The 72,089-nt window shown below is 34.2% G+C and overlaps 2 protein-coding genes and 1 long non-coding RNA gene across 4 annotated transcripts; all 3 read left to right on the forward strand.

Moving 5' to 3' along the window:
* Nucleotides 1-1,856: 1,856 nt before the first annotated feature.
* Nucleotides 1,857-3,353, forward strand: LOC129226251 (zinc finger protein 271-like). The gene has a single exon (XM_054860852.1). The coding sequence runs from the start codon at nt 1,857-1,859 to the stop codon at nt 3,351-3,353; it is 1,497 nt and encodes a 498-aa protein (XP_054716827.1).
* Nucleotides 3,354-21,416: 18,063 nt separating this feature from the next.
* LOC129226252 (zinc finger protein 239-like) lies at nt 21,417-30,448 on the forward strand. The gene is made up of 5 exons (XM_054860853.1): nt 21,417-21,502; nt 28,510-28,567; nt 28,961-29,483; nt 29,568-29,855; nt 30,228-30,448. The coding sequence occupies exons 1-5, from the start codon at nt 21,417-21,419 to the stop codon at nt 30,446-30,448; spliced, it is 1,176 nt and encodes a 391-aa protein (XP_054716828.1).
* Nucleotides 30,449-32,817: 2,369 nt separating this feature from the next.
* On the forward strand, nt 32,818-56,281 carry LOC129226138 (uncharacterized). Of its 2 annotated transcripts, none has more exons than XR_008580775.1 (4): nt 32,818-32,892; nt 38,085-38,183; nt 49,178-49,279; nt 55,796-56,281. It is a non-coding gene; the product is annotated as an uncharacterized LOC129226138 (long non-coding RNA). The 2 variants fall into 2 exon arrangements; XR_008580774.1 differs by having other exon boundaries at nt 38,088-38,183.
* The last annotated feature ends 15,808 nt before the right edge of the window (nt 56,282-72,089 follow it).

The following is a 72,089-nucleotide window of genomic DNA, read 5'->3' on the forward strand; positions in this document are numbered from 1 at the left end:
TTCTGATTGAAAACAAAACTTATTGGTTTAGTAAACCATGTTTCTCTTCCTCATACTATAATAATTTTTACCTGCATTATACTGTCGTAGGAAGCTGAAGCGCAGTATCTGTAGAAAGAGGTTTTTGAGAAGTTTAAAGAAACATGTTTTGGATTCCATATTATACTTGCTCGCAACTTAAGTTGACTATGACGTCACGACGAGCGGAAGAAAAAACGAGTTAACAGATAAAACCTCACACTTACTAGCGAATAAGAGGACAGCGCCACCTGTCTATGAGCTGCTATTGGCTGGTGCAATTGATTCAAGTGGATAAAATGCTCCGCACTACTTCGCTGGTAAAATTGAAAATATTCAACAGTTGACTGATATTATGACTAAAAAATGTTACGTATGCGCCGGTTTAACTAACTGGTCTGATTTCTAAAGCAAAGAGTAATTTCACCCGAATATTGGACAAGGCTCTAGGAACTATTTCCTTCGCTTGGCCGTAGCTCATTTCTCCATTGTCAAGTAAGCTTGCAGTTGAGTATAATAATAGAGAAATGTTGGAATTCTATGTTTTTTGGTGCTTTACTTTTAGCGGAAACCAAATCAATACACTTATACAAGAATCTTAAGTACAATAAATGACAAAACTGCCAAAAAAAAAGAAGAAAAAGAAAGATTTGCAGTTACTGTGCTTTACCTTCCTACAGCTGTATATGATGTCTTTATTCATTTCACAAACATTGTGATCTTAATGAAGTGTTATTTCTTTTCTTCCCAGAAGGTTTCTGTCGATTTTGATTGGAATTCTTAAAGCAAATTCATGATGTCAGTGTGAACCTTTTTTGCTGTATGGACTGAAATGTCAAGTATAGTTTCATTTTAAAACATATGAAAATTTCTTAGTTTTCTGGTGAAATTTCTTTCAAATGGTGCTCAAAATATAATTTATCAGAAGCTCTGCACTTGCTGCAAGCTTGGATGTTACCAAGAAATATGAATAGTATTTTGGGATATAGGAAGGGAAATAAATTTCTCTGACCCTGCAAGAAAAAGCATCACTGGTAAAGAAAACCAACTGAACTACTTTCATCTTTGATTCTGGTAAAACACTTACTTGTAAAGAAACTTCTCGGGAAGAAATAGTAGAGAGAAAGAGAGAGTTCAATTCAAGAAACCACAACCATTTTTACTGGTGGAGGTGTTGGAAGTGTGTCCGTAAATATTGTAGCAAGGATTTTACTATTCCTTCATCTTCAAAATCACATTCAAATACTCATCTATGATAAAGGAGAAGACTCGGAGTAGTCGAATTCATATCTGAGTATTGTGACACATATTTCGCCAAAATGGGAAGCTTGAGTCGACGGGCAAGGACACAGGCAAGAGAAAAAAAATTCACTTGCGAACTGTGCTCCAAACGTTTCTCTATTTATCCAAACCTGCTTGTGCATTTGAGAACTCATACCAAAGAAAAGCCCTACGGTTGTGATTTTTGTGCTAAAGCATTCTCGACTATGAATAGTCTAAAACTTCATAGTCGACTTCATACCGGCGAGAAGCCGTATGCTTGTGATTACTGTCCTAGGTTGTTTACTCAGCGTGGTTCCTTCTTTAAACACTTAAAGACGCATACGAATGAAGCAAAAGACAAGCCTTATTCCTGTCAGTATTGTAGTAAAACTTTTACCCAGTTAAGAAATCAGAAACTGCATTTAAAAACTCACACCAAGGAAGACCTCCACCACTGTGAGCATTGCGATAGACCGTTTATTTCCGCCGATGGACTGAAGCGCCATTTGATTGTCCACACGGGAATGGGGAAACAATATCCGTGCAGCTACTGTGGGAAGAAGTTCCTCCGCGCTATGGAAGCGAGAATCCACGAGAAGATCCACGACGTTTCGAAGTGGATTCATGTTTGCAAATACTGCGACAAGTCGTTCTACCAGAGTCACGCTCTCAAAAGTCACTTGAGAACGCACACCAAAGAGAAGCCCTACACGTGTCAGATCTGCAACGTTCAGGTCTCCAACTTGCGATCGCACTTGCTGACGCATACGAAAGAGAAACCGCACTCTTGTGAGCACTGCGGAAGATCCTTTGCTGTAAAAGGGACCTTAATCGACCACGTAAGGACCCATACGGGGGAAAGGCCATTCGCTTGCGATGACTGTAAAAAGACATTTGCGACCAAAGGTAACCTCCGGGTGCATAAGAAGACCCATGCAGAGAAGTCATACTCGTGTGAGCATTGTAAAAAATCCTTTGCTACCAAAAGTAACCTTAGGTGTCACGTAATGTGGCACACTAAGAAATACCCTTATCATTGCGATTACTGCAACCAAGGGTATGCTAACCCATCAAGTTTAAAACTACACTTAACTATTCATACTGGAGAAAAGCCGTTTCCTTGTGAAATTTGTGGCCGTGCGTTTGCTTCGAAAAACTACTTAAAGCTGCATGAAAGTGTACATAAGGAGAAGATATTTACTTGTGAAACTTGTAAGATGGGATTCAGTCGTGTTGCTTCTCTTAAAAGTCATCTGTTACTTCATACTGGAGTCAAGCCATTCTCTTGCGACTACTGTGAAAAGAAATTCTATCGCAATGAACATTTGAAATCCCATCTGTTGGTACATACTGGGGAGAAGCGTTTTGCCTGTGAGATTTGTGGTAAAGCGTTTGGTCGCAAGTCGGAGGTAAATCTGCACCGAAAAATTCATAGCGAAGACAAACCTTATAGCTGTGAATTTTGCAAAGCATCGTTTCGTTGGTTGACAGGGTTAAAATCGCATATGAGAAAACATACTAAAGAAAAGCCCTACGTTTGTGAGCGTTGCGGAAACTCCTTTGGGCACTCTGGCGGTCTCAGGGATCATATGAAATTGCATACTAAAGAGAAGCCTTATGTGTGTGAACACTGCGAAAAAGCCTTTGCCCTGAGAGATTATCTCAAGGCACATGTTAGGAACGTGCATTCTAAGGAGAAACCTTACTCGTGTGAACATTGTGAAAAATCCTTCTCTCGACCGAGCTATCTCAAGTTGCACCTAAGGGTGCACACTAAAAAAGAAAAACTCTACACGTGTGAGTATTGCAAAAACTCCTTTGCTTACTCGAGTTATCTCAAGATGCATATGAAGTTGCATGCTGCAGAGAAGCCCTATGTGTGTGAATATTGTAAAAAGGCCTTTCCTCGAATGAGTTATCTTAAGTCGCATCTAAAAGTGCATACTAAAGAGAAACCTTATGCGTGTGACTATTGTGAAAAGTCCTTTTCTCAGTCGAATAGTCTCAAGCTGCATGCAAGAGTACATACTAAAAAGAAACCCTATCAGAAACCAAAGTCCATACTAAATTGAAGCATCTTGATGTGAAAAAGTAGATGAAAAAGGAATCTACTAGATATTCTGCTAGAACTAGTGGATGTATCTGTTTCCATTTGGAAATCAGATCTTTAAATTTCCATGAAACTGAAAAAATGCCATCAAGGCTCATGCCAAGTAGATACCATGTTAAAGTTCATGATTTTCTGTCTTTATAGAAATGATTGAGATGAAAACCAATCTTTATTTGAGTGGTACGATACAAAAGTTCGGGGACAAGTTGTATAATACCTTACTCTGAATAGTTCACATCACCGAAGCACACCCACCTTCAAAATACTTGCCTTGAACAACTATGTACTTCAACTTTTGAAAGCACTCTTGGAAGCCATTTTTCACAACCTCCTGTTAGGCCTTCTGCGATGCAGCTTTGATTTCATCTGACGAAAGAAAGCGGCATCCCTGCAAAAGATTTTTTTTTTCTGCTGGGAATAGGTAAAAGTCACATGGGGCTAAGTCTGTCTAAGTTGCCTATAGACATTTACCTATTCTCAGCAGAAAAAAAAACTTTTGCCGGGATGCTGCTTTCTTTTATCAGAGGAAGTTGAAGCTGCATCTTAGGAGGTCTTACGGAGATTGCGAAAAATGGTTTCCAGGAGTGCTTCCAAAAGTAATACTAACGTTGGCAGAAGTGAAGAATCTCTCAAGGTTGGTTTTTTGCAGGTGCTTCAGCGATGTGAACTAAGTAAGGTTTTATACAACTTGCCCCCGAACTTTTTGATCGTACTAAGTAAAAAAAAAAAAGGTTTGCTGTCTGTAGGTAGAATTAAATTAATCATTTAAAGCAAGGAGCTAATTTTTTTCTACTTTCAAAAAACGCATAAAAAGTATTTTATGCGTTTTTAAGTATTGTTTGCTTTTGCATTAAAGTATAGCCATATAATTTTCATTGTTGGATTTTTTCTAAGTATATAATAAGAGAGTTCAAATTATTTATAGTCTTGGCCATTTCTGTCAGAATTCACCTGTGAAATAGACTTGTATTAGGTTGTTTGCTTAACCAAGATTGTTTAAAAAAACTGATGAAAGTCTTTATGGTCTGAGACCCTTAAAGCTGGACGTTGTGGAAGGTCATTTAGTTATCGAGACTTTCAAGGAAACCATGAAACTCTTTGTTGGACAAGAACCTCAGATGTGAATGCTGAGGAAAGTCATTTAGTTACCGTGTTACCCCACATCAGCAGGAAGTAAGTGACCAAGAAATTCGAATTATACGGCATGCGGGATAATTCAGGGCTAATTTTGCAACAAAAGAAAAAAAAAGTAGATTGAAAAAATTTGTTTGTTTAACCGAGAGTACAAATATTTCGAGAAACGAGATTTAATTAGTATGTGGTTGTTATTAATACAAATCATTCATTATGTATTATGATGCCCATAAAATGATTGACTCAGAAGCAATCATAGCAGTTGTTATTCATTTTTTGATTTTTTTCAATAAATTGTTGAAAATTCCTTTTAGAGAGGTAAATTTATTTTCTATTCATTGCATGGCCATATTAAATTCTTCATGTAATTGAATTATTTTTATTTTAGAACGGCAAATGTTTGCTGTATTTTACATTGATTTTTCATAAACTTATTCATAATTAAATAGATTTTTCTGATCATAAGAATAAAAATTACATTGTTAATTAATATTTTAACAAAACTTAACCATTCATTAATAAAAATAAGGTAACACTAAGAGCTCACATTTTTTAAGTCAAAAATATGTTTATTATATTAAATTCTATGCATTTTTCTGACCTCTTTTTCTCCGCCATGCCTGAAAAGACCAAACAAGGATTATTAAAAACCTTGTAAAATCTGAATTTTGGGGCATGGCAGCCAATGACGGGCGGATACAGACTACAATTAAGGGGGGGGGAGGTTTGTCCTGTGCCAGCCAGACTTGCAACCTGCGGTGTGCTGCTTCACTTTTCCAACTCTACGGTTAATTGGTGTGGAGTCAGACTTCCACTGTACACACATGCCACAAGGACCTGTGTATAGGGTGGGCAGCCATACACAACACAACACATTCACACAAAGAAAGGACAAGTGAGTAAAAGTACATCCATGCCCAAGCCGGGATTTGAACCCGGAACCTCCCCATCACAGCCAGACTGCTCTGACCACTAGAAAAAGTGGCCGCCATAAGGCACCTATTGTTGGGACAAACCTAACCTGGCAGCGTTGTGAAGGCTATCAAGATCGTAATCAGAGCATTACGACGACGCCAGGTTAGGTTTGCCACAACTATAGTAGGGCCGATCAATTTCATAAGCAATGAAAACAAGTGGTATTTCAAATATTTTCTTTCAAAAAATATTAATGAATTGAAAAGACAACTGAAATTATTCACATTTCATTCATAAAGTATTTGAATGCAGTAGGAATAGTAGATATTGTTAATATTATGGGATCAAATTGCTTAGATCTAGTAATGACCCTCTCCCAAAACAGAAGTTGTATCTACTCTATTTATTCATATGTTTGAAATATATAAAATGTCACAAAAAACTCGAGTGTGTCCAAAACGTTTTACTCGGGGTCCATATAGCATAGGGAGGTGAGCCGAGCCAACCATTCAACAATATTTTAGTTCAGATGGTCTAGTTAAGGCTAACTTGAATCCCCTCCTGCCTTCGTTTTTTTTTCCAACCTAGTGTCCTAGCGACAGCACCGAAAATTTTAATGTCATCATTATTTTAGTTGGGATTTATAGTTTACAGTATGAGATAAAGAAATTTTACTTTATCTCATGCAAATTTATATCTTGATTTTTTTTTTTTTTTTTGGAATTTTATTTATTGGTTCATTAGCTACAAGATGCAGAATATTAGAATTTAACTAGAAATTAAACACTCCAAAAAATGTTATGCTTAACCCCATCCGAAAGTAAGAAAAATTGAGGGGGAATTGAGCTTAGGGGGGAGGGTACATCTGGTGGTAATTTTATATTCGTAGTCGCTAGTAACATTGCTCTTTAGCTCTGTTCTTAAATTGAATTTAGCCTAGGAGTTTTTGCTATGAGAAAATTAGAAAAATTGCAGCTTGTGCAAAAAAGATAACTTTTTCAAATGACATAAAATGTTAAGCAGTGTGTTAAATCTTTCATTCTCTCAATAAGCAATTTATATGAGATTTTAACTTAAAGATTAATTTCCAAAAAAACTAAATCGAAATTTTAAAAGAAAAAAGGTTGTGACAGGGCAAACCTTGGATGTTCGAAGCGATTTTGTACCAGATTTCAAAGTTGTAGGCAGGATTGCCAGACGTCCTGGATTTCAAGGGACAGCCCCGCATTTTGAAAAATAGTCCCGCGTTCCGGGGAACATCCATACGGGACCACTAAAAGTCCCGTATTTGGGGTAATAACAGTATTTTACAAAACGAGACATTATTTTAAGGGGGAAAAATACAAAACGTGTGAAATAAAGAGTAATAAGAAATCCATGTGGCCGCAGTGCAAAAATTGTTGTCGTTTTTGATATGGTTTATATGTTTTTGTTTTGGAGGCAGACCATGAGACTTACTCATTCAGATTTCCCCATTGGCTGATGTGGCATTAAAAAACAAGTTTTGCTCTACGATTCCTTGCATTACTATTTCAGATAAGGTAGTCATATTTAACTAGAAAATTTTTGATTGCACCATTTCCTTTATAGCAAACGCAAGTAAAAAGCTAATTAGCACCTGCTCCTAACAACGTCGATATGTATACTGAACATCGTTCTATTGCTTGCTTTATTCTCTGAAATAGAGTTCCTTCAAAATTGTGTTTACTCATAAACATACTGAGAGGAATCTCCCAAAATCTCTAAAAATATGGTTGTTTATCTCCCCTTAAAAATACACCATTACCGGTAATTGCACTCAATCTCAAGAAATCCCCCCCCCCCCTTTCACTCCTAGAAACCTGTCCCGTATTTCCATCTCTGAAATCTGGCAACCCTAATTGTAGGTGCTAGGGGGCCCCTAAAGGTGGAACAATTGCAAAATGGAATAGGCGGCAAGGTTATTTTGGCTCATTCCTTTTATGTAGAAAAACTAAAAATACACTCACAAATGCGTAAAAAATACGTTGTTTCCTGAATTTCGAGAGGAGGGGATTAAACTCCTTCCTTATAGTCCAGATTCAGCACTGTCCCCCCCCCCCCCCGTTTTGGTAAAGGGAACATGGTGGTATAAGATCCCTATTAGAGGCTCTGTGTACAAACATAGCAAGGACCGATCTAAAGGGAGAGGGCCCTCCCAAAACCTTGGGATTGTAGGAATTTTCAAGAAGAAAAAAAAAGAAAAGAATAATTTGAGAAAAAAAAAGAAATTTAACACATGAGGCAATGTGAGGCAAAAGGGATGTATAAGTCGACGTTTCAAAGTTTTGAGTAAAATGCCAATATAACCCCTCTTTCGCTTGTCTAAAATCGGGCTAAATGGCCTCTTTTTTGGGGCTTTAATTACAAGTGATTTCACATAAGAACCTCCTCCAACCTCCGGTCAATATCGTGAACATGGCTTTAAAATTGGGTTTTTGGAGGCGCCCGAATCTTCCATCCCTTTAACACGCCCAAAATAGCTAGGAATTGGGATTTTAGAGCCTCAAAGGCAAAATACAGTGTGTCAATAAATGATGGACCCAATTTTAAAAAATCATATTTTCAAAAGTTCTCGACGGAATAAAATAATTAATGCGTAACATTAAGGAGAAAAGTACCAAGTTTTTACTGTAAAAGGTGACAATTATTTCGATATGCTGGAAATTTGGTTGTTTCCGCAACTGCTTGAGGACAGTCCCGATCTTATCTTCCAACAAGATGGAGCATCTCCTCATTGGTCTTTGTTGTTTCGTAGTTACTTAAACAATGTGCTTCCACACAGATGGATAAGTCGTGCGGGTGACGGTGATTTAACGTTATTCACTTGGCCACCAAGATCTCCAGACTTAACCCCATGCGATTTCGTTCTATGGGGTTACGTGAAAGACCGTGTTTTTGTACAGCCAATGCCGAAAACGCTCCCAGAATTGAAACTCATTTCTAATCTAAAGATTTATAAATTTACTCTGTTTTTTATTTTTATATTAAAACTTTGCAAAAAAAAAAAAAAAAAAAAAACTTGAAGATGGGGTAGAGGCAGTGGTTTATCGGAAAAATCGAAGATTCAGCGCTGTTTGAGAAACATCCTAAGCAATTGTTCAAAAATTTCGTATGGTCCTTCCATCGGCCGTCACTGAACATAGCAGTACTGCTGTTATTACATTATACTTTTAAATTCCCTAATTATATCTACGAAACATCAGTTCCTTTAGAGCAAATATTTTTAAGTTGTAAATATTACTTTCAATTTTTGTAACAAGTTACAAATGTTAGCATATACTATCAAACGCGCTATATTTAAAATTTCCTTTAAACTCGTGTATTTTTACATTATTTTCATGAACGGAATAACTGTTAAATATTTAAAGTTATAAATAATGTTGCTGCATTCTTCAGGTCCTTAATTTTTTTAATAGGTCCTTTAAAAGTCCTTATTTTTGTTTATCCAAGCGAGTATACGAATTCTTGCGACAATCGACCTCACTCCTTGTGGCATGCAAGCATCTGTCAGTCTGTTGTCCACTATGGAAGTAATATCGACTAATTGCAAAATTGTTTTTTGCAGAATCCATACACTATGGGAAACAAACTGAAGCGCTTTTTGCACTTAACGCCTCAATTTTGAAAGCCTAAATCAAGTGCTGCTGTATTGTATAATTTAGTAAATACAGTGTAGAACCTCCATTGAGGGACACCTCTATTAAAGGGACATTTTTTCTGGTCCCAGTCCCTTTGAATACGGACTTTCATGTATTTACCTCTAATTAAGGAACACTCTGTTTAAGAGACAGTCACAAAGTAAAAAATAATGTATAAGCGCTTAAGAAATAGTGAATTTACTGAAATTCAAGATTCACGTTTCCTGTAAAAATTAATGGAGGTAAGTTTGACAAAAACATTCTTGAAGGAAACAAGTAATGTATAGTAAAAAAAACTTGCTGAAATTAACATGCATGATTTGCCCTCTCAACAATTTATCACATTAATTGTAATTCACATAGTATTACAATGTAAATAACATAAAGTAAAGCAAATACGTGTAATGAATTACTTCAAAATTATTTCTGTATGCTACAAAACTTTGCCATTACAAAATTTTTGATTAAATTTTAATTAATAAAATAATATAAACTTAGATAGTTGAATAATTATGATATTATACTACTAATTACACGGCATGCATCAATTCATCTGCCTCCGAGTCCCCTTAAGTGTCCTTCATTGCTTGCGTTCGACGAACCTCATCGGTCGACCGGTGAGTAACCGATTACTAACCGCAGCGTTTTTGAGAGCTACCGGTTCAAGTAACCGGTGATCAACCAAAAGCGTTCGATGAAGCCTTGGTTCTTGAACAACCGGTTAGTAACCACAGTCGTCATTGCTGTCACATGATTAAGCAACCGGGAGCTACCGGTCGTGCTCGTCGAACATAAGCATTGAAAGGTTCTACTGTACATTTTAATGATAAACGAAGAGGAGAGACTAATAGCCCAGAGCTTTGCTCATTTGATATGTAGATCCGCTGAAAGTAATATAACTTTGTTTATAGCGTTGCGTTGTTTACGTTGAAAAATTTTAAAAGAATCTTTGGTGCTTCAAAATGTGATAATTTCTGCCATTAAAGAGTTCTGAATGAAAATTTCATTTTTTCTGTTAAATGATTGGGGCTGAAAAATGTTTGTTTAAATGCTGCCGAAGAATAACATTTTTTATTGCTTAACAAAAGCCGTTTGAAGAGGATTGGTGACTGAACTTTCAAGTGACTCTAAATCCTATCAAAACAAGTAAGTTTTAATCTGAGCCGAATTTAGCGCCATGCCACCTCTAGGCAGATTTGAAATCTGCCGCCCCCTCTCTCCCCGCCTAAAATTAGAGGCAACTTACCCTGTCTTTTAATTATTAACTAAAGTCTCTTAAATTGTGTTTGCGAAATTTTAGAAGTCAAGCTTATAAAAAATTATGAGGTCTCATTGCTAGTCTATGGTAAATTGTTAAAAAATTCATAATACTATTTTAAATAATACTTAAAATGTGTATATTTATCTATTATTTAAAATAAATAAATTGTCAATTTTATTTTCTCATAGCCCTGCAGTTTTATGACATTTGTTTTCTTTCATTCTTCGAAGTCATTTCTTTTTATGATAACAGGGAGGAGTTATTGTAAAAAGGTGTGCAGAAAAACATGAATTAGACCTTTTAGACCAGTATGCAATGTTTAATTTCAGAAAAAAAGGTGCTGAAGCCAAAAGACAGCACTTTTTCTTTCAGAATAAATCAACCAATCATTGCCAGTTGTTTCGCTATTCATCACCTTTTGCCTCAAAACACATTTTGATAGACTGATGAAAAAGTAAATTACATTCTGAATAAATTCTCTCACTTCTTTGGAAATTACTAGAGTAATTTTGATCAAAACCGTGTTTGGAAATCAAAGCTTTAGTTTTGTTTTAACAACTTTAAAGTTGGATATTTGTTCATCTCTGAACTTCAATGTTTACTGCATTAACAATTTTGTCATAGCTCTCCTTTGATTTTTTTTTTTTAAAACCTGACTTCAATTTAAATTTTTTCTGACTAATCTAACTAATCTAAACTTTTTTATATTAATTTTTTAATGGAACCTTGTAAAGTTGACCAATGTGCAACACCCTTGGAGCAGGGGCGGATGCAGAAAAATCTTTTGGAGGGGGCACAGGAAATTGAACCCCCCCCCCCCCACCGCCACCTTCGATGTTTCATAACAAAGTTTTAATGACTTTATTTTTAAATGTGTGCGTTTTTTAATTTATTTAACTTTTTTTTTTTCTTAGGATTCCTTCAGGTCAATGAATCTACCTTTAAGTACGTGAATATTATGCGCAAATATACTTTGAATGTGGATGGAAAACATCTTTGTCGTTTCAAGCCATTTAAATACTAAACCCAATACAAGGTCACCGAGATGCTAGACAATGAGCGGCTTTACTTAGGAACATTGTCATAATGATTATAACATGAGGTCAAGGTTATTAAATAAACCCATACCTCACTTGATTTTTTTTTAAACTAATTTATAAAGAAAATCATAACTTCCTAACATATAAGTTTTAGTGAAGAATTCAGAAACTATTTCTGTGTGAATTTCAAATCTGTTGCTGATTTGTTCTTAAAGCCATGATACAGTTGAGATAACATATTGATACTACTTGCCATTTCCATTAAAAATAATGGTTTTTCCAAGAAACTACCATATGATTTCTTTCATTTTGCATCTTTTATAACCTGAAAAAGAAATCTAATATTTTGCAAATAGGTTCTTGGATCAAAATGACTCTTTTAGGTGGACCTACACATTAAAAAAAAAAGTTAGTTATTTATTCCTACAAAGAAAAATTAGTGAACGAATCACGACAATACAGTCCCTTAAATTCGAAACCAGCGAGTTAAATGTATTCTGCAACTCTGGGCCTCTGACTCCAGGAATACTTCTTTAGCAAACAAATATGCTTTCATCCTAAATATGCTGTGTGTGTTTTGTGTTCTTTTTATTAACTATGTAAAAAAAAGTACAAAATAAAGGTCAATTAAAAAGCATTAAATAAAATAGTGAAATAAATTCATACTTAAGGGGGGGCATGCCCTCCCCCCCAAATTCGCTACTGCCATGGGGCACGTTGGACCACATAACTCAACCAACATTTGTTATAATTTTAGTGATAAATACAGTCGGATCCGGCTACAACGCGAGTTTTTCATGAGTAATGAATTTTTTATTGTGTAATATTTTGGAAATGAGTGGTGAAGCATTAGAATGGGCTTCATTGAAACTAAATATTGGTTTCGTGAATGGAAACCAATCTGAGATTTCAGCCCTTTAGCATCATTGAAAGTAGGAGTTCACACACTGTATTAGTCAAACAACGCTTTCCTTTAGTTAGGGATGCCCATTACCCCCACAAGTTTAATAGTGCAAATCCACCCCCCCCCCCTTTCCAAAAAAAATCTCAACCCTCTTTCCTTTTTTAATTTTTTAGCTCTCCTTTTTTTTTAAATTTATTGATTATTATTATTTTATTAGAAAAGTTCTGTACTATGCCAATGACATACCTACACACGCAGACACACAAACTAAATACATAAATGAAATAAAATGTAAATAGAAAAAATAAATAATTTAAATTAAAAATACAGCAAATAAATTTACATAAATAAGTTTTAAAATTTAAAAAATCCTCCTAAAAATTTAGATGGCGCACTTTGTGCCGTAATCCCCCCCCCCTCTTTGTAGGCACCCCTGTTTATGCAAATGACTGCTTCGATTCTTAACTTTTTTTTTTCATTCTACATTGAATGTTGATGAAATAGAAAGGCTCCTAAAACGCCCTTTTTCATCTAAAGTTGGCCAAAGTAGAAAAAAAGACCGAGTTTCTGACCATTAGAGAAAAGGTCAAGATTTTTGATCTGCTTCAACAATTAAAAAGTTCTTCTAAGGTAGCACGATTATTGGATATGAGTGAATCTTCGATACGTACAATTTAAAGTCATGAAAAGGAAATCCGTAAGAGTTCAGAACTTAATACTGAATACTTTTTAATACTGAAGCTTGCAGAGTAGTGTCTGAGAAAAATAAAAACATCGTGAAAATGGAAGCTGTTCTTTCATTGTGGCTTTAAGAGGCTAGAAAGAGGGGTGTTCCCACACTGCATATACCATCATCTTCATCATTTAAAAAATTATAATTAAGTTTACGATACCTACTGTTCAGTGCTATTATAATGCAGACATGTACTTAATGTAAGTACCGTATTGTTTTAATTCATGCCTCTCATTGGTCATTGATTTTGTGCATCATAACAGTAGTTTATGCTAAACAATAATGCTTTTTCTAAAATACGATAAGAAGTCGGTTCATTATAAAAGATACTGTAATGTATAGTTAAGGAATGGTTTGAAACAATTTAAGGGATGTTAACAAATGTCTGAAATAATTGGATATGCTTATAAAAAATTTCTAAAGATACGTTATTCCACAACGCTAAATTTCAACTTGCGCGAAGGGTCTTGAACACATCCCTCGCGTAAGTCGGGATCCGACTGTACTATCAAACGTTGTAATTCCCTCATTCTCTTTTGTGTGTAGAGTAAAAATTATAAAGTTTAAGGATCAATATAACATATTAAATTGATTTTAATTGATAAATAATCTTTAATTAAAAACAGCAATAAGCATTCACCTTTAGTACGCAATTATTTTTTTTTAATTAAAAAAAGAATCAATTATTATTGTTTGCGCTCACTCATATTAGTTTTCTTCAACTCCCCATCGTTTTGTGCAATTTCATCTGTTTTCGAAATTCCAACAGAGTCGAAAGTTTTTACTCTCGTAAACTGCCCACTTTTGAACCACTTTTGTGGATCACATTATAAAAGTTTGGTTTGTTTTCTAAAAACGCTTTTTGTAAGGTTTTTTTGAAATCGCCCATTCTTGTACAGTAGATCTTCGAATTTCAGGAAATTCGGAAAATCCCGTGATGGTCTAAAATTAGACTTGAAACAAAGGAAAAATCACTAACTACAATTCAAAAGCTAAGTTAGTTTTTCAATAACAGCTACTTTTTAGCAATTCTTTGAATATAATGTCTGTGCAGACTGCAGAGTTATCCTCGACTAATTTATTACCATGCTTGAAAAATATTTAAATTTTAAGAGATGACTGAAATTAAATGCTGTTCAATCATTAAAGAAAGAAAAGAAAAGATATCGCTAGGGGGAGGTGAGGCATGTTGGTCCGATTTTTTTTTCCTTAATCATTTTTTTTATCTTACCAAAAAATTTAATGGACAGTTCGATTTTCTGCAATAAGTTTCATTTGCTACAGATTTTTTTTTGGAAATGTTGAGTTGATAAACTTTTTTTGTATTAAGTTTTTAATGGAACCTCGTAAAGTGAATCAACGTGCCTCATGGGTGGGGCACGTTGGACTGCGTAACTCAACCAACATTTTTGTAATTTTAGTGATAAACACTATGAAACCTGTTGCAATTACCTTATTCTCTTTTGTCTGTAGAGTGAAAAATATAAAGTTTAAGGATCAATATAACATATTAAATTGTTTTTAAATACTAAATCATCTTTAACTAAAAACAGCAATAAGCTTTCACCATTAGTTCACAATAATTTTTTTCGAATCAACAAAAAATCAATCTTTGAATATTTATGAGGCAATTAATGCAGATTAAAGTATACTAAAGATATGTTAAATAATATCTGGGACTTTTAATATCTAGCACTTTTATATAAGTGCTACTTCCATAGCTTTGGAAGTATTATTAGCAGAATTATTCGCTAATAATTACATTACTTAAGATAAATCCAATTGAAACTATTTATTAAAATGTCAATTAATTAAATAATTGAAATTGATAAGTCATTTGTTAAAATTAGTTAGCAAAAATTTTATATTTCATTGTAAATTAAATATTGTCAGTTTATAAAATTAACATTAAACTAAAAGTTATCCCGCACAAAGTTTCCAAACATGAATAGAAAAAATACCATCACATAATCGTTCCCTCGAACATCATGTCTGATGTTTTTGAAATGAGTGATATAATTCCTATTAATAAAAAGTTTACAATAAAAGAAAATCGGAAAACGGAAACTGTTCTTGGGATTACTTGGAAAATGCAGGTGATGATTTAATAAAATGTTAAATGAATAACTAATTAGAAAAATTGCATTGATTTAAGAAAAAAAAAAAAACTTTGTAGCAAATTTGTGTTACATAAAAAAAAAGCTTACAAATTTATTAATCTGTAATTTATCTCTAAAGCTTTGCTGGTTACTTTGCATTAATTGGATTGGACATCTTCCAATCACATGTAAAATTTATGGAAACACTATTTAGTTTTTCAAAAAAAAAAAAAAAAACACGCACACACACACACATGGTTTAAAAAAAAAAAAAAAAAATTCTTGGTTCAAACCAAACAACCGTTATAGTCCAGTCATTTGGTCGAAAAAAAGGGGGTTACCTGGAAAGTTTTCCGGGAGTTTTGAAAATTGGTAATTTTATAGATTTTGATGTGCTCTTTTCGAATTTCCACTTTGCCACCTCGTATCTTTGCCGCTCGCGCCGCCATATTGAAAAAATGGCGTCTAAAAGAGGTATTTTGAGGATATCTCGGTTCTGACTTATTTTACGATAAAAGCATAATTTACAAAATTAAACTAGAGAAAATTTCCTACAATTTATGTCCCAACAATTTTTTCGTAAAATAAATAGCTTCGGCGTACGAGCGCCACAAATTATTATTTAACACGCGTTATCGCAGAATAAGTCGTTCCACACTACTTTGAGGTTTAGTTATCATAACACATTGAGGAAACGCAGAGTTTAATTAATAAGCATATAGTACAAACACAAATTCAATCGATTTACAAGATAATTTACTAACTGCATAAAAACTCACAATCCACAAATTAAAATTCTTTTTGTAGTAGAAATGAGCGAGAGGAAAAAGGCAATACGGAAACCAAATTCCATTTCAGTTATTTCTTCCTATCTGCGCTAACCGAAATAGACTCTTCCAACCAGGCGCCACGTGGATTCCCCCCTCTCTCCCTTTCCGAAAATTCTACCGGTAGAACTCAATAAACTATTTTAGTCTGCGTCATCAGTATACTTGTTACGAAAAAATTATTGAAAAAATGGCGTCTAAAAGCGGTATTTTGACGATATCTCCTTTCTGACTTATTTTACGACAAAAAAATCACATACAAAATTAATTTATGCATTATATATATTAATTTACATACAAAATTAAACAAGAAAAATTTCCTACAATTCATATCATAAAGTTTTTTTTTTTTCGCAAAATAAATAATTTATGCGTACGAGCGCCTAAAAGTGTTATTTAACAGCATTTTCGCGTGGATATTTTTGATCGACCAAGAGTTACTGGTTCACCGTCTTTAGTATCGATTGAGACGTCATGCAATTTCTTCCACATCATCTGCGATGGGATCATCAAATTCATCATGAGCTTCTTCGTTTTCTATTCCATCATTCGTTTGCTCGAAAACAGTCTCCGTTTCTTCCTCTTCATCGCTATCATGTGATAAAATTTGCGAATTCTCACAATTACCACCTGTACAATTAGTACACATAACGGAGCATTTTAACCCGGCTTTTCTGCATCCACAGGCTTTTTGACATCCTTTTTTGCATTTGCAAAAAATAAGTCTTTGTAACGATTGCGGAGCTGGAGGGTCAAGCGTCATAACAATAATTAACCTATTCTTATTTCTATTCCGCCCCCACTGCTCTGGGTTTTTCTAATTCCCACACCACTGCTGAATCTGGTGATAGGATCGAAAAGAATGTTGTCTTGCTGCTGCTTCTGTTGGAGGTGTGACGAAATATTAAATTTACTTTTATATGCGGATTTTACAAAGTATTCAGATTTATAGGCGTTTAAAGTCATGTTTTTCTTGCTTTTTTTACTTTTCTCTTCACTGAAACCGTATAAGTCAAGAAGGAAGTCTTCTCCAGCTTTAGCAATGATCTCTGGATCAGCATTTGGATTTTTAAACGCTTTAATAGACTCACTTAAATTTGGATTTTTTCGTAGTACGTTAATAAATTTCGTTTTTCCTTGATTGAAAGGGGAACATGTTGTATCACAGCCACTAAAGGCATGCAAGAATAAAATATGATCTGCGGCTGTCTTATCTATGATACTGTCAGTTGTATATATTTGTTGCGAAATTTTTCCTTTTCCTGGTTTGAGCATACATATGTTTGATCGCTTAGATAGAGCTGTCAAAAGAATAAGAAGATCTATATCTTCGCCTACAACAATTACGGAATCGAATGCTGAAGAAACACTTATCGCAGTATTGATTATTAAAGTGTCTGCATCTTCTGTGGCTTGTTTGACCACAATATTGAAAAAAAACTTTATGATATAAATTGTAGGAAATTTTTCTTGTTTAATTTTGTATGTAAATTAATATATATATAATGCATAAATTAATTTTGTATATGATTTTTTTGTCGTAAAATAAGTCAGAAAGGAGATATCGTCAAAATACCGCTTTTAGACGCCATTTTTTCAATAATTTTTTCGTAACAAGTATACTGATGACGCAGACTAAAATAGTTTATTGAGTTCTACCGGTAGAAATTTCGGAAAGGGAGAGAGGGGGGAATCCACGTGGCGCCTGGTTGGGAGAGTCTATTTCGGTGTTTTAGTGCAGATAGGAAGAAATAACTGAAATGGAATTTGGTTTCCGTATTGCCTTTTTCCTCTCGCTCATTTCTACTACAAAAAGAATTTTAATTTGTGGATTGTGAGTTTTTATGCAGTTAGTAAATTAACTTGTAAATCGATTGAATTTGTGTTTGTACTATATGCTTATTAATTAAACTCTGCGTTTCCTCGATGTGTTATGATAACTAAACCTCAAAGTAGTGTGGAACGACTTATTCTGCGATAACGCTTGTTAAATAATACTTTGCGGCGCTCGTACGCCGAAGCTATTTATTTTACGAAAAATTTGTTGTGACATAAATTGTAGGAAATTTTCTCTAGTTTAATATTGTAAAATATGTTTTTATCGTAAAATAAGTCAGAACGGAGATATCATCCAAATACCGCTTTTAGACGCCATTTTTTCAATATGTTGGCGCGAGCGGCAAAGATACGAGGTGGCAAAGTGGAAATTTGAAAAGAGCACATCAAAATCTATAAAATTACCAATTTTCAAAACTCCCGGAAAACTTTCCAGGTAAAACTACCAGATGACTGGACTATTATACGAAATGGCAGAGAATGTATTTATTACAGGAACCCCGAGTGTCTTCAGAGAACTTTCCATAACGAACGTTACAAGTTGCATCGCTTGAGAAATAATTGCTTTTGTTTAAATAAAAGAGGTGATATTATAATTATGGAAAATCTTTAAATGGGGCCCATATTTACACCAACTACAACTAAGAAAGATGGCCACTATCATATGCAACATAGAAGCATGCATTACTAAAGTGTGCTTCAGAAAGTAGCTTAAGGTCTCCGCTTTCCGGATATCACTGTGAAATTGTTTTTAATTAAACATAAGAACATGAAAACAAAACGGTATCACACACCTAAAGGTTTAAAGTACGGAACAGCACCAATTTGCTCCATAACTCAAGCTGCAACTACACTTCTTGAAAGAATGTTTCCAACTGCTCTCTGCTATATTATGTATTAGCAAATGCAGGGGTGCCAACCCCTCCTACAAGCAAGGGTGCACCCCCCTAAATATCGCGAGGACCCCCCCATAACCAAGAGCCCCCCGCCAAAAATGAGAAAAATACCCCTTAACCCCACTTCTAAAAATTTCAATGGCGCAATCTGCGCCATGACCCCTCCTAGGTGGGCACCCCTGGCAAATGACACCAGCTACAGTCCTCGTCGCTAGTTTTTAGTATGGCCTGTAGTCACCTGAGGGAGGGTGCTCTTATGTGCACCTGTGCCCATTTTTACACCTTTTTCTCTACACATTGTTTTAGTGTTTATTTAGAAAAATTGGAGTAAAGTCTGGAAAACGTGTTATTTTAGTCTTTATTCATTTATTTAAAAAAAAAATTTCTACGGTTGTTGAAATAAAATTTTCAAAAAATTTGCCTCGCGTCATGTTTTGAGTAGTCCCTCTTACATACCATGCAGCAACAATGTGTCAATTTAGCGAAATGTCACTGCATTATGATGCCATTATTGCAATTTTTTAAAAATAAAAATGGGAGGCTATTTTAGAAATGATTTTCTGCTTCTGACAACAGTTTTGGAGACTTTGTTTTTCATATTTCAGGCTAAGTTTCTCTCACTTTAGAGAAACAAGGCCGTGTTGAGACTTTTTGAGTTGAGGGACGAGGCAAAAGTTTTTAATGTTTCACAACGACGTGCCAAATGCCAGTTCATTACAAAACTTGATTGACCGAGAAAACTAACAAACATGACTCAAATGTTTGGGAATCTAAACGAATTCAATCGAAGAATGTGAGGTCAGATTTGACCTCACTTTTCGTCCGTCGATCGGCACACTAATCTTTCTAGGCACTGGTTTACGTTCCGCTGGCAAGAGTATACCTGCTCTGCGCCGATTGTGATCTTTACGCATGCGCTTTGAGTTCTACTGAAAGCATAGTACAAGGTTCCTCCAACAATTTGAGTTTTTAAAACAATGATACTACACACTTCAGAATTCGTGTAACGTTACGCCCATTAATACTGGTACACTTAACGAATCGATCAAACGACTTCTTTTAGACATAGCTTGAATCTACTGACTATTTTCGACGAAACTGGCCGCAACAGTTGAAAATCAATAACGTTTACGCACAAAATCACGAAAGCTTGAGTTTTGCATATTTGTCTCTCACTTATGCCTGTTCTTTTCTGTAAGAGGAAAGATTTTGCCATAATTTTCGACAAGTTCATTATTATCGTTCGTATAATTTTTTTTTTTAAATTTAAATTGCTTATTTGAAAACATTTTGTACTTGATTTTTGGAGGCCAGACTGCTTAAAATTGATGTTTTTGGAATGTACACTTATTCATTTTATTCCTTTCCAGCTTTAATCTGGATTGGATGAAACTTGTACCTTAACAAGCATGAGATCCGGTGTTTAGCTCTGTTTTTATACACAATGGAAGTAAATGTTTGGAGAAGCGCAATTCAAATGAAATTTTCCATACCTTCAAGTTTAAACCTTAGAACAGTAAAGAGACACGCATCCGTGGATTAAACCAATCACCACCCACAGAAATATATAGGCCCTCTGCATTTTAACGTTGCTAGTGATTCTGTCAAGCATTATGCTGGATATTCTTGCTTAGAGATAGATTCCTGCATTTGAGCTTCATTGAAGGAAAGTTGTTTGGAATATGAAATAAGTACTTACAAGCAATATACCTCCCTGACTTAGGGGTGGTAACTTACTGCGAAGTAATTGCAAGGTTTAACCAACCCACCAGATAGAAAAACCATCAAACTACCTTTCGTGAGTACTCTTTTATTGAACAATAGATTATTTGGTGGCTCGTGTCTTTAAATTTTTTCCTCTTTATTATAGACAGAAATAAGGGTGAATGTATGGTGCTGCCGTTTTGTCTTTAAGTGAAATTGTGTTTTGAACTCCTTCCAGCAATAGCAAGTTCGTGTGGTTATCAGAAATATTAACATTTTACGAACTCTCTGACACTGAATATCTCATTTGGTCTTTGAAGAACACAACTGAGCTTTCATGAAAACCACGAAATTATAACATGTAATTGTCTTTACTTATGTTTACTTTAAAATATATATATAGATAGTGTGCAGCATTAGTTTATAAAAACTTTTTTCGAGTTTAGGGAAAAGTAAATTTCAATAGTAATGAAGCGACATATTGAGGAATAAGAAATTTCACTGCTCTCTTCTTACCCAAAAAACCACTTTGGTAGCATATCAAAGTCATTCTTTGTTATTTTTTTAATATTGATTAATTTATTCAAAATTGACAGCAAAGCCTTTTAAAAAGATGAAAAAAATAAATGATGTAATGATATGTGTGTACAAAAAAAGTAGAAAAAATCCATATTACTTATGAAATCATGGTAAAAAAAATACGTTTGTTAATTTTGTGACAGGATCTGCATCGCAGTTTTACTATTGAAGCAAAGGTTGGTGACTAGCATACACATAAACTGACGAAAGTAGATATCCTTGTAACTCTCGGTTTGAGTTTTATCTTTATTCACTTTTCTTACCATCACTTTCTGTATCAACAAGTGTAAGAATTTATGCAACAAAAACGCTACGTTGCTGTGATTTCCTATTGGAGACATTTTCTAATTCTTAATGACTAAGGCAATTTGAGTATCCCTTTTTACAAAAATTCCTGCTTATGAATTACATCCTAGCGCACTTTTATACTCTTCAGCAATGGCGTCTCATTTGAAACTGTGTGCTGAAGAAGACCAGCATGATTCATGCGAACCCAGTTTGAAAGATTCTTCAGCAGCTTCAAAGTTAGAGGAACACAGGAGAACCCATTCGAGTAAAACCCTATACTCGTGTGAATGCTGTTCAAAGTCATTTTCTAACGCTACACATCTGAAAAGACACATGAGAACGCACACTGGTGAAAAACCGCACTCTTGCGCATTGTGTTCGAAGTCGTTTTCTGAACTTTCAACGTACAAAAGACATCTCAGAGTTCATACTGGTGAAAAACCTTTCTCATGCGAATACTGCTCAAAGCCCTTTTCAGTACTTGCCGAACTGAAGGTGCATGTGCGAGTCCACACTAATGAAAAACCCTACTCGTGCGAAAAGTGCTCAAAGGTGTTTTCTCGATTTACAAACCTAAAAAAACACTTGAGGTTCCATACTGGCGAGAAACGATATTCGTGCGAACATTGCTCAATGGCCTTTGCTGATTCTTCGACTTTGAAGGCGCACCTGAGAATCCATAGTGGCGAAAGACCCTACGCATGCGGATACTGCTCGAAGGCATTTACTCAGTCTTCAAGTTTGAAGATGCATTTGAGATCCCATGCTGATGTAAAACCCTATTCGTGCGAGTATTGCTCAAAGACCTTCTCTCGAAAGGGAAATTTAAGGTCACATATGAGAATGCATACTGGCGAAGTCCCCTATTCGTGTGAATATTGCTCAAAGGTATTTTCTAGCACTTCCCATTTAGAGAGACACATGAGCACCCACACTGGTGAAAAACCCTATTCGTGTGAATGCTGTTCAAAGTCATTTTCTAACAGTTTTTCGTTAAGGAGACATTGCAGTGTTCATTCTGCAGCAAAACGATACTCGTGTGAATATTGTTCAAAGGCATTTTCTGGCGTTGTGGATTTAACGAGACATTTGAGGTCCCATACAGGTGAAAAACCCTACTCGTGTGAATATTGCTCCAGGGCATTTTCCACAAGTTTTTCCTTAAGGAGACATTGCAGAGTTCATACTGGCGAAAAGCCATACTCGTGTGAGTATTGTTCAAAGGCATATTCTCTAGCTAAAAATTTAAAGTCTCATATGAGAATCCATGCTGGTGAAGTACCATGATTGTGTAAGGTCTTTTCAAAGACAATGTTTTCAAGTTACGGATTCATAGACACATATTAGAGTCTATTCTGCATAAAAGCAATACTAGTGTGAATATTGTTCAAAGGTATTTTTTGGCGTTGAGATTTAACGAGACATTTGAGATCCCATACAGGTGAAAAACCCTACTCGTGTGAATATTGCTCCAGGGCATTTTCCACAAGTTTTTCCTTAAGGAGACATTCCAGAGTTCATACTGGTGAAAAGCCATACTCGTGTGAGTATTGTTCAAAGGCATATTCTCTAGCTAAAAATTTAAAGTCTCATATGAGAATCCATGCTGGTGAAGTAACATGATTGTGTAAGGTCTTTTCAAAGACAATGTTTTCAAGTTACGGATTCATAGACACATATTAGAGTCTATTCTGCATAAAAGCAATACTAGTGTGAATATTGTTCAAAGGTATTTTTTGGCGTTGAGATTTAACGAGACATTTGAGATCCCATACAGGTGAAAAACCCTACTCGTGTGAATATTGCTCCAGGGCATTTTCCACAAGTTTTTCCTTAAGGAGACATTGCTGGGTTCATACTGGCGAAAAGCCATACTCGTGTGAATATTGTTCAAAGGCATATTCTCTAGCTAAAAATTTAAAGTCTCATATGAGAATCCATGCTCGTGAAGAAACATAATTGTGTAAGGTCTATTCATAGACATTGTTTTCAAGTTACAGATTCATAGACACATATGAGTCCATTCTGCCGAAAAACGATACTCGTGTGAATATTGCTCAAAGGATTTTTTGGCGTTGCGGATTTAACGAGACATTTGAGATCACATACAGGTGAAAAACCCTATTCATGTGAATATTGTTCCAGGGCATTTTCCACAAATTTTTCCTTGAAGAGACATTGCAGAGTTCATACTGGCGGAAAGCCATACTCGTGTGAGTATTGTTCAAAGACATATTCTCTAGTTAAACATTTAAAGTCTCATATAAGAATCCACGCTGGTGAAGTACCATGATTGTGTAAGGTCAATTCAAAGACCTTGTTTTAAAGTTAGGTTCATCGACACATTTAAGAGTCCATTCTGCAGAAAAACAATAGTCGTGTGAATATTGTTCAAAGGCACTTTCTAACGTTTCACATTTTACGAGACATACAGGTGGAAAACCACACTCTTGTAAATATTGTATATTCTGAAGTTTCAAATTAAAGTCTCGTATGAGAATCCATGCTGGCGAAGAACCATAATTGTGTAAATTCTACTCAAAGACATTTTTTTCAAGCTAGATATTTATAGAGACATTTAAGAGTCCGTTCTGCTGATAAACAATATTTGAGCGAGTTTGTGAATCATATTTCTCTATCTTCGAATTTAAAGTGACATGAAAGTCTGTGCTTGTATAAAAACATATGTGCAAAAGTATTTTATATAGCTTTACAATTGAAGCAGCATAGGATACTCCATAGTCAGGAAGAACTACTGTGGTCCATGGATATTTTCTGGTGCATTATATTCTTTTTATTGGGGGGTGGTAAAAAGACAAATTTCAGCTCCATTGTTCTGAAGTTCGTATTTAAACGCAAACGTAAGGAGTTCGGACTGTTTAAAGAACCATATTTTTGTGTTCATTTTACCTTTTAAATCATTTTAAAAACTCTCTATGCTGAAGTATGAGACACGAAAGCCTTCTTCAGTAAAATTATATCCATGTGCATACTGTTTATTTTTTTCTTCGAATGATATTAGTTCTATTTCAAAGAGAGGTAATAAAATACAAATTGGTTTGAAAACTTGAATAGCAAGTTCAGCTCTGGGCAATGAGAAGACATTGTTTCACCTTACATTAGAGTTACCCAAATGAAAAGTTGAAAGTTGCACAAAAAGAACATATTATTTATTGGAAATTAAATAAATGCATGTGTGGGCATTCTAACATAGGTCCCAGCCTTGAGGTGCGTCGTTTACCTTTGCTTATACCTTTGCTATACCCTTGCTATACCTTTGCTTTAGAAAGATCGTGGTTGATTCTGGAGGAAGTCCTGTTAAGCTTTTCCTCCACTTCACCCTCTGAATGGAAACATGTCTCCTGCAAAGCCCTCTTAAATGGCCCAAAGATGCGGAAGCCGCTGGGTGACAAATCTAGAAGGTATTGTGGGTGGTCCAAAATGTCTGTTTGTTCTTTCTGTTCACGTTGCTTGCTTGACAAGGTATTAGCAGATCCAATGTCCTTGACTCCCTTCACGAAAACTTTAACATAACTTATTTACAACCGTTCGACCTAAATAGTGCTCGTCATAGAACGCCACCATTATTAACAATGGCACTTCCAGCTCAATACAGAAGGGCAGGCCAGTCTAAATTTTGGACCCCCCCCCCCAGATTTAGGATACAATGTAATTAGACATTTACGTTTTACTATTGAAGCGCATAGATACTCAATAGTATGGATGCACTGATTAATCGGAACGGGATTTGAACCTTGGTCCATGATTACTATAACGCTTTCTGTTCTACTTAGCGCCCTGTTTCCTTAAAAAGCTTAATTAGGCAGGGCTGTGGAGTCGGAGTCGAACTGATTTTGGGGTAAAGGAGTCGGTGTTGGAGTTTTTAGAAAACATGCTGACTCTAACTCCAGGCTTTTTTTTCCCTTTAGTTTTCATTGACTCCCATTACATTTTTCAAAAAACTGACGACCAATTGGTTGCATTACAGGTATAAAGGTCTACTAATAAGAAAATAGCTGCCATTGGCTGGCTTGATTATCAAAGTTTCTGTAATAGCCACCTGCACAGAGAACATCTAATTTGCTTCTTTTCATAACTTCCTTTCACTAACAGCTACTGTCAGCAAACGAATTTGTTGTCTAATATTTTCTAAGTGAAAGTATTTTTTTTTTAATTTAAAGTTATCACTTTCAAATAAAAATAATAACTAATTTTTTACTTAGATTTCAGTTATAAAATAGAAGAAACAAATGTATCCCTAAAAACTAAATCACTGATTAAAATGTAAGAACATGAAGTAGATACTTGTAAATGGAAAAACATATTGTTATTTAAATATATTTAAACATACTTTGGTTTCAGTAAGAATTTAGAAGAATAAAGTGTTGTAAAAAAGGTACTAAATAAAAATTAGAACGAATATAAAATAATTTAATTAAACGCAGCCTTACTTCTGAAAAAAAAGATGGTATTACGTAGAAATAACGATTTGCATGTAACGATTTGCTTTACTGATTAACCCTTAAAAACCATACAAATCCCAAAACATTAGGATTTTGATTCCAACCACCTGCGAAGCAACGATAAGCTGAGTGCAGAACTGAACGCTTTCCTGATATCAATCTATTGTTCTTCATTTGAAGGACTTTTGCAATTGAAGTTAATAGCAGCGCTATATTTTTTCGGTTTTGCCACTCCCTAATTGCAGAAGATTCTCACTATTTTGTACACTCCTGTGACCGAACGAAAGTGCCCAGATGATGGGAGTGTTCTTTACAGAAGGAGACTGTAATGCACATGTATTCGTTGGGAACCATCAAAATGTGTTCAACATGGGCGCCCATATGCAAAACTTTAACACATCGACTGCTAGGGACGAGATGACTCGTCCTCCAGAATTATGCTGTATGCGCTAGGGACGAGATAACTCGTCCTCCAGCCAACACGTTGCTATATTTTTTCAGCGGGTTCCGTTGGCTTTCCTGGCTGTTTTGCCGCGCATAGACGAACATTTAGACAAGGTTCAAAAAGAGAGCACAAAATGGCGCTACTACTGCGTTTGATGTGAAAACATTTTCTGATGCAAGCAGGCGTGCTCGCGATCGAACGAAATACCTTAAGTCTTGTCCCTTACTTTGAAAAATATCACAGTGTGGAAAATTTCTAGAAAAAAATGTAGATTTGTTTTTTATGCTGTATTATTCATGAGAAAATGTCCAATAAAACCTTTTTCCTTCAAATTGTTTCAAATAATTAGCTTAGCGCAGGGAGTCCATATATAGGCTGTCGACGACGCAGTCAATGCGTTAAGGGGGAGGGCTCATATATTTCCCCTATGGTTTAGCAAGATATTTTCTCCATGGAAACCGAGATCAGTACAGACTAGGGTTATTAAAATTGGACATTTTTAATAACTTATTCATTAATGGCTCGAGAAAAAATGTTTTTACATTTTAGCAAAGAAAGAAGTACTAAAAGCAAGGAAGTCCTAATTTCTAGGAGGAGGGGACTTGAGCCTTTCTTGCACCCAATTTATGGGCGCCCATGCGTGTTCAGAATATCGAGCTGTTCACATTAAGGAGTGCTCAGAAAGAGTTAATCAGAGTCAGAGATGGAGTAAAGCCATTGCCTGTGTTTCGTTTCTCATTTAGCAAGATAATGGTTATTCATCTTCTGCGAACTCTGTCTTATCATTTACTCTTGTAGTACCATGTAGTTATGTTCAGCAAAAAAAGAAAAAAAAAATACTCAAAAATTAAGTAAAACCAAATCAAAGTTTTTTTTTTTTTTTTTCATGCGAATAAGAAAGTGGAATTATAACCAGTGGAATGAGCTTTCTTTGAGTGAAGCTGAAATTATTCAGTGAAACGAAATAAAAATTTTTATTGCGTCAGACAAAAAATTTGCAACAAAGTTGACTTTTTGACGGGGAAAGTTTCCTGGGAAAATATTGTGGAAAATTTTCCTCTTTGAAAATTTTATTTAAACAATTTATTCCCGAATTTTTATAGATTTCCTTCAAGAGGAAAATTTTACTTTCCACAGTATCAGAAACAGCTAGAACGAACGTGATTATAAATGCTGATTACACTTATATTATATCACTGGGCAAAGCAGCAAAATTGCTCTCCCAGAGTTTCAACGCGTCATCCGGAAACGAAATACAGTCGAGTCCCGACTTACGCGAGGGATGCGTTCCAAGACACCTTGCGTAATTCGGAATTTCGCGTTGTGGAACAAGGTATGTTTAGTATTTTTTTTATAAGCATACCTCATTTTTTCAGACGTTTGTAAACACTCTTCATATTGTTTCAAACCATTTATTAACTATATATTGCAGTATCTTTTACAAAGAACGGAACACCCCTCTTTCTAGCCCCTTTTAATCCACAATGCAAGAGCAGTTTCCATTTTCATGATGTTAGTATTTTGCTTCGACACTTCTCTGCGAGCTTCAGTATTGAAACTTAATTTATAACTTTTACGGATTTCCTTTTCTTGATTTTTAATTATCCGAATTGAAGATTCACTCATACCTAATTTTCGCGCTACTTTTGATGCACTTTTTAAATCTTCAAGCATGTCTAGAATTTTGACCTTTTCTTTAATCGTCAAAAACTTTCTCTTCCCATCTTCGGAAACTTTAGTTGAAAGAAAACGTTTGGGTGCCATTCAATTTTATGAACGTTCATATGTAGAATGAAAAAAACTGAGTGAAAAATACCAAGTGGATATTTGTATAATCGAAAGCAAAGCGATGTTTAGACTAGTATAGTGAGTGAACTTCCTGTTTCAGTGATTCCAAAGGGATGAAAGTCCATTCGCGATACCAATATTTAGTATCAATGAAGCCCATATTAATACTCTGCGATTCTTTTCCAAAAAATTTCGCGCTGCAGTCGTGGAATTTGCGTCGTCAGCAAAAAAAAAACATTACTCAGGAAAAACTCGCGTTGTAGCCATTTCGCGTAAGTCGGATCGCGTTGTAGCGGGATCCGACTGTATCATACAAGTAGAAACCCTCGTGCTTAGTTTGCTCGTTGAAAGTGTCCTCCCATGACTTCGTGACGTTATACTGGACCACGTGATCAGTTTTATAAACGCATCTTATGACTCGATTTCTTTTTAAAACTTTATACATTCTCTTTTCACCAGTAAAATATTTCTGTACGTTAAATATTCTGTCAACCTTTGTACTTCAAGATGTTTCTATTTTGCACTAATTCGTTTTCTTTATTTTCAGCAACAAAGCAATAATGTGGATTTCATGTAGTCCTATTTCAACAAGCGTGACGTTGGGGGTAAAGTTCTGTATTGATACACACCATGCAAGTTCTTCTTCGAAAAATTGCATTCTGATGTAAATCCCTCCCAATTCTGTATTCTCTAAATAGCATTTGTCACGTTCCTTAACCGGCAATCAGCGGTCACCTGAGCGTTTCTTGACTTTTTATTTTCCTCTACACCAACAATGATGACATATTGTATTTAAAACACTTTTGGTTTCTGATTGAAGCCATTTTCAAATTCTTGGTGACTGAGAGTATTGGCGAATTAGTTTTCGTAGAAATCCTCTCTTGTGAATTTCCCACTAACTCACTGGAGTGTTATGCTGGCCTACTTCAGCAATGGCATCTCACTTAAATGTCTCTATTGAGGAAAACCAGCGTTATTCGTGTAAACTTTGTTTAAAGGATTTTTCTAAAGATTCAGAATTAGAGGAACACATTAGAGTCCATAGTAGTGAAAATCCATATTCGTCTGAATGCTTCTCTAAGTCATTTCCTGAAGCTAAAAACCTAAAACAACGCTGCGAAAAATTGCATTTGTGTGAACATTGCTCCAAGGCGTTTACTGAAGCGTCACGCTTGGCGCGACACGTGAAAGTAGTACATGGCCAAGAAAAACCATTTTCATGTGAATTGTGCTCAAAGTCATTTCTTCATGCTTCAGTTTTAAAACGACATTTGAGAAGCCACACTGGAGAAAAGCCCTATTCGTGTGAACAATGTTCAAAGTCATTTTCCACCTCTAACGCCTTAAAGACACATTTGAGGGTCCATACTGGCGAAAAGCCGCATGCATGTGAATGCTGTGCACAGTCATTTTCTCAACGTGTAAATTTATTAGCACATCTGAGGGTCCATACTGGCGAGAAACCATATTCGTGTGAACAGTGCTCCAAGGCGTTTGGTCAAGCTTCACAATTAAAGAGACATAGGAACATTCACGATCAAGAAAAACCATTTTCTTGTAAACATTGCTCCAAATCATTTTTTCAACTTTCAGTTCTCAAACTACACATGAGATGTCATACTGGTGAAAAACCCTACTCGTGTGATTACTGTTCGAAGGCATTTCCTCAATCTTCAAGTTTGAAGAGACATGTGATGGTTCATACTGGCGAGAAACCATATTCGTGTGAACAGTGCTCAAAGGTATTTTCTGAACGTTCGAAATTGAAGGCACATTTACGAGTGCATTCTGGCGAGAAACCGTATTCGTGTGAACAGTGCTCAAAGGCGTTTGCTCAAGCTTCACAATTGAGGAGACATATGGACATTCATGATCAAGAAAAATCATTTTCGTGTAAATATTGCTCTAGGTCATTTTTTCATCTTTCAGCTCTTAAAATTCACACGAGAAGTCATACTGGTGAGAAACCCTACTCATGTGATTATTGTTCGAAGACATTTTCTCAATTTTCGAGTTTGAAGAGACATTTAATGGTTCATACTGGCGAGAAACCATATTCGTGTGAAGAGTGCTCAAAGGCATTTTCTGAACGTTCAAAATTGGAGGCACATTTACGAGTGCATTCTGGCGAAAAACCGTATTCGTGTGAACAGTGCTCAAGGACGTTTTCTCAAGCTTCTAAATTGAAGAAACATATGAACATTCATGATCAAGAAAAATCATTTTCGTGTAAATATTGCTCTAAGTTATTTTTTCAACTTTCAGCTCTCAAATTACACACGAGAAGTCATACTGTTGAAAAACCCTACTCGTGTGATTACTGTTCGAGGGCATTTTCTCAGTCTTCAGGTTTGAAGAGGCATTTAATGGTTCATACTGGCGAAAAACCGTATTCGTGTGAACAGTGCTCTAAGGCGTTTGCTCATAGTTCGCACTTGAAGAGACATATGACCGTTCATGATCAAGAAAAACCATTTTCCTGTTAAAACGGGTTAACGAGCGAATCGAGCAGAGGGCGGAGCCTCAAGTATATAATTAACGACTGACTAATTTTCATTTGGATTTTTTTTCTGGTAAAAGTCACTCCAATTGACAGAAAGCCGAAACTTCAAAAATTGATGATTTTGATGCTTTTTTTGACAATTACTGTACGAAAGCTACCGATTTCGATTTCCGCCTAAGCATATTCGTAATTTACAGAAAGAAACTGAAAAAAAAAAAAAAAAAAAGACACCTCGCCCAACTTTATCGCATAAATGACGGCATTTTTCGGTCCAGCTGATAGACTATTTATTTCAAGCAGGATTGTTGAGATATCACATGACTTTTCATACTGATATATTACCACGTATGCATAAGATTTGTTTTAAGAGATTCTCAGGAACCTAAAAAAAAAAAAAAAAAAAAAAAAAAAAAAAAAAAAAAAAAAAAACTCGTATGAGTTATTAATGCTAAAAGCTATGTTACTTTGAACTCTGATACAAATTACAATACTCTCTGCAATATTGTGTAAAAATCTTGAATTTTGCACCTAAAGCCTCTTGATCAGTAGATAATTCCTATGAGCACGCATACTGACCGATTATCATTTTGTGGCTGCTTTACAAAGGTGTTTTATACCATTTCAGAAATTACACTTAGTTTCAGAATTTACATTCAGTAAGGTTACGACTAAGAGAAGCCATGCTTTTATGAAACATGTTTGCGGCAAAGATGTACACACTAAAAGATTTCCACTTTAAAATGTGTAAATAGTGAATAAATTATTTTTTTTCTAAGCGAAATAATTTTTTTTATTATTATTACTTTCTAAAATCTTGTTGTGTGATTGTTAATTACACAAAATATATTAAAAATTAAGTTTAAACAAATTTCTTTACACATTAGTTATTCTTTTACAATGCAGTCTGTCATTTTGACTGCTTTGGGGCAATATACGTACATACTATATTTCAGACTTTCTAGTGTTAAACAGAGAAACTATGTAGAGATATGCAGCACAGTAAAAAAATTGTATTTTTTCACAACAGAACTTATCATCAATAAAGAACAAGTGTATGTACAATGGAAAAAGCCTAAAAAATAAATAAAACACGAGTGAATTTACAATTTTTCGACCAAAAAAAAATAAATAAATAAAAAAAATAAAATAAATAAAAAAACAGCCATTGATATTTGCTTTTTACTGCGAAAATACATGTTCCTGATCGTTGATTGATTCGCGGATAATCGAGTGTTTTCTGTGTCTTTAAACGAGCAATTCTTGTGTATATAGATTTATATTTCGTATCTCGGAAACTGCTTTAACAATTTGGATAAAATTTTGGATTTAGATGCATAGTTTTGCTTTTTAAGTTCATCTGCATCGGCGTTTTTCTGCAAAAAGGAAATTTTTCCCAAAACAAACCCATTTTTAATACAAAAAAAAAAAAAAAAATATTTAAGTGAAGCCCTGAAAAAACTAGCATAACGCAGACGATTTGCAACCAAAGCGATGAAAACTAGTTTCGCTTTAAACTTTCAGAGTTGCCAGGTTTGGCTGATATCAGCCTTTTAATGGCTAATTTCAATCACATTTGACTAAAAAAATATTTCAAAAGCATCAGCCAAGGCGATGTTTGGCTTTTTTTTTTAAGTCGGAACCATTGTTTGACATTTATTTTATCGTATTTATTTATTTTCTTTTTCACACTTTAATTAGTTATATATATGATTAAATCCCGCGTCTACATTTTAAAAGCACAAATGCCTTGAGACTGTTCACCCAAAACTACCAAGTTAAAACCACAAATTTTCGGTTGTCACACATTTATTAAATTCACCCTGAGTCAATTTCTTTAGGACATGTGAAACTGGAAAATTCTTCATAATCTTTCGTCTATAACAATATTGCCCCCTATGCTTCCCCCTACTTCATAAATCTTCCCATGTCGAAGTTATGATGACTTGAGTGCGTATTAGCACTCATCAGCCCAACATAGGAGTGACTGAGCTGGAGGTGGAAAAACCTCTTAAGGAAGATTACTTGTATATTGTTACGCGTTCCGCGTTCTTCTGACGGGCAGATTTTTTTCATAACTTCGACATGGGCGGATTTATGAAGTAGGGGGGGGGGCAATATTGTTATAGACGAAAGATTATGAAGAATTTTCCAGTTTCACATGTCCTAAAGAAATTTGGTAGTTTTGGGTGAACACAAGTCATTAGAGTTCACTAGGAACTCGGAAATACGCAAATCTGATTAGCTACTTCATGATCACGTGATCAACAAACAAGTTACAAACTTTCGACACGTTCGAGGAGAGGAGAGGCCTGTTAGTTATATCTCTCATTCTATTTAGTAAAGCGTAACCAGGGAAAGTGTAGCTGTTGGTGCTCTGTTATTTCATGCGTGCCAGACATTATCTTTTATGCTTCTTTTGCTGAGAAGGTATGTCATATTATTTTTCAAATGCTCCACTTTGAATGCTGTTACAACTACATAATTTTAAAACAACCGCTTGGTGCTTTGAAGGACTTAAAGGAGGCTGAACAATGTCTCCAAACAGCTATCTGTTCTATTTTAAGATTAAGGCGGAAAATAGAATCTAGATAATTCTGACGATTTATTTGTAGAACGATATATATTCACCATCAAAAAAAAAAAAGAAAAGAAAAGAAATTATTTTGTTAAACCATTTTTCATTTTAAATGCAATTATTTAAGTTTGTATTGTAAGTGTTTGAACATTTTTCCTTCTTAGTTTCACAAAATTCAATGTTTTCACAGCATTCAATATATATTTTTTAAATGGTTTTATTATTTTAGTTTTTTAAAAATTAATAAACTAAGGGGATTTGCTAAGAAACCTGAAATAACCTTTGTTATTATAGGAGTGGAGACTGATGGGACAAATTTTTATTTTCTTTTGTATTTCGATCGAAGCCATAATATTTTTCAGAAATTTTGTTTTTCATTGGATCATAAATCTATAAAGAAATTCTCAGAAAAATGTTTAAGTCTTACCATATTTTTTTGGAACTTGCAGGGTTTGTTGATTTAATTCAGAGATTTAAAAAATAAAATAAAAACCATTGATTTGAATAAAGTTTTTCTTCTACACCATGACTAGTATAGTTAAAAAAGTAATTGTTCTAAGATTTTATTTTACTCTGAAAACCTACATGACTATAGAAACCTTATCTTCAAGCGAAGTATAAAACAAAATCACATCTTATCTAAACATTATAACGAATTTATAAATCTTTAAAATTTATTGAGTATTTTGAGAACTTATTTCAATTTTAAGAGTAAGTCGAATATATTCATTGACCCATATTACTTCATTATTAAGTTTTAACAAGTGCCTTCTTCACCCCAGTTGAATCCTCCATTTCAGAACTTTTGTCGACTCTAAAACTGGTCTGTTATTAAAAAATAGCTACTGCCATTAAATAAAAATAGCTAAACAGTTGCTTTTTCATCTATTGTATGAAATGTATTATGTTTATAAATGTAAAGTAATTACTCTCTACACATTTTTGGAGATTAAAAAAAAATCTGATTTATAAATTGAAAAAATCAGATTTTGATTTTTTTTTTAAAATCATAAACCCTGAATCTTACACACTTTGTTGGATAAACCTACATTTGTCCAGTAAACCTCATGTGCCTGCAGGATCTATTTAGAATTAGAAATTAAACTCTGTTGAAAAAAAGGAATTCACAACTCCAATAAACTATAAGGGGCGCTGCAGCCACTGTCTATTGGCAGATGAAAAAGGTAAAACAAAGAAATGCCGTCACTTATAACTTACTTTGACGGTCAGTAAATGACAGTAATTTTTCATCGTGTTTGTGGGAAGCTTTCTTTTCTTTTGTTCTGAAATTACATTACATCACAAACTGTTTGAAGCCATTAATCTACCCCAAAGAAAACACATGGAATAGAATGTTTTACCTTTTTCTTTAAGATTGTTAATCACCGCAAGGTAGCGTATTCGAGCAATGGAGTTGCGAATTAGGGCCTTAAAGTGAAATTTGAAAACGAAATCTAAATTCAAATATGTATGCTGAAGATTTTTTTTTTAAACAAATTTTATATCATTTTTGTAAGGTAACAAATCAAAATTCAAAGTTTTTTAATCTCACTTGAGCACAATAGTTTCATAACAGAACCTTTTATTTTTGTCAATTTCATGTCGTCTTACTTTGAATTTGAAAAGGCTGTTCTTGTTCTACTAATTTATGTAGAAATCTTCATATACTCGACTGCAAGCTTACTTGACAATGAAGAAATAAGCTGAGGCCACTCGAAACAAAATAATTCCTAGCCCCTTGTCCAATATTTGGGTGACATTATGATCTTCCAGTTAGAAACCAGATTAGTTGGTTAAACATGTGCATACGTAACCTTTTTTGTCATAATTTCTGTCAATCATTAAATATTTTAAATTTTACGAACGAAGCAATGCAATGCATTTCATTCATTTTAATCAAACGCGCCAGCCAATAGCAGCTCATAGACAGGTGGTGATCTCCTCTTATTCGCAAAGTATGTTTAAATATCTAGTAAGTGTGACATTTTATCTGTTAACTCGGATTTTCTTCCGCACATCGTGACGTCACTGTCAACTTAAGTTGCAAGCAAGTATACAACCATGGCCATGGAAAAAATTATAAGGACATGTTGAAAAATGAGTGTTATGTATGAAAGTAATCATCAACTGCAAACAAAATCAAGCATAATTTACTAAATTTGTAGGAAGGATACATTAGGAACCTGTTAGTATGAAATTAAATTACTAATATAATTGTTAAATCCCAAATTAACACAAATGTATTAGGTGAAATATAGAAAAATAATAAGGACATTAACAAATATATTCCAAAAAAAAAAAAAAATTTACAAAATCACTTTTTTTATTCAATTACCCTTATCAATTGTTCAATCATTGACTCAGAAAGTTCAATTAAAGTTTATTTAGAAATTTTTTTTAATGCCAATTCAATGGATGACATCTGTTCGTCTTTATTTGCATGTTGTGTCATATCCTATGACACTTTTCTAATTAAAATGCCTCACAGATTCTTTAGACAGTTTAAATAAAAAATTATTGTGGGCCAGTCCAGAATTTTCACTAAGTTGACCTCAAACCATGAATGCGATCCACAAGACACATGGAAACTTGCATTGTCTTGTTGAAACAAACAATCACCACCTGTGATAAGGGATGTTTCAGGTAAAAAATTTGCTGCTAGCATGTCAACGTATGATTCTGAATTTAAGAGATTTCGAATGGACACAATTGGTGGTGCTTGATTAGCTGCAAAACCTGCCCACAACCATCACAAAACCGCCTCCAAATTGTTGTTTGGATAAAAAAAGGTTTCTCGTTTTGCAAATGATGCCAGTAATGGTGAAAATCATTTGGTCCTTCCAAATAAAAGTTTTTTTCATCAGAAGATACGACATGTTTCTATCAAGGCCCAAAAGAAACATGTTTCTTAGAGAAAAATGGTGAATGTGACCATAGTTTAGCATATGTAATATTGGAATTCTCTTGCAAAACCCTTACCCACTGTTCGGCTGTTGCATGGTACATTCATTTATCTTTTAATTTATGCAGAACTTAAAAAAAAAAAAAAAAAACAATTGTCATGAATTATTGCTCGTTTCTGGCGCTTAGGGGAAGCTTTCCAGTACTCTTTTTCTTGCCGCATTCTTTTGGAGTCTTCAAAAAATTATAAATTAACAGTTTGGATCTGTTTACCTTCCTTGCAATTTCATGTCCGCTCATTCTACATTTTTTGTAAACATCAATTTGTCACTTTTCACATTCAGAGAGTTTGCTGTTTGGCAAGATGAAGAACCAGATAAAGTGAACAATCTTACTGCATAATAGTTTTGAGTTATTGGAAACATTCATATGATACGACTAAATATGCAAATTTTTGTTCTAGGTCTCAAAATAAATGTATGTCCTTACAATTTTAAGCAAAGTTTGTTTGAAAATGTTTTGTTTCATGTATTTACTAGCCGCCTGCGGCGACCAGCCGATCCGCTTTCTTACGTCATTCGCCTTTCTATTCAAGCAGCCAATTACGGTGGCTGTTAGGCTAACTTGTCATTTAAATTTTTTACTTCAAGTTTGCCGTCTTCGGCGGCTGTTTAAAGAAATTTGGCAGCATTATTAATCAATATATCTCTATCTTTTGTTGTGCCATTCACATTTTTACGCCAAGATTGTTGCCTTCGGCGGCTATCTACCTTTACGATCTATCTCTAAATTTTCTTATCCATCTCTATTTATTTTAACCTCCTCGCCTATTTCCTAATAGAAACAAAGATCACTAAAAAAAACCCACCTTTTTTAAATTTAAGTAGAGCAAAAAAAAAAAAAAAAGTTATCTTCAAAATTCCCCATAGTGTGCAAAAAGTAACGTTTGACAAAGAAAAAAAAAAGTCTCCGTTATTATTGAATTAAATATGCATAACTATGAAATGTAACGTAATATAGATGCAGCAAAACGTTCCAGCTTGGGGGGGGGGGGAATGGAAAAATAAATAAATGCAATCCCTAAATAAAACAAAAAAAAGGAAAGAAAAAAGCAAGCTCTGCCGGAAAACACGTGGTCATCATGTCATAAAATGTAGAAGTAAGCTGTATAGTAAAAACAAAAGATAAACATTGTTTGCAATTAAGATTCCATCGTAAATACCGAATCGAAATCCAAGTAGTCAGAGGCATAAAAGATTGAAGAACGCTTTTTTCGACCGATGCGTGGAAAGACATAATGTGTTCAGCATTGAAAAATTGTTTTAAAAAAAATTATTGCGTATTTTTAAGAACTTTTTTCTTCTGAAGAGGGCGAAATGGTTTTACTATTACCAACTTAAATTTTAGAAATGGGGCTTTGATACTTCTCGCAGGATAATATTTAAAAAAAAAAAAACAAAACCCAAGAAAAATGCAAATTAAAGGTTTTTTGAAAAATTCATAAAAAATACAAAAATTGCTCTATCTTCAAAATTTTTTCATTGATCATATTTAAAATTAAATCTCCTACTTTATAGTGCAAAACATATTTGTGTGGTGCAATTAGTTCGGGGTCTGTGAGGTAAAAAGTGCAAAAAAACACATAAAACATTAAATAACTTTTTTTCTAATTAAAATATCAAAAATCGAAGCCCGAGGTGCACATCTTCAGCAAAAACTGCACCTGTATACCAAATTTCATCTTTCTAGGCCTTACCGTTTTCTCGGGATGCGCGCCACACACACACACACAAACATCTTATTTTATTATATGTATAGATTATCTTCAAAATAAATATCAGATATATATATTGTGATATATATCATGATACATATCGACTGATATACATCGGCGAACCCTGAGTTTATGATATATTTTTTTTAAATGTTTTATCATAGTACAGTTGGCTCTCTGTTTAACGACGCTCTATTTAACGACGGCTTTTCACGGTCCCAGATGGTCCACCTTCCCCAGTGTTAAAAGCATTCTATTTAAGGAACGTTTTCTATTTAAGGACAATTTTTCGTGGTCCCTTGAAAGTCGTTAAACAGAGAGCCAACTGTATATATGTTTGTTAAGATTGTAATGTGGTTTTATGCACAGCAGGTGACCGTACTCTAATTTACGAGGGAACTTCTGTTTTGTCGGAGGTTTTGCATTCAGTTTTGCTTCATCAATCTTTCAAAGATGGGCTGAAATCAAGTATGAATATCATTTTTTCATTTCTTATTCTATCATTATGTGTAACATAGCTTTGTATGATTAAAATAAGCAAGGGAATGTTTAACGTTTTAACTGTACACCAGGCTTGGGTTTGTTCTGGAAGAAACTAAGTTGTTCCCAAACAGTGGAAGAAACAAAAAAAAAAAAAAGGACAGAGGGGAAGGAATGAGAGGAGCAGAGTGAAACAAACAAAATAGAGTAGTTTTTAAGAATGCTACAAGTAGGGACAGGGCCCGATTAAGATATCTAGTTGCCCTAGGTCAAATATTTTTTTGGGGCCCCTGTATTCAAACTTATAATTTTAGCCGTTGGCTGAAACAATTTTAGCCATAGACTAGTGTTCACATTTTTTTCAAAAAGGGGAAGGGTAAATTTCTCAGAGAGGGCATTTTCGATTTAAAAAGGGGCACTTTTTGGGAAGTAAAAAGGCACTCGGGGATGACCCAGTAGGAAGTCAACACAAGGGGTGCCCCCCCCCCAAGAGTAGGGATGCATACCCCTCTAAAATCAGGAAGAGCCCCCCTCCCTCGGCCAAAAAAAGAACGTGAGCTTCTAAAAATTTCCGATTCAGCAAATTTGTTGACAATAATGCAACATACTTTTTTTTTCTTTTTAAATAACACTTAATGACCCCCTATTAGATCTAGGTATGAGTGCATGGTCGTATTTAATAATTGGGTCAAATTTAAGTTGAGTAAATTGCGAATTTCTTCTTCCTAAACAATCGGGTTTGGAGTGATCCTGAAGACACTTTTGTGACATATTAAACCATGTACTAACTATGTGTATTACAGTCATGAAATTAAAAGGAAGAAACTCACAGGAATATACTCATAATTTTCAAATTTAGATTAAAATTATATATCTAGTGATCTGGTCTAATCAAATTGTCTTGGAAAATATTGATAGCTGATTCCCTTATGCATCACATCAATAGGAACATCACTTAAGTTTTATGAAAGTTGTTTTATAGATGTGGTACAACCATCAATAATTCATTTTTATGACACTAAGTAACTCTCAAGATGTAAGCAGAGATTGTTACATTTTCTTTAAAAGGACGTTCTGGGCAATACTATGGTGTCGGATGTAAAAAATGAAGAAAAATTTCTCAGTTTTAATTCTATTTAACCGAATATAAACTGTTCCAAAATAAACAAACTTATTTACAAGATACTTACTACATCAACCGTTTTCCAAATTGTTCCCCCCCCCCCCCCAGCAAGGGCTCACCCCTCCCTAATTATCGCAAAGACCTTCCACTCAAAATAAACAGTCCCCCCCCCCCAAAAAAAAAAGAAAAATGCCCTCAAACAACCCCACTTAAAAAATTTCAATGGTGTGGCTCAATCTGCGCTATGAACCCCCCCCCCAGGGGGGGGGCTAAAGTTCACCTTTTATTACTGTGCTTTATACAAATAGCCAATCAATAAAAGAAACAAAAATAAATATGCGAAAAATATTTTTGTATTTTAGTTCAATATGCATAGTATTGTACACTAAAGTGTGAAAATAAAAAGGTTCGTAAACCCAAAGCGGAGATTAAAAGATGGCTATACGATTACACTAACATGGTAATGTTAAGCATGACATGCGACACATGCAGCATTAAGGAATTATGCACTATTACCGTGTTTTCAGAAAGTTATTGCTGAATGTTAATGGTTTTGAAAAAATGAATGAAAATAATTGAGGTCTCCATGCTTTGGTTTACATCATGATATCATTGCAAACTGAAATATAAATTTTGTTCACAGTGAATGCTTTTGCTAAGAGATTTTTTTTAGACAGCTGTTTCAAAAACATTTTGGGAGTATCTCCAACAGCCCCAGTGGCAGAAAGTTTTATAGCTGTCTGCGAAAAGCTTTCATCGACAACTACATAATCTGTCTGCAAAAATCGTGCATAGTTCAACAACTCTTTGGGTCAATACCTTTCAGAAAAACTAGCTTCCATAAATGTATCACGAAAATTGCCTCCCGCCTCTGTATTGTTGTATCGCAACCCCCTCCCCTTCCCCACCACCATTTTTGAGACTGGCGACATCCAATTCTTTCTCTTTGGGCCAATGACTTTCAGAAAAACTTAACTCCCATAACTGCATCACAAAAATCGCCCCCACTCCTCCCTGCATAATTGCATCACAACCCCCCATGCCCCCCTGCACCATTTTTAAGACTGGTAACATCCAAATTCTTTCTCCTTGGGCCAATATCTTTCAGAAAAAAATAACTCCTATAATTGTACAACAAATATCCCCCCTCTCTCATTATTGTATTACAAGAATTTCCCCCACTCCCCCCTGGATCACTTTTGAGAGTGGCAACTTCCGAATTCTTTCTCTTTGGGCCAATACCATCTAGAAAAACTAATTCTCATAATTGTATCACAAAATCGCATCCACTCCTCCCTGCATATTTGTATCCCAAAAATTCCCCCCCCCCCCCGCCCCATTTTCGATACTAACAATCCCCCAAATTCTTCCACTTTGGGCTAATAACCTTTCAGGAAAACTAACTCGCACAATTGTATCAGAAAAAAAAAGGCTGTATTCAGCTTTATTTTTAAAAAAAATATAAAAAAAAAACGGGGAACGGTTGGATTTAACACCTTTTCCTACGCTCATCAAAGATCGTCGCAATTAGCATTTCGATTATTGTTCGGGAGACTGTCTCCGTAGCCCAAAAACAGCGTTTTATTAGGACTTCAGCTTGGATAGGGGAAAACCCCATCACCAGATTCCACGAAGATGACGTCATGCCTACACTCCGTTGCCGATGAACTTCGGCGTGCGCGTAAAGATTGCAGAAAAACTAGTATGTTGTGGCCATCACGAAACTTTCTTCTATATTTTTCTTTTTTTTTCTGATCCCTCCCCATGCTTGACGAGGAAGCAATATTCCCAACAAAAACAAAATGACACATGCAAAAACTTGACGACTATCCCAATGTCTGAATTATTGCAAAAGCAAAGCAAAGAGCGAAAATTGAAAGTTATTTTAAAAGCCTTGCTTGAATTAATTACAAATATTTTATTTGTTAACAAACATAAGATGGCAACAGTTGAAAATTTTAAATCATTGAGATAATATTTAATATCATTTCCATACAATTAAAATCACGAGAAATACGCAGACGACAATCTATTACGATTTATCTTTCTTACTGTTGCATTAATAAAAATATTTTTATTCGCAAAAAAAAAAAAAAAAAATCAACACCTCTTGGAGCGATCGGCGTCAAAATAGAACCAAAGCCTGTTTACATATGGATTCACATATATTCCAAATTTCAACCAGAACGTAGCATTACTTCTTGAGATAGGGCACTCAAAATGGAAAAAAAGAACGGGTGATTGCGCTACCCCCTTTTTAGCTGTTGACACAAAAATAAAATCAGTTCTTATACCCACTAAGGGCTACTTGCCGATAAATTTTTCTTTCATTCCGTTCATTATTTCTTGAGATACAGCAGTCACAACTGACGACAAAAAACGTTCTATAGCTCAACCCCCGTTTGAGTTATTGACACCAAAATTGAATCAGCACCTGTTCCTGTTAATACCAACATATGGACCAAATTTTGTTTGATTCCGCCAGTAACTTCCTGAGGAATAGCAAGCACGCGTAACTCGAAAAACGTCCCATTGCTCCACCCCCCTTGGAGGAATTCGCGCCAAAAACTAATGGGCACAAGTTCACATAGGGGCACATATGTGTACTAAATTTCGTTCGATTTCATGCGGTAGTTTTTGTTGTAGAGCGGCCACAAAAAACTGGTCACACACAGACGTGACACACATACATACACACACACACACACACACACACATACATACACACACACAGACAGACAGACATTTTCCAAAAATGGTCGAAATGGACTCAGCACACCTCAAAACGTTCGAATCCGTCAAAATTCGAAATTCGAAAATTTGCACGAATCCAATACTTTCTTCTATATATTAGATATAGAAGAAAGTAATAAAAAGGAGAGAGAGAGAAAAAATAAGATAGTCACATGTGATTAAGAAATAGGGAAAAGATCTAAAATACACGAAATTTTCAAATAGAGACATAAAGAGACTAATTTTTAAAAATAGCGATAGTATAAAGAGCTTCCCTGTGGCTTACAGCACTGTGCTAGAATTATGCATGTGTAATTAAAAATGAAAGTGAAATAAAGCAGCATAAATAAATAAATCAAATGGTTATAGAAGGGGGGCTGAAACTTACATTTTCAGTAGAGGGTGGGGATTCTAATTTAACCGAATGAAATTTCTTGAACGATGCACTTATACTTAATTAGAAGAAAATCATCCAAAAAAGGAAAAGAAAAATCAAATGTTACGATTTAGATTTGATGAATAAGGACCTTTTGGGGAGATCTTGTCGATCTCCCATCACTGATTCACGCCCTTTATTCACGACATGAATGATATTACAATATAAATGCGAATGGTTGCAAATATTTCATTTAATAAATATTTTCCTGAAAACGTTTGTGGGGAAAGAAACAGTGCAATATTATAAAGCAATAAATTTTTAAAAAATCATGCGATGTACCCTTTTAATGAGAAATATAAAATACACTTATTAAGTCAATTTTACTTTTGTTAAACATATGAATTCCTCAATAGTATTATTTTTCGATCGATCTGTAGTTTTGAAATTAAAAAAGTGGAGGGGCAAGGAGTTTTGAGAAGTGAGATTGAGTTGTCCCAATGTGCGAACCGCTTGTAGCTCCTCCTAAATTAAACCCCGGCTACGCCATTGGTCAACGCCTAAGGAAAAGCAACTGAATACAGAGTGCTAAAATACTGCACGCATTTTTACCACATGCAATCAAAAGCACGTGTTCAAAGATTGCTGCGCACTAAGTATCTTGTAAATGAAACTCATCCTTTAAAAATTAAATTTAACTCTGAATTCTCGATAAATACCTTTAATTTTGTTCACTAATTTGGAATATGGAAAATTGTCCAAAAGCAGATGTTGAAAGATTGTTGCAGCAAATGTGCTCAACAAACGAAGAAAGCAAAAATCAACTTTCATTCAGGATTATAATGAAAAGAAAAAAAAAAGAAATTACTCATATTATTTGTTTCGTTTGGGACACAATTAAAATTTTAAAAAATGATCACAACAAATTGCAATAAAATACTTTCGCATCACCAAGGTTCGCTTTTCTTGCGCAAACTAGTTCCTTTTTCTATTTTACTTTATAAATCGTAAGTTCATTTATGAAACATTTTTTTCCCCTTTCTTTATTTTATTTTGTAGAATGATAATTTCAGGTATGTTAAAGAGGAAATATTGTAATTCAATTTCTACTTTATAAGAGCACGTGGCTGCTCCGATTTTCGACACTAATTGAAGCGATGTCGATCCTAAGATATTATTAAAAATTAATGTAAAAATAAAATTCTTGCACTTACTTTGACCATATCTACTATTTTCTTACAAAATGCTCCTTCCTTTGTTCTTCCATTTTCCCGTTTGCGATTCATAGAAGGCATGATGGAAAAAAATCAGAATAGCGTTCTCAGAAAAACGTAGGCAGAGATCGGACCGCAAATTCGCACATGCTTTGTCCAGTTCACCGCATGGAATAAAAAAAAAGGGTGCAAGATGTGAGGTGCTAGGTCGGTCAGTTCCCGCCCCTCCCCCTCCCTCCTTCCATCGACGTTCGATGGGGAGCGAAAGCGCTGACGTCATGATTTTGAATCATCCTTTCGGACATCGTTTCCTCCTTTCTCCCCTTCAGATATCGTAAATATAAATTTTTTGTACACCAGTAAAAGGGCAGGGCGCATGATTAAAATTCTACTGCAGAGGCAGGGCGCGTTTCTTTGGGTCTAAAGAGGGCAGGGCGCATTAGCTCTTTAAAGAAAAGGGGCAGGGCGCCGCGCCCTTTGAAAAACGCATAACGGGAACGCTACCATAGACTAAAGTAATTTAAGCCATTTGGGAGCCCTTGGCCAGGGCCTTGTTGGCCTATTCAATAATCAGGCCCAGAGTAGGGAAACTATTGTAGCAACTACATTTTTTCATAGTTTGTAGTGTGGTTCTATGTTTCACGGCGATTGGGTTCCTTAGCTGTTAGAGTCATTAATAAAATTCTTCCGGAGGTCAGTTATACAAATCTTGTTAATCATAGAACGATATATTCCATTCATAGAACGATATAAAAAAGCAATTCTGATTTTTCAAAAATTTAAGAAAACGAATTATTGTTTCGCATTCAACTACAAACCGAATACTACTAATATTAAAATGCTGAACAACAGAGTTCAAAAGTTATTTTATAACTGAATTTAATTGTCAAGAAAAAATGTACTATTAGTATACTGAAACCATGGACACTTTACAGCAACCCTCTCCTCTTCTTACAGCATCCCCGTGTGCCACAGCACACAGTTTTGGAGCCTTTGACCAAAACAATTTGGTATTGGAAATGTTTTTCAGTTCCTGCTGAAAAAAATTTGAAATAATTGGTTTTGAAAACTCATTATTATAATATTATAAAAAGCTATACATATTATTATCATTATTATACCGTAAATAAATTTTATCATTATAATAAAATAAATTTTTTTTCATAGCATTTGAATTGGAATAGGGGAGACCGGGGCAAGATGACTGTGTTAGCAGTTTTTGTTATTTATTACTTTATTTTTAAGGATAGTAAAATAAACTTTACTTGAGCTGTTAGAGTAGTCCTTTGTAGCGTTAAATATATTACCATTTAATTTTTCAAATGAAAAAAAATTACATTTTTATTTTTTCATAACTTTAAATAAATTGTCATCTTGCCCCAGAACTGGGGCAAGATGACTTTGGCCTTGGGCCAAGATGACAACACTGAAAAGGGTTGAACGTATTTTATCTTTTGGGAATATGTTACGTAGTTTAACAAATGATAACCGAAACACGTGTCTGCAATAATTTGCATGTTTTGTGCTTCAATACGTTGGATAATTGATTATTTTAAATGATAACTGTGTTTTTCATCTTACAAAGTATCAAAGTTAAGAGTAATGTTGAAGAGTGCAGCTAATGTAATGTAAAAATAAAATTGCCATTTTCGTTATTGATATATTTCTTCTGCCACTACTCTTGGCATTTACAGCACTGGATCCATTCTTCTGTTTGAGGGCCACAATATTCCTCTTTACAAGCAGGACAGATTATAACACCATAGTTTGAAGTTGATGCAACTGGATTGTTTGGTGTGGGTTGAAAAACTTCAACCTAGAGCAAGATGACGAGCTCGTCATCTTGCCTCGTATTTTGACCCGTCATCTTGCCCTGGACTGCCTGTTTGAAATAATTCATCTTCATTGCCATTAAGGAAGGCGATTAATTGGCATTTATTTATGGTAATAGGTAGCATTAAAACTAAGTTTCTCATAAATACTAAAGCGACACAATATATCTTATCTGTATCTGTAGCAGAGCTTATTTATGCATGCAGAAAAGTTATAAGGTGGCAGCCGTAAACAATCCGAGTTTCAGAACTAATACAAATACAGTGAAACCTCTCTGAGCGACGACCCCTCCGTTCTGAAAAATTTCGGCTATTCAAAGGGGTGGCCGCTTTAAAGGGTTTTGGTTACAGTTGCAGTATAATTACTTTAATGCGTAACATAGGCAAGTATAACACATTAAAGGAAGTTTGAGACATTCCTAAAGGTAATAGTATTTTATTTAATTATTATTTACCTGTACATTTTTCGAAGAAATTATACAATTTGTGACTAAGTTTTTACTGCTCTCCAGCATTTGTATTCAAATTCGTTTCTCAGTTGAAAATGTAAATCTCTAGCCAATTTATTTGTCGTTGCATCCGAATTTCCGATGGCTATCTATTTTCCCCAAAATCACTTCAGTTGAAAGTTTAGCTTGCTAACAATTGCAAAATGTATTAGTAAATTGATCGTCTGAGGCTGAATTAGTGCCTAAAAGGCCCAAAAATTAATTTGTTGTAAAAACTTTAACAATGCTCCCAGCGAACTGATTAGTAAAATTAAATCAATCTCAAATTAATATAAGATTTGATTGAAAAATGCTATTTTTGTTACCTAGAAGATGTTTTTCTCAGTTGGCACTGTAATTATCAAAGCACTCCACTGCTGTTTCATGTTAGAAATAATTCAAAATCTTACTCTATTTTTTCTCTCGCCAATTTTCAATGTTCATGGGAATAGGTTGATCGAGATTCATGAAAATGATCTTTGGCAGTGTAGTTTACAACCCAGATCACACACACACACACTGACCAACAAATAAAATAACAGATTTTTTTAAAAAATACCAAGCACTTTTCATAATGCACTCAAAAGGACAAAATAACTTTTCTGGATCAGAAAGGACAATTTAAGAATTCCTGTAGTTTTCGAAAATTCCAATAAAATACTACCACAAACAAAGAAAAGTGCGGCTCAAGTCATGAAGAGAAATTATTATCATTATCTAGCTTTCCATCATAACTTTGAATGTTGAAACATGCATATTTTTCTTATTGCGAAAGTTTGGTTTGAAATGACTAGACTCCTTTGTTTGTGGTATTATTTTCTTGGAATTTTCGAAAACTGCAGGAATTCTTCAATTGTCCTTTCTGACCCAGAAAAGTTATTTTGTCCTTTTGAGTGCCTTATGAAAAGTGATTGGTATTTTTTAAAAAAATTCTGTTATTTTATTGTTTTTTAGTGTAAATGTATTTTAGAAATAGAATAATTTATCCTCACGAAACTTCACCCTGTTTTTTTCATATAAATACTCGGTACTAAAAGGGAAAAATCCTATATATGTGGCTAAAACTTTAAGCAGTTGGTACTAAAATTTAATCCTTGTTCCTCTCTAGGATTTATGCTTGCTAATTTCACACCTGCTTCAGAGAAGCCTTGATTCAAAATTTTCATTATGATTGCTTAATTTAACGTTACTGTTGCAAGGCAACAGAATTTGTAACAATGGTTTTTATATTTAAACATTTAATAGGGAAATAACATGAAATTTTTATTTTCCATCCTAACCAAAATAATAATTTTATCTTAGAATTTTAATTTTTCAGCGCTAAGTTGTACCTTAAGATTAAGCAAATCATTTTGTGAAATCTCGAAGTCTCTAAGTGGTTTAGTTGCTGAGATATAAGCAAAACCAGGCCTCAGATTTCTTCGTGAGAATCATGCCAAGGATAATAAAAGTGCTTATTAAACGTGAGTGACATTTTTACTCCAAAATTTCTCCTTGAAGTAAAAGGCTGTCGATTAGAAATGGGATATGAATAGATTTCAATGAAAAATCGGATGGACGCATTCGTTCAAAAGGGTTGGGTGGCCCTTGCTAGGGGTGTTTTTAACATTAAGTCTATTGGCTAAAATATCTGTGCCTCAAAAAATTGTCCGTTAAGAGGGATGGCCACTCGAAGAGGTTTCACTGTATTGCGATTTCAGTGTCTCTATACTATTGTTGAACGAACGGCCAATGAAGAAAGCCAGTAGTATCCAGTTAATGTTGTTACCTAGTGGAAAACGGAAAAAATAAGGGATTCATCATCTTGCCCTGGTCTCCCCTACTAATTTTAAAATACAGTGTTAATAAAATACTAGTGCTAATTTTTGAATATTTTTTATTATCTTATGTCATTATCCTCCCAATGAAGTATGTAATATTAGCATTGTTTTCAAAGAAAATATTAATTCAATTCTTTTATTATAAAGTTTTAAGTGAGTCTAGGATTAGGCTTAAAACATCAAATTTCACTTAGTTGCACGTAGAAACTTTTATTGCAATCACTTTTATGTAGAACTTTCAACTACAAAATCAATGTAAAAGTTGTCTCATTCAGAGCTCTCAGAATCTCTTCTTTATGTTTCTTTTAGTCTAGTTATGCTTCTAGTCGAGTTCATATAAAATTCGCCAAGCATGCAAAATCACTGATGGCTCGATTTTTGTGAAAATTTTGGTTTCGCGAAAATGAGTTCTTTTACAGTATCAGTTCTACGAGGGGGGACCCAAAAGAAACCAGACTAATAAGGCACTGGCAATCCTAGATGTAGTAGAGTGTTCTCCAGCTAGATGGCTCAAGTAGAGACCTTCACAGACCAGCTGCGCAAGTGGCATCGGTGTAGTTGATAACGTCTGATCATAGTGTTGGTTTTCTCAGGCGTTGTTGCCTTCCGCCTGCGAACTCATTATGGCAGATTTAAAAGAACAAACTGTAAGCTTGAATTTTTGCTTCCTGCTTAAAAAGTTGGCAACGGAATAGCTTACCAAATGCTTCAACAAGCTTTCAAAAACGATGCTATGAGCCGTACACAAGGTTTTGAGTGATTTGGGCACTTTAAACGTGAGTGCTGAAGGTCATTCTCCTTCTTCGCAGCGCCCTTCAACGTATAGAAATGATGAAAACGTTAAAAAAATCCACCAAAAAATCAATGAAATCCATCGTTTTACGATTGACAAAATTTCAGAAGAAACAGGAGTGAGTTGAAGCTCTGGCAGGCAATGGGAAGAATGGTTCCTTCACCATGATAACGCTCCCGCACACTCAGCCTTCTCTATTAAGCGCTACTTTGCTTCTCAGGGGTGGCTAGTTGTTCTTCACCCCTCGTATTCGCCAAACCTAGCCCCCGGTGATTTTTTTCTGTTCCCGATGATGAAAAAAAATATATAAAAAAGAAGCTTTTTGATGATGTAGAGGCTGTAAAAACTACTTAGCAACGAGCACTGGACATGGTCAAAGTTAAAGAGTTCCAGGGGAGCTTCTAATAGAGGAGAATTAACAGGTGTATTGAAATCTAATGGTGAATACTTTGAAGGAGACTAAAGACATTTTGGGAATAAACTGATCTATAAATATTTTAGAACGAAAATCCGGTTATTTTTAGGCCCCCCCCCCTTCGTATTACTTATCAATAAAAGATCTCTTTAAGTAATTATTTACTTTATTTCATTTTTTTTTACTAGAATCACACTGCTTTCCTGCTTAGAATCGAAAAAAAAAGGTCCTTCTTAAAGAAAAAATGTTATGAAGACCCACTGAAGTTTGAGGCTGAACCGATTCAAGAAGTAAGTCATTTGAATATAATTAAATCTATGGAAGTTAACTTCTGCTATTTTTCCCTGATTGTATATCATTTAATTTAATTAGCATATGCTGATAATTGAAAGGCTGGGGGCAAGAATGTGATATGCCACATGATGTGAATTTTCAGTAGACCAATTTCCAACTTATAAAAAATATTTGGAGAATTTTTCAAAGGTATTACACATTCTATATTCTGCAATACTACTTCTGCAAGTTAAGATTTTTGTGTGTTTTATTCTCATTTAAAATTAAATTTTCATTAAAAATTAGTTCCAGCAATTATTTTTAAGTTTGTCTCCAGCAGGTAATGTCATTCCCTCACAACATTCAATTTCCTTCCTAGGATTGCAACTAAACAACTTTTTGAAATAAGTCTCGTAGTTTGCAGGGATACCTTGAAAAATATTGGAGCATATTTACGTGTTGGAGTTGTTGGAAATTCGTTCTTGGAATCTATATGAAAGTATAAAACCAGATAAGGTTTTTTGCATCCGTCTTTCCCTCTCATCTACTTTTACAATAAAATAAAATAATGCATAAAAACTGAATAGTTATAAATTACTTCCTCTTTTGAGAATATTTGTGTGTAAATAAACTCAAATATCAGTTAGGAATACTAGAATCCAATTTTGATGAATTTGTCATTCCCTCCCCAGTGAGGGAATGACGCTCAAGAGTGATCATAATACTATTCAAAAAATATTTTTGTTTTTCAGAACTTATATGTTTTTGTAAAGCCCTTACAAAATTTGTGTAAGTTTACCATAATTAATTGGTGTCACGTTGCACGAATTCTGGAGTAAGTTGTATCATTTTCTTGAGAACTCAGATTGTTGGAGGAACATTGCACTATGTTTTGTGTAAAGTCACACCTGCAATCAAAGTTACTTTCAAAACAGAGGTAGATGTCAAAATTCATGCGTAAACATTAGATTACATCTGTGCAGAGCTCCTGAAATATAATAAGTGAAAATAAAAACCAGACTTTGTGGCCAAGCGGTAAAAAACCCATTCTTTGAGACCTGTCTCGAGGGTTCGATCAAACTCAGGTGTCCTGGGTGGTTACTGTTAACTAATAGTTAAAACAAATGAAAGGAGAAAAAAACTCTTTCAGCTATCAGATTGAAATAAATTTTGTATGCATTAGAAAATATTTATTTTAGCTGGAAAATATTTGAAAATTCTAAATGAAAATTAGTGAAATCAATTGTCTAATCCACCATAAGATATGATCTAGCCACTAGTCCATTAATCAGAAATGTTATTTTGACCAGTAATGTCCTTGTCCTGGCCAGTATTTGAACCCTGGTCCATGATTATAAAATTTTCTGTTCTACAGACAGATCCATTGATCTTCTGATTTTTCTTAAAAAGCATAATTAAGGTGAAAATTTTGAACTTCAACACAAAAGTTTACTGGTTAAGCAGAAGGTATAAATTTCCTGACATCAACCTATTGTTCTTCACTTGAAGAACTTGTGTAATTGAAATTAATAGTAGCACTATATATTTTTGGTTATGCCACTACCACTATACACTAGTATTCTGTACATTCATGTGAATGAACAAAGTGTTCAGATTCTGGGGGTGTTCATTATGAAGGGAGACTGGTATCAGGGGCGGATGTAGAGGGGGGCCAATGGGGCCATGGCCCTTCCCAAAGCCTTGTGATTGTAGGAATTTTTTGAGCGAAAAAAAAATATATTATGAGAAGATAACAAAATTTAACAAATGTATTTTACTGAAAAAGAAGTATAGGCCTTAATTGGGAGATAAATTATATCCCTATCCACAAAACAAAACTTTTATTTCCAAAATTTTTCTCCATCTTTTACATCATTTCGTGATTTCAACTACAGACACTTGGACGATCTATAAATGCTGCTGTTCTCAGAGTATACCTGTTGTTCATAAGACCAAAGAGAGCCTAAATTTTCGTTTTTATGGCTTTAATTTCGAAACTAGGAGGAGAACCCCCTTTTCCCATGCCCTTTCACAAATGCCTTGATCTGTAGCAAAAAATTGCATTTTAAGTCTTTTATTGGGAAAAAATGTCAACAGAAACTAGCTTATCCAGCCCTTATCACTTAACTTGCTTAAAAGCAACTTGAATGATTTTTTTGGGGGACTTCAATTACAAACGAATTTTGATAAGACCCCTCCCTCCCTTAGTTTGTATCGTGATGATAGCTTTAAAAGGAGGTTTTTTAGAGGAGCTCACGAATCTTCCATCCCTTTCTAAAATATGTATAAATATAGTTAAAAATCGAATTTTTAGAGCCTCAAAGGCAAAATATTTCCAAGAAAAAAGGATTCTAAGCACCTTCATACTTCCTTTAACGTAAGCAAACATTACCTAAAGGTGCATTTTTAGGCTGGACAGCTGAAGAGCTAGAAGAGCACCCCTCCTCTTCCAACTTCTCAATGTATAATGATAAAATATTTTGATTTCTAAGCTTTATTTTCAAAAAGTATTTTGGGGCCAGCGCCCGAAACCTGACCTTTCTCCGTACATCATAAAAAATAGACAAAATGCGTTTTTAGTTTCCTAATTTTCGAAAATTACTCGGAAATTTAAATTTTGAAACATTTTTGAGGGAGATTCCTAAATCTACCCCCTCACCTAATGTCTCGATACCCCGAAAATTGAGTTTTTAAAACTTTATTTTAATAAAATTTCTGGGGAGTTATCAGGGCCCAATTTCCCAATAGGCAGAGTAGGGGTGGCAAATTTTGCTTTAATGACACATTTTTTAAATAAATTTGTTGTTCTTGAAAGTAAAATATTACCATTCTTTTATTTTCCAAATGTTTTCCAATCATGGTATTTGCTGAATCGTCAGCAAAATTTGCCGAATAAAAAATTTTTTGGGAGATCGCTGTGATCATTTCATCGGGGCACCTCAGAATGTGAAACGCCATCATTTCTTCATAAGTTAGACAGTTTGAATCAGGAGAACACTTTTTTATGTTTTTTTGAGTCAAGGATATTTTGCTTCTTTTAGGGGGAGGGGATGGGGCGGCAGATTTCAAATTTGCCTACGGGCGGCATGGAGCTAAGTTCGGCCCTAGGGAGTTTGTTCAAAAATTTCAGATGACCCCTCCCAAAACAATCGGCTGGATCCGCCACTGACTGGTATGCATATTAGGGTGGGCCGAAATAAGCCGAAAAATTTTTTTTTTCGAAATCAATTTTTGGATAGCACGCAAAAGTTGCGTAGTGAGCTAGTTAGCACTCACAAAAGATTTCTTGGATATTAAAAAATATCTAGCCGGCGCTATTTGACACTGAAAAACCGAAAAAAAAGAGAAAAATGAATTTTAAAATGAATTTTTTTAAAAAACCTAAATTCCAAATATTTTGCTGAAATGCATCGAAAATGTTATATAATGAGCTAGTTTGAGCCCATAAAATGTTTCATTGATTTTAATGAGCATTTAACCGCTCCTTTCCGACATCAAAAATTGAAGAAAAATGAAAAAATATTGAATTTCTTTAAAAACCAATGTGAAAATTATTTTTCAAAATTAAATCATAGAATAATTAATTAAATATCAATATTAATCATAGTAATTGTACGACGCAATTGTATCATACATAGTCTTAAAGGAGCGTAGCTAAATATTCTACGAAATGTATAAAAATCTTTGAGGATTTCAACTAATTCACTGGCAGATACTTCTAATGTTTGCTGAAACTAGCTTCAAACTTTTATTTTTGAACCCCCCCCCCCCCCTTTTTTTGAAAAAAAAGTGCATTTTTGCCCTTTTTTTCAGTTTTTCAAGGTCAAATAGCGCCGGCTAAATATTAAACAAATTTCGCGAAATTTTTTCTGGGTAATAACGGGCCCATATAGCAACTTTTCCGCACTATCCAAAAACAGTTTTCCAAAAAAAGTTTTTTTGGCCCTCACTAATGCATATGTATTCTTTGGGAACCATCAAAATGTATTCAGAATATCTCTTTGTTTATATTAAGGAGTGCTCAGAGAGAGTTAATCAGAGTGAGAGGTGGAGTAAAGCCACCGACTGTGCTTCGTTTCTCATCTTGCAAGAAAATGGTTATCGCATCTTCTGTGAGGGCTGTCTTATCATTTACTCTTGTAGTACGGGGTGGCGCAGATAAGCCGGGTGGGTTTCTAAAATCCACCAAAAAAATCAATTTTGAAGATATCCAGGTGAAAAAAATTGTAAAATGTTCAGTCACAATTTAAATTTGTTGAGGGAAACAAATTTTGTTAATTATGAAAAATTATGTCCATTAAATGTCTTCCTTCTTGGGCGATTTATTCTCAAAGTCACTCCCTTAAATTTTGCATAGCTCGCTCTATCATATCGGTTGGAATGACTTTGTAGGGGTGAAATTTTAATTCTGCATTGAGAATTCTTTTCAGGCTCCATCAAGACATCTGAAGAGCTTGAGCTCTGCATCTGGTTAAGTGATGAAAGCTTGCAATAACATCAACTCTTGTTGGCATAATTAGAAATTAAGTTTAAATATCCAATATTCTGTTTAAGAACATTAAACTAAGCCAACATTAAATGGCCGTGAAATGTCAAGTTGGAGACAAGTAAAAAGCATATTTCAGAAAAATTCATTTATTTAAATATGACTAGAAAATATAACAAACATCCCCGTTAAAACCACATTTTTAATTCAACACTGGAAAACAGTGTGATTAATACATCACACCAATGACACGCCACAAACTAATGGTAGCATAGCGGGGGGAAAAACCCCCACACGTGAGCCGAGCTAGGCCTCACGACACAACGAAAACAGCCGGGGATCGAAGAGAAGAGCGAGCAGGTGTTGCCACTCACCTCTTTATATACCATCAGCCAATGGGATTGCGTGCCTCGATGACGTCAAGATATTAACTTCAACTACAACTCATTTGTTTATTCCACGGCCACAAATTTTAGTATTTCCTCCATGGTACATGCGGTCTTAAACAAGTGAAATTTAATTAAAATCATCATGTGACAACTCAACTTTTTCGTATCGATACATCGAAACACGCAATCTGCAATGGATTAAGAAAACAGTCGCCATTAATTATGGCTAGTTGAATTACCCTTTTACCAGACTGGTCTAAAAGTAGGTAACAATATTCAATCTTAAAATATTTTCTTTAAATTATTGGCTGTGGGCCGAGAATAAATAAAATAATATTTTATGCCAACAACTCTGACACGTTCCACGTTCGTTTGTGTTCTTGTTGTTTGTGGTTTATTCCTGTTCCAATTCGCAACACATGAACTCATTGCACGGAATTTTCGCACCCACTCCAATATTGTGTCTCATTTATGAACAACACCACTAGGAAGAATGTTAAAATGACGGCGGAAAGCGAGGGTGACCGCAACATTAGACTCATTATTTCGAAAAAACTGCTGTACTACAAAAACACGTTGCTCAACCAACCAGTTCGCCATGCTGACTGAAGTTTCAGATCCTCCCCCACTAAGGGCATGGGGTTGGTGACATTGCAACCCCCTACCTTTGGCCGTACTTTCCGTAAGAAAAACACCCGATTTCTGACCGCCAACCTGTACCTTGTTATTTTCAAAAAAAAAAAAAGGAATGTTCAAAACTTAAAACCAAGTCAAAAAACAAAAAAAAAATTTTTCACGCCCATACGCAATTGAAATTATAACTAGTGGAGTAATATTTGTTTGAATGAAGCTGAAATGAATCAGTGAAACAAAACAAAATTTTTATTACATCACACAAAAAATTTAGTTCAAAGTTCACGCGAAACATTTTCCTCTTCAAAAATTTTAGTTAAACATTTTTTTTTTGAATTTCTGTGGGATCTTCTTTTACAGAAAAATGTTCCTTCCCACATACCAGAAAGACTAGAACGAAAATGATTATAAACGTTGATTATATATCACTGGAGAAAGCAGCAGAGTTTCTGTCTAGAGTTTCAACACGTCATCGGTAACAAAATATCATGCAATAAGTATGCTCTAGAGCGGCTATATATACAGGCTAGCACACTAGCTTAAATTTAACCATTTTGGATCAAATATTTCATTGTTGCCGAGCTCGAGTTACCAGAGCAAAGTTTTGGGTTTTGCAAAATTGTCCAAAAAGGATATTGTATTTAATAAGCAATTCATGTGCCTCTAATAACTGCTCACAGGGAAGAACACCAACGCTATAACTTTCCAAAAAAGACAACCATTCAAACACATGCTCTGATCCAGAATGACTGTTAAGCTGATGCGTCGGCTCGTCTGTACAGGGGCCTTAATATACCCTCGTACTTACTTTGCCTGTTGTGGGTTTCCCCACATGACTTTGCTACATATAATACTAGATCCGCTCATGATCAATTCTATAAATGCATCTTCTGACTTGATTTATTTTTGAAACTTTGTACACATTCTTTTTTTACCACCAAAATATTTCTGCACGTTAAACACTCTGTTTAACTTTATACTTAAAATTTTTTAATTGTACACTAATTCATTTCATTTCTTTTCAGCAATTATGTGGACTTCCTGTCATCATATTTCAAGAAGCGTGATGTTAGGGGTAAAGCTATGTATTGATACAGACCATGCAAGTTCTTCGAAAATTTACATACTGATGTAAATCCCTCCCAATTCTGTATTCTCAAAATGCATTTGTCACGTTTCTTAACCGGCAGTCATCGGTCGCCAGAGCGTTTCTTGATTTTTTATTTTCATCATTACTTCCTATACCAACAATGATGAGATATTGCATTTAAATACTCTTGGTTTCCAATTGAAGGCATTTTCTGATGGCAACTCTTGGTGACTAAGAGAATTTTGCGAATCAGTTTTCGGAGAAATCATCTCTTGTGAATTTCCCACTAACGCACTGGCGTCTTATACTGGCATACTTCAGCAATGGCATCTCACTTAAATGTCTGTGCTGAGGAAAACCAGCGTCATTCGTGTAAACTGTGTTTAAAGGACTTTGCTAAAGATTCAGAATTAGAGGAGCACATGAGAGTCCATAGCAGTGAAAGTTCATATTCGTCTGAGTGCTGTTCAAAGTCAATTTCTGAAGCTACAAATCTAAAACAGGATCATCGCGAAAAACTACACTCGTGTGAGCACTGTCCTAAGGTGTTTACTGAAGCATCACGCTTGAGGCGACATGTGAAAGTAATCCATGCCCCAAAAAAACCATTTTCTTGTGAATTGTGCTCAAAGTCGTTTCTTTTCGCTTCGGTTTTCAAACGACACATGAGAGGCCACACTGGGGAAAAGCCCTTTTCGTGTGAACATTGCTCAAAGTCATTTTCCACCTCCAACGCCTTAAAGACACATTTGAGGGTCCATACCGGCGAAAAACCGTTTGCCTGTGAGTGCTGTTCTCTGTCGTTTTCTCAACGTACGAGTTTGCTAACGCATCTGAGGATCCATACGGGCGAGAAACCATACTCGTGTGGGCAGTGCTCAAAGGCCTTTGCTCGACCTTCACAGTTATATAGACACATGAACGTTCATGATCAAGTAAAACAATTTTCCTGCCAATATTGCTCCAGGTCATTTTTCCAACTTTCGGTTCTCAAACGTCACGTGAGGTGTCATACTGGCGAAAAACCCTACTCGTGTAATTACTGTTCTAAGGCATTTACTCAATCTACAAGTTTGAGGAGACATGTGATGGTTCATACTGGCGAGAGACCGTACTCGTGTGAACAGTGCTCAAAGGCATTTTACGATAGTTTTAAATTGGAGGCACATTTACGAGTGCATACCGGCAAGAAACCGTATTCGTGTGAACAGTGCTCAAAGACGTTTGCTCAAGCTTCGTATTTGAAGAGACACATGAACGTTCATGATCAAGAAAAACCATTTTCCTGTCCCCATTGTTGCAAGGCTTTTTCTGATCTTTCAAGTCTGAACTCCCACATGAGGGTGCATAATGGTATAAGACCCTACTCATGTGCGTACTGTTCGAAGGCATTTTCTCGACCTTCCTGTTTGAAGAGGCATGTGATGGTTCATACTGGCGAGAAGCCGTATTCGTGTGAGCAGTGCTCAAAGGCATTTTCTGAACGTTCAAAATTGGAGGCACATTTAAGAGTACATATAAAAGCAAGAAACCATTTTCGTGTGAACAGTGCTTAAAAGCATTTTCTCAAGCTTCACAATTGATATCTCACGTCACAATTGATATGGACATTCATTATCAAGAAAAACTACTTTCGTGTAAATGTTGTTTAAAAGCTCTTTCTCTGCCTTCTTGAAGAGGCATATCATCACCCCATAGCAATAGTAGGATATCTTAGTGTTATTTATGGGATTAGATGTCTTACTGTTGCTCTGAGGAGATGATATGAGACTTCACATTTGAAAATAATTTTTTTTTTTTCACTTGAATTTTTTCTAAGGCCTTTTTTAGTGCTTTATATTATTATTACTATTATTTTTGCTTACTTATTTATTTATTTATTTTTTTTTTTCAAAAATACATCCAATATGAGTTTGAAGTCAATTAAGACTGGGTTTTGTGTAAAATCTTTCACTGAACCTTGACACCAAAATTCTCATTTGAGTTCCCTTAATGTTGGGAAAACGATTATCCTCTAAATGCAGTGCTATGGCATTTTCTACATTTTAAGAACTAAAAACTCATATAATGATCACGAGCAAAAAACAGTTGAGAATTCACATGACTACCCCTCCTGGCAGAGTATCGTTTTCCTGTGAAGGCTTTGCAAAGGTGTTTTCTGTGGTTTCAGAGCTTCAGAGTAGAATGGTTACTAAGAGGAGCCATACTGTGCGGAATGTTTTTTAGAATTATTTATTCAGGTTGAACGGTTGGGAATTCATATCAGTATCCGTACTGGCAAAATACCACATTCCTCTAAATATTTTGCCAAGGTGTTTTGTACATTTTCAATAGAAATTCGTCGATTAATGAAAATGTCTAGGACAAAAGATTCTTTTTTTATAAATTTTTTTTGGAAAATTCTGTTTATGTAAGTGCAAAGGCTAAGAAAAAGGGGACTGTGACCTATCAGGAAGGGAAGTGGGGGGGGGGGGAGGGTTACTTGTCAATATTGTAGAGTTAACACTGGCGACTAAAAAGGCGACGTTTGCAGCTATTTTTGACCGTAGGCTACTACGTTGACTTTTTTGATCAAAAACGGCCTAAAAGCGACTATTTTTTAAAAAATTGGCGACTTTTCACAATTTTAGGCGATTTTTTTCATATTTTGTAATATTGATTGGAAAAATAGGAAAGAAAAGCGATGCGAACGATATGCTCAACACATATGTCGAGAAAAATACTTCCTCTGTTTTCGATTTCAATCCTTTTGCATCTTGTAAACATTTTGATATTTTTGACAATCTGAAATTATTTTGACATATGCTATCTTTGATTAACTTATTTTATGTTTTATTTTTATTAATACTAAATTAATACATTTTTGGAAGCATGCCAACATTTAACATACTTTGCGGATTATTCTTCCCGTATTTGAGATTTCAGCCCTTTTGCATCTTGTAAATATTTTTATATTTTTGACAATCAGACGTTAGTTTCATTTAATACCACCTCGGGTTAAGTTATTTTGGTTTTATTTAAACAACCAACGAATTTTATAGAATTTTGATGACAAATAGATGCTAGTTCGGTTTCAAGAGTCAATTGAATTCTAAACTCCTTACTATAAGCCACTATCACTATGTGGTCGGCCAACAAGCCAAAGATATTAGTTTTTGAAAAATATAAAGCTGAAATGCGTTTTTAAGACTGCAAATTTGAAAATTTTCCTGGGTGGGAATTGGGTGTCACGTATGCTAGGTATGCCACTGAGAAAGGACTTATAAAAAATGGCATGTGGGATACACAAGTCATACAAAAATTATCTGGAGGAACTATGAAAATTGATAGAACAGACCTTGAAGAAAAACAAGAAAAGTAAAAAGATGATTAAAAAACAGCAGAAAGAGGAATAAATCAAATGTAAAACAATATCAACTGAACAATTCAAAAGACAAAGCAGAAGTGATTGCACAGAAGAGAAACCTAATCAACAAGAGTCTCTATTAAAATTAGCAAACCAATGACTAAAATCATATAATGAGAAAATTGATTTATCTGTAATTAGTGTAGCAAAAGGGATGATAAGGTGAAGAAAAGTTACAAGAAGAAGGAAGAACAAAAAGAAACAAAGTTAAAACCTATTGTTAACAAAAGAAAAAAACCAAGTTTTGTTGATTATTCAATTAAACCCCCAAAAAACAAGTTTTCTATTGTCATCAAATTTTTAAACTAAATACTAAAATTTTTTAAGGGGTCAACCTTTCAAACTTTTTTTAAATTTAAGTACATTTTATATTTTATTGAAACCATAACATGCATACTTATTTCGTAATCAATAATTTATTTTCAAAATTTAAAAATATTGCCTACTTTTTTTTAAAATTCAAAAAATTGAGGAAAATTTCAATTTTTTAAAATCTTTAAGGCTTTTTTATTTTTGCACTAATTTAAAAAAAGTTTTGCTAAACGATCACTATAATCATCACTAAAAATCTGTGCATTCATTTGCTTATGAGTTTATTAGAACATTTTCTGTGATTAATTATGTAAAAAAATCAAAAGTTTTTTTTTTTTTAATTTGGTCTTTAAAGGTTTAACATGCTCTAAACATTTGAGTTGTTTATAAAATGCTTATCCAATGCACAGTTTTGTCGAATATGTTATCCCAATTGCAAAAAGTATTACTTTAAAGCTGTATCTTTAATAGTAAAAAATCCTTATGGATTCTAATGACATGAAAACACAAAAAAAAAAAAAACATCATCGAGAAAAAGCAGTTTAAAATTTCTCTTTTGCATAAGAACACATAGCGAGCATGGCCTAAAACCACTCATAACTTTTTAAATATTTGAACTAATGCAATGAAACTTTTCCCCTGTGTTCAGAATAGTCTTTAGTTTTGAAATAAGCAATAAAAATTTTTTTGATCGTTTCATCATTTTTGAGGTACTCTAACCCCTTAACTGGGCAGTAATTATGTGTTTGTTTTAATCACACACAAACTCCATCTCCTTTATGTTTTTAAAACCAGAGTAAATATGTTTAATTTACCTTGAAATTTAAAAAAAAAAATCTTAAGTTTGTGCTTCTCACATTGTGACGCTTAAAACGTGATGTTACACATAACGCCTTCATTACGTTACGTGAAAAGTAACTTACATTTTTACAACAGTAATTCTGTTGAAAAACGCTAAGCATGAACTAATAAGTAAATGCTGAAACAAATGTTAAATCCGAGAAATTAAGTTTCGATTTTCTTGCATTAACAGATGTGGTCATGATTCAAGATGTTGTACTGTGTGGTTGTGTCAGGCGATGTAGTTTTTGTGTTAGCAAATTAGAAAAGAAGTATTGGTAAAAACTACTTCACGGATTCAAAACGTGACTGAGTTGTTCCTCTGTGGTGACTATTTAGTTGACTTTTAATTTCAGGCCACTAAAGCAACTATTTTCAAGTAAAATTTTTATGGCAACCCTAATATCGCCTAGGCCTGCAGAACTACTAGAGCCGGCCTTGCTTTTTGTAGTGACAGCCAATGAATAATAAAAGTACAGTGTTCAATATTTTTCTCTTTTAATATTTTTTCAGAATAGTTAATGTGTTAAATTATATGTTAGAACTTTAGTAACTATAAATAATGCAGCTTTCATTATATTAAAGTGTAGATCTGCAAAATTAAAACACTTTTATTTTTTAAAAAAAAGCAAGTTTTAAAAACGATTCCTTTACAGCAAAACATTTTATCAGTTTTTGGAGTTCGTTGTAATGGGATTTCACTGATATGTTGTTGGATATTTGACCTCCTTACGTTAGTATTGTAACGGATTCGGTGCGACTTCCACTTTCTTGAAATGAAGACACAGTTCTTGATAAAAACACAGGAGCTTTATTTACACTATGTACAAGAGAGATCGTCAACAACTGCTAAATTATTCATCAGCAATTAAGCAAATATCACTCAACACCGTAAACTCAACGGTTACACACGTATTTACTTCCAAATACGAAAACAACACAGCGAAATGCCTCGCAATAAACAGAGCAAATACGCTCTCAGTTCGAAATCTCAATCGAAACTAACTCTTTATCCAGCGTAACGGTTTATATACACACCGAAAGAAATCTCTCAAATATTCCACACGCTTCTGGAAAAGAGTAGACCGTTATCAAATTTTATCAATGAACAAAAAAAAGAAATAGGAGGGTCGTATATTTTAGCCATATGTTAAGGGGTTGTATATTCATTACGGGAAACTATTTACAGGTTATGTTACTACAATAATTACTATTTACAGGGTTTGTAACAGTATTTTCATTATTAATATAGCTATATGAATTCGAATCTGTACAGCAGGGTTGGGTTTAAATCAAGTGATTTTTTTTAAATCACTTGATTTTTTAAAAATTTTATTTTTAGGTGTGATTTTTTAAAAAATCACTGATCAGTGATTTTTGTTTTCCAAAAAAAAAAAAAAAAAAATCACTGATTTAAAGCAATTAATTTGAATCAAGTGATTTTTTTAAATGAAATCAATGATTAAAATCAGTTGATTCTATTTTTGAAAATTAATTTTACATTTTTAGAATGAGTTGCTCGAAATTTAACTATAATGCATTATACAATCTGAACTTCCACTGGCAAAACTATATAGACCCCTCTTTCTGTGTGTAACAGATTTTCAGACTCTTGCAATATTGCTTTTTCTCCGAAATTGGAACAAAATCAGGGTTCGTACGCCCTTGAAAAACCTTGAAAAGTGCTTGAAAAAAAAAAGTTCATTTTCAAGTGCTTGAAACCTTGAAAAAGTTTTAAAACCTTGAAAAAGTTTCTTAGTGCTTAAATTCTCTCAAAAATCAACGAATTGTGCTTAGAAGTTTTAAAAAAGTATTTCACCAATGCAATTTTCTGAACATGTGTTCAGTATGCAACATCGCGAAAAATTGCTTCCGTGTTTGAGATTTCAATCCTTTTGCATCTTGTAAATATTTTGATGTTTTTTACAACCGAAAGATATTTTGACATATGGTACCTAAGATTAGTTTATTTTTTGTTTAATTTCATTAATTAACAAAGAAATTAATTTGGAAACCATGACAACATTGAACTTACTCGGGTTTCGCGGAAAATTGCTCTTGTGTTTGAAATTTCAATCTTTTTGCATCCTGCAAATATTTAAATATTTTGGCTAATCAAATGTTAGTTTCGCATATGCTACCTTGGATTAGTATATTTTTTGTTTAATTTTAATAAAAAACAAATAAATTTATTTCATGGGAAACATGCCACGTCGAACGAGCTCAGACTTTGCGAAAAATTGCTTCTCGTGTTTGAAATTTCAATCTTTTTGCATCTTGCAAATATTTAAATATATTCACTAATCTGATGTTATTTTCATATTTGCTACCGTAGATTAGCATATTTTATGTTTAATTTCAGTAAAATATAAGTTTATTTTATGGGAAACATGACAACATTAAACTTAATTCGCGAAAATTTGCTTCCCTTGTTTGAGATTTCAATCCTTTTGCATTTTGTAAATATTTTTATGTTTTTGGCAATTAGTAGTTATTTTGACACTGCTACATCAGATTAGCTTATTTTATTTTTTATTTTAATAACTAAAGAGTTAAAGAATTTATTACCTTGGTCTTGTTTAATTATTTGCTTATTTATTTTTGCAAATTTGAACGATTATCTTTACCTAATTTTTGGTCATAACAGATTTAAAAAAAAAAAAATAATAATTTCAGCAGTTGAGCACCTAACAAATTAACTTAAAGTTTGTATTTTAAATATAAAGTTGATTTATATAATTTTATTTTTAAGTACATCATTTTTTTATGTCTGCTAAAATAAATAAGGTGTATAACAGGGGTGGTTGTGTTATGATTATTCACATGAAATCCAGTAGTGCTCGTTTTTATGCTTTACCAATTTTCCCCTTTTCCTCAAATGTTCAAAATTACTACTTTATTAAGGTTGTGGGTACTTGGAGCTTACTGAAAGAGGCTTTAATCAGCAAAGGGGTAGATAGCTTAAGGAGGGTCATTCATCTTCATTTGGATCTAATAAATTGACCAGTACCAGCCTAGCTAGGCCCAGTGCCTGTTGCTGGTTATCAACAGGCACTGGGCATGGTATTTCTATGCAGAATATTTTGACTTAATAAACTATTTTATGAATTATATGCATAGCAAAAGTTATTGTTGTACATATGTATATTCAAGTAATAGGGTCTTAGTTTTAAAAATTATCCCCCCCCCCCTCTCGCCCCATTTTGCTCTTTGAAACTTTCAGGTAATTTTTTATGAACTCACAAATTACAATTACAAATGAATATTATTGCCTTTTTAAATTTAAATTCTAATTTCAACAATAACCCATTTTTTTCCCAAAATAAAACTACTTTTGTCATAATATATGTCAACTTCTTGTGAATCTTTTCAATTTCGAAATATGGCTCTATAAATCTGAACTTGCACATTTATTGTCTATTGCAAGTTAATCAATGAAAGCTGAATAGGCTCAAGTTTGCATTCAGAGTATTTATCACTACTTAAGCTGCTTTTGTATATTTTGAGGTGTAGAGACTGGACTGTGGACTTTCATAAACTTTTCTTACTTCCTAATTTTTAAATTTACTCGAGGACAGTTGAAATGCCTTATTGGCTGAACAGCTAATAAATACATACGAATAATTGATTTGCATACTCTTAAATGATTTGCAAACGTAATATTTTTAGAACTTAATAGTGCAAACTGAAATAACTTGCTGGGAAGTGTTTTTGTCCTAACCGCCCTTATATTGTAATAAACCACTGTATAGATATTGGAAATAAATGTTGAAATCGGGGGGGGGGGGGGTGACTTCAAAAACTCCTCTCTGGCAATGCCATTGAACTTGGGTATTTTAGTTTCTTCCCATAAAAGTTAAAAGCACTTATGAAAGGTTTTTTTTTTAAAGTATTAATTTGCTGATTCTAGAAAATATACAAACCTCTGACTGCTGCAACCTTTGAAAAACCTCAAAATTAAACCTCTTGGTATCTGCTTCGCTTTATGACCAAACTTTTCAAACATTTTCAGAAAAACTTTCAACGCAGTAGATCTTTCATCAAAGCGTCTCTCGTTGTAGAAAAAGCAATTTTGTTTCCCTATACTTTTTTGTATTATTGCCTTATTTCTATGTGTTTGTAGTAAATGAAATCTGCATACAATATTTTTAGTACAAATTTATGATATTGCCTTGAAAACAAAATTTTTTACCTTGAAAATTACTTGAAAAGTGCTTGAATTTTTTTCTGCCTAAAGGGTATGAACCCTGAAAATAAAAATTTGCAGTTTTTCTTAAACACCATGACTAATATAGTTAAGAAAAGTAATTGTTCAGCATATTATTGTACACTATAACGTACATGATGATGGAAATTTTTACCTGAATGCAAAGCATAAAACAAAATCACATCTTATCTGAACATTATAATGTATTTACAAATCTTAAAAATTTTATTGAATGTTTTGAGAAGTTATCCTTATTTTAAGAGTAATCTCGATGGATTCATTAGTTCGGATTGCTTTATTATCAAGGTTTTCTGCCTTCATTCCAATTGAACGATTGACTCCATTTCAGAAATTAGGTTGACTCTAAGCTGATTAACATGGAAAACCGCCAAATTTTAGGGATTTTTCTTCCACAAACTGGGAAAATTATGATTTTGTGAAGTAGTGGTACTACTGTTTCCAAGAATTATAGTTGAAGGTTGAAGAATTGGTGGTTGTGTAGCTGGTGGAGGGAGGAGGATAGGGGGGGGAGGGGGGGTAGGACTTACTTATACGTGTTATTAAAAATAGCTACTGCCATGGAATGAAAATAGCTGGTTGCTTTTTCACCTATTGTATGAAATATATTGTGTTCATAAATGTAAAGTAATTAATATCTACACATTTTCGATGACTTTAAAAAATGTTTTAAATGGTTAAAAAAAATCTGATTTTATTTATTTATTTTTAATCACAAACCCTGTTATTCAGTAAAAGCTGTGTCATGGTACACCTTTTATGCTTCTCTCTTATGTCTTATTCAAACAGTGTTTATCCCAAACACGAAAACACACACACTCATACCAAAACATGACTGATAACACTTGTCAAAAAATGAAATAAATAAATCAAACAGCATCTAAAAAAAGCCAGAAAAAAAATAATTAAATATTGATATTTTATATATTAAATGCCTGCGGAAATATTTAGAGTGATGTAAGTTACAACAAAAAATAAATTTAAATCATTTGAATTTTGACATCTTGAATTCAAATTATGTTTTATGATAGAACCCTGCTTGTTGAATTTCTTAATGGAAATGCAGAAGAGATTTGCACCCGTGATATTTGTACCTCAGAGCCAAACTGGCATAAGTCCAAAAATTGCAGTTTTCCATTTACCAGTATATTGCATGTAGAAGCCTATTCTGCATCTAGCCATGTGAACATAATTATTTAAAAAAATTAATAATAATCCGTTGAAATTATTTACCCCTGTTAAAAGAGGGTGTGTCCCATCTTTTGCATGCACCAGACAAACGTTTTCCTCTCTCCTGTCGAGTAGCGATTATGTGACTTATGTTGTTCTGGCTCTAAGGTGCAAGTATTATAACTAGTGGTTTTTTTTATTACGTATTACGAGGCATATCCATGTAAAAAGAAATGGTCATTAGGATGCGGTAATAAAGATCTGGTCATTATGGCAAATTTACACCAGTATACTCACTATACAGATTAAAATTACAGTGTATATCTTCATGGTATTTTTATTTCTTGTCAAACTTTATTTGATAGGGAATGGTATTCTGGAAATTTTGTATTGAGATGAAATTTTGCTTTTAAATTCAGTGTTGATGGTTTTCTTGAAAAAGAAAAAAACATAATTTTACAAAACCCTTTTTAAAAGAGAATCTGCTTAAGTTAAGCTTTAAATCGCAAATTTTTTCTCTTAATAAATATTTATACAACTAGCTAATTTTATACTCTTGTCGTCATGGCAATGAAAAATCAGAACATTATTAACTTTGGTCAAGTGCAGTCGGTAATAAGCAATTCGTGATTGCTCAATAAATTAAAAACCCATTGTTTTGGAGCTTCTTTCGCTGAATTATATATATATATATTAGGGTGGTCCTTATTTATATGGGAAAAAATTTTTTTCGGAATTCAACAAATGACGCCCCCTAGTTTTGTGACACTATAATAAAAAGCAATTGGTGCAAAATTTGAACTCGATCGGTCAGTAATAACACGTGCCCCTAGGACGTTGAACTTTAACACTTTTGATAATTTCCTTACAAATCTTCGAGTTTTTACTTCAGACCCCGTACATCGTTTCTCCTATGTTTGCAAAATATTTTTACAGCGAGGTAGCACTAAAATTAATCTTTTTAATTACTTCGTATCGTCTAAAGATTTTACAATGAATAAGAATGAAATAGCGCTTTAGAAACCTTACCTTAATCGTATGCTTTTCTCAATGTATCTCAATCGTGTGCATTTTTTTTTCCGATAGTCTTGAACTGTCTGTAAAATACTAAATTACTTTTGTGACTCATATTTGGTAAATTGATTGTGAAATTCTTCGATTAATCGTGCTCCTCTTTCAGTTGTATCATTCAAAACTTTCAGCATTTTCACGATGGCTCTTCCCTTTAAATAGTTTCCTTCATATTGCCATGAATCAGGATGAAATAGGAAAACATCTTTTGGTGTTTGTAACTTATCAAACAGTTTTGTTGACTTGTAATTGATTCTTTAAAGAGGGAGATCTTTACTAAGAAAGTATTCCAAATCATCTACTGTTATCTGAAATTTTTTGTACAGTCATCAGACACGTCTTCCTATTCAGCAAGCATTTTTTGAAATAGTCTTTTCCTATCTTCAAAGTTAATTCCTTCACCCAGTACGGACAAAGCTACTAGTTCATCCCCTAAGTACCATAAGTGATTTATGAATTTTTCAATCACTGCTTCTGCTGTATGTTTGTCACCATTTTGTACGCTGCAGATTTTTTAGACACCAGACTTTACATTAATTTAAAAGGCCTAAAATGGGTTGCTGCGAAAAACTATATCTTCACACAACATTTAACTGTAAAACAGCATTTACGAGCATTCTCATCATGTAAGGTCAATTTAAATTGTTTCCTAAGTATATAAATATTCAAAAAATAAATTCCTTTTACCACCCATCTGGTTCACAGATAAGCTCCAGGTTACCGAAAACATATCCCTGTAGGAGGGAGGACTTCACCAAGAAATATTATTACACGTTATGAGAATTCTCGTAATATTTCTTAATTCCGCTTTCTACGAACAATAATATGTCATCAAATTCATCCTTTAGAATTTAAGTGGTATGTGTACTTTTTGAATTTTGAAGCGCTTAAATAATGGAATATCGAGACTAGAACTAAGAAAGGCAAGAACTTCTTTAAAGACACGATTGTAGTACGATTTCAAGTGCATGATGATAGTAATACAAATGCAATATATCACCGTTCAGCTTTTGTTCTAAAAAATACATGCACAATTTATACGGGTGGTATTGTAAGCCGCTGTATAAAACACTACAGCTTGAACAGTTAGCAATAAAGAGCAATCATCTAAGATATCATATACAACTGAAGAAATATCTCAGAAATTCTGAGTAGCTGTTCAACATTGGGACCTGAAGTTATCATGGTAAGCCTATCGGCGTTTTTTGCCAGTTACATTTGGATGTAGCTTTGTGTCCCAGGGAATAGCTAAAAAATCTAAATTTAAATTCATGAAATCTGATTTTACCTCTCGAAGATTTTCTCTTGCTCTCTTATGGGATGTACGATTGGTCATAAGGTTTTCTGGATTTAAATTTACTGCATCTACATAGGCTGTTAATAAATGAGCAGCATCTTTGTCCCTAATATGGCATTTGTCTAACATTGATGAAATGCGAGCAGATATCAATAGTTGTCAAGTTTTTTTGCATTGTGGTAGACCAGATATAGAAAAAAGGTTCAACAGGTTAGGATAGATACCCATTTCGGTTTCTAAATCTTGTGAATTGCAAGAGGAATTTGATGATAATAAAGGACTAAGTACTGAAATAGAAGACAGTTTAAACTATAGATTTTTACATTATTCCGACTTGGAATTTTTTTAATTTATATTTTAGATATGGAAAATAGAGTTTATTTTTATGGTAGGGTAATCGAGGATTTTTCAAAATTTAAATTGTAAGAATGCATAAACATTTAAGTATATAACTAAAGAACAGCGAATTAAAATATAATTATCATTGCTTATATTTATAGCATGGAAACCTAGTGACCCTATTTGCCACACCTAATACATGCACAGAAAATTTTCTAAATCAACACCCCCAAAGCCTGGAGAAGGCAATTTGTTGTTGTCAAAAATCATTCATTAATGGCCTTTAGAATCCTTTGCGTCCATCTTGGTGGAAAGAAATGTTCCCCTGCCGTTTGGTTTGAAACGAGCGCGAATAGCGGTATGCCTGTCCCAAGGCCAATTGGTGTACATGTACCCTATGTAGTATGTAAAATTTTACGGAATAAAAGTGAGAGAATGGTTGGTCTGGAAGTAGAAACATTTATTGAGGTTCAAAATTACTTTAAATATGAAACCTAGGAATATCTTTACATAAAAATGAGAAAATCCGCAATTTTTTTCTTCGAAACTCAAAAAAGGGGGCCCTAGGGGCACGTGTTAATATTCATGGATTGACTTAAAATTTTGCATGGATCATTTATTTGTATAATGGAACAAATTGAGAGGGCGTCGTGTAAAATATCTACAACTTCAAAAATAAGGACCACCCTAATATATATATATATATATATATATATATATATATATATATATATATATATATATATATATATATATGTATACAACATGAGATTCATTTTAAGAACATATTTTAAATATAAACTCAAAGACATGGAAAAAATGGAAGAATAAATACTGAAGTGTACTGTAATGTCAGCGCAAAGCTGCTAGAAATAAAAACAGTTCAAACATATTCATGAATAAACAATCCAAATAAAATTGAAGATGCAAAACGCAAAAACAAAAAAATGAAAAAAGGTGAACCAGGGACCGACACTTTCTCAAGGGGAGGACTGGTCCTCCCCTTGTTGTTCAATGATTGTTTATTCATGAATAAACATGAATAAACAAATATCTTCTCAAATATATATATATATTTGAGAAGTCCATATTACAGTACTGCCTCCTCAAAGTGCCTATTGCTTTCTGGCCTAAGGACTATATTTTGACTGAGTGTTTACTGGGAAAGGTTTCACCTTCAATCTTCGAAAGCCTTATGGAACAGTCCAATTTATTTTCCATCGTTGTCTATGAACAAAATCTTTCTGTTGGGTCTTTTCATGTTCTTTCTTTCCTTTTTTTTTTTCCAAGTTTTTTCGAAATTTGTATTTGCAAAAATGGTTTCAAAAGCAGACCAGTCTTATTGGATTATCCACGGAAATTATTCGATTAATTGGGGATCTTTAATATTACGCAGTGGCGTACCTAGTATGGGTGATATCCGGGGCGGTGATTTGTGGTGTTACCCTCCGCCCCCCCCCCACACATACAAAAAAAAAAAAAGGTTTTAATGTTCTGTGCAAATATGAAATTCATACTATTTTCAGAAACAACTACATTTATGCTGAACGAAATTTTAAATGGGCTAATGTACAATAGCCAATTTTCAGAAACAACTACATTTGAATTGTAACGAAATTTTAAGTGAGCTAATGTACAAAAGACGAATAAAAAGCATAAACGCTTTTTATCTAACTTGCCCTAGACCAGCGTTTCTTAATTTCTTTGATTAGTGGAATCCTTTTAAATGCTCACTTTTTTTTTTTTTTTGTGGAACCCTTAGTTTTGTTTCAATAGCTTGCAGTGGCGTAGCCAAGGTTCTATTTGAGAGGGAGCACAGGTTCTTATCTCAAAGAGACTATCACATTAACTATTTGTCCTTAAATTGATAATTAAATAGACTTCACTATAGACCATGGTAATTGTTGCTAACTGCTGGTTATTATTTATTATTATAAACCACCAAAACATTCCTATTTGCATAAGCAGCTGGTGCCTCAAAAAAGTGGGGGTCAAAAAAGGTGCGGGGGGGGGGGGCAGGATTGGTGGGCGACACACCCTTAAAGCTAAATTTTTTCTTCAAAAATTGGGCAGCTGAATTTTTACGTTATTATTAATGAATTGACCTTCTTCTAAAAATTCGAGAAACGGACTCAAAAACCGGGACCAGATGGCCACAGAAAAAAAAACATTCCCTCCTACAAAATCAAAGTTCCATTTTAATTTATACGAAATAATAACATGAAAAAAGCATAAAACAAGCACTTATAAAGTCAGTTCTTTCTTTAAACACGTGAATAGATCATCACTATCATCTTTTATTCGACCCTTAGTTTTGAACTTAGAAAAGTGGAGGACAAAGTCCCTTTACTGTTGAAAGTGAGAGAGCAACTGCCCCTCGTACGAGTCGCCTATGCTTGTTTGTGATTCTGATTCTGAGTTATTTTTAAAAGGGATACATAACTTCAGTATTTATGCATGAGTTATATGATTAAAATATTTTCTTAATTAGGAAAAGAAATAGTGATGTGTTTTACCTACAATAGTGTTAATAATTCACTAAAATTTACAAAGAAAAAATTTTTAAAACTTGAAAACTAAAATGTCTCTTATTTTACAAAAAAATTTAAAGTTATTTATATATCAGAGACTTTGATGTCACTGTATGTTCTGTTGACTTAAATTGGTCCTCACTCGTTAAATGTTAAAATTGTGCTTTCAACTGCTGCCGTAGGTACTGGGAGAGTGGCTAGTATTAATAGTAGAATATTTGAAATTTACGTCAAAAAGTGTAACTTTAGGCAAGATTTCGTAATGATACAACAAAGGGAATTTGGGGCTTCCTTCCGTAAGTTTTTTAACATTGAAGTTACTTTAAAACTATGTTTGGTGATATTAGGGGGTCAGTAGCTTCATTCAGAACTTTTTCGAAATTGTAGTGTTTAAAAGTGAGAAAGAGGTGAATTATGACTGATCTTGGAAAAATTTCGAAGAGTTGAATCTTAAAGGCACAATTTCAGGCGATAAATAAAATTATTCCTATAGTGGTTAACCTTGATGGGCAATAAAATTCAGATTAGTATACGAAAGTAAAAGTAAAGTTATTTTTAATTTTGGGAAAGCATTTTTGTTGATTTTTTACGTGACAAATTCGAAATATTTATTTATTTATTTATTTAAACCCCACCAATCAAAAATTTGAAAGATGTGGAATGAAAACATGCAAGTCTCATGGAACCCCCGAGAGAGCTTTGTGGAACCCTGGGGTTCCGCGGAGCACAATTTAAGAAACGCTGCCCTAGACGCATATGTGCAGGGCCGTCACGATGTCAAAAAAGTTAGGGAGTGTATGAAATTGATGACTCCTCACACTGTAACAAATTTCGGAAACGTTTCTGGATATATCGCAAACGTTTCCGAAATAGTAGGAATCCTTCATCCAATAGCGAACTCCTCATTATTCAGAAAACTTTTTGTTATTTCAAGAAATCTAGAAGAGGAAGTGATGACGCAACGCTTCGAAGCGTATTTCATCTTTCCAACCCGGGCGCCAATGAGTCGGAAATAACGAGAACTTATTTTTTTCTTAT

This window comes from Uloborus diversus, chromosome 7, assembly GCF_026930045.1.
Source record: "Uloborus diversus isolate 005 chromosome 7, Udiv.v.3.1, whole genome shotgun sequence".
Taxonomy (NCBI): Eukaryota; Metazoa; Arthropoda; class Arachnida; order Araneae; family Uloboridae; genus Uloborus; species Uloborus diversus.

Excerpts from the sequence above, each read along its gene's own strand:
- LOC129226251 (XM_054860852.1), top strand. The coding sequence starts at position 1,857 with ATGGAAGCGAGAATCCACGAGAAGATCCACGACGTTTCGAAGTGGATT.
- LOC129226252 (XM_054860853.1), top strand. The coding sequence starts at position 21,417 with ATGGCGTCTCATTTGAAACTGTGTGCTGAAGAAGACCAGCATGATTCA. Across the intron at positions 28,568-28,960 it reads CAACAAGCGTGACGTTGGGG|GATTTTTCTAAAGATTCAGA; the intron begins GTAAAGTTCTGT and ends CTTTGTTTAAAG. Across the intron at positions 29,856-30,227 it reads TCAAGAAAAATCATTTTCGT|CTCTCAAATTACACACGAGA; the intron begins GTAAATATTGCT and ends TTCAACTTTCAG.